Source organism: Canis aureus, unplaced genomic scaffold, assembly GCF_053574225.1.
Source record: "Canis aureus isolate CA01 unplaced genomic scaffold, VMU_Caureus_v.1.0 NW_027326479.1_RagTag, whole genome shotgun sequence".
NCBI lineage: Eukaryota > Metazoa > Chordata > Mammalia > Carnivora > Canidae > Canis > Canis aureus.
The window spans coordinates 5,660-76,409 of NW_027554418.1; the positions used below are offsets into that span (position 1 = coordinate 5,660).

The following is a 70,750-nucleotide window of genomic DNA, read 5'->3' on the forward strand; positions in this document are numbered from 1 at the left end:
AAGCATTCTAGTAAGGTTACCAATCATTCTTATTGCACACAAGTCATTTCAGTTGAAAAATGACTAAAGTAAAATAAGAATCACTAGTGTTATATCCAGAAACTAAAGTTACATGCAGGTTTAGACTGTAAATAGCTGCATTGCAATTTAGTAAAGTGACAGTGCTAGTGTTTGTTTTGGTCATCATTGAGAGATACACACCTGTAAGGGAAGAATATCTTCTCGTGTTTTCTTACCAGACTAATAATTTATATGTGATCAAAGAAACAACATTGCTGCTCATCAGAGACATTGTGTCTTCCACATTACACTCAGTTCCAAAGCATTTGTTATACTAATAGTGGAAACACTATTGTCTTCAGCACTTTCATTTTAAATATAACTTGTTGAAATTCATGTATTTGCCTTATTTGATCCCATTTTCATACATCCTGGTGATATCAGTATATCAACATTTGTAAATATAAAAGTCTATATCTGAAAAAGACTACAGGCATAAAACAAGATTTCTTGATTAAATCATAATATCCAAGGCTATCTACTTAGAGCCCTTTCCTGCTAGAACCCTACTCAGAATCCTTTCCTGTCACTTAGTAAGCTTTTCTTCTTTGGCTGTGATTCTTTTTGAGTCTAATAAACTGAGTTAGATTTTCCTTATAGCCCAAGAAAACGAATGACTTTTGAAGAAGTATTCTTTCCTGAAAGTCAAAACTGAAACCTGTTCCTAAAGAGTGTTACTGTTGGATGACATTTTGCTATAGATGATATTTTTCATAGTTATATAACACAAAGCAATTTTGGTAACTGAGCAGGAGACTAATTTCTGTGTCATCTGAACAAACCAGTAAACTCATTTGGTATTCCTAAAATCTTTCTTCTCCTCATAGTTTGTATCATAGTAAAGCTGTCATCATTTGTTCCTACATTATTACTATAAATATGCAATGTTTACTCTCTACACAATAAGTCTTCAAAAGATTTTGACTGCTATAGTTGTTACTGTTTCTAAGAGGGATGTTTAGTGTGAGATGTACTAAGAAAATAATCTAATAGAATAGTTATGAGTGCAGCCCTACATTTGAACTCTGGCTCCTAAATGAGTTAAATTACTTCTCATAGTCTTAGTTTGTTCATGTGTAACATGAAAAACAATGATAACACCTATCTCATAAAGTGATTATAAAAAGTTAAGGTAAAACAATAAAGTGCTGATTATTATTTGATATGGGAAGGCTTATGAGAATTTGGTACAGTAAATGTGTTCTTTTCTCCAAAAATACTAAAATAACTTGGCTTTAAATTTTTATTTTAAATAATTGGAGAATATTCTTTTAAGAGATCCCATCCATACCTAGACTTCAAATTATCTACCTTTAATGCTTTTTTTTGTAATTTTAGTTTTGATTCTTAAATTTCTATCTTTTGTCCAGATTGACATCTCTAAACATAGCCCAAAATCACCATGTCCAGAACTGCATTCATGATCTTCAAATCCCTACCTTGAAAAATAAAAATAAAAATCTGTTCTTTTGTCTTTCAATCCTTACCTTCTATAAATGACTTCACTATCTAATTGTAGAAACATAACAATCCTTTTTTTACCTCCCTTCCCATGTCCAGTTCATCAAGTTCCATTAATTTTACTTTACAAATATCTTAAATTCAACCACTTCTGTCCATATCCCCTGCTACCATCCCAAGCCAAGTTACTGTCATCTTTTACCTGGTCCACCACAGGAGCCACCTTTTTCCCATATCCACTTTTGCTTCTAACAATCACTTCTCCATATCACAACCAAGGTCATCTTTTTAAAAGACACAGATCTGATTATTCCCTTCTGTTCATGAAACTTTTCAAAGACTTTGCATTTCTCCTAAAATGAAGACTTAACATCACAAACGTGGTATTCCAAGCTGAGCATGATCTGGACTTTGTCTCACTCTCCACCTTTATTATATTACATTCTTCCCTTTACTTCCTATTTCAATCACATACCCATTAAATAGGATCTTTGCCTAAATCTTTCTGTTTAGAATGAGCTTTTTCTCCCATCTCCATTTTCCCTAAGTAACTCCTAATCATTCTTCAGATCCCAGTTTAGCACTGAATTCCTCAAATCTTCCCATACTGTCATTCCTTCCCCACCAAACTGAATTATTTCCCTCTCTTCTAGGCTTTCATAGATCCCTGTGATATTTTTTATACCACTTATATAATTTTTATTATACTTATATTATTATTTGATTAGAGTCTATAAACTATGTGAGTGGAATCTATGTCTAGTTTTGCTCTCAGTTGAGTCACCTGTGCCTACAAAAATGTCTAGAACCTAATAAATATTGTCACATGAGAGAAGGAAAGTAATCACATGATTTAAAAATGGCAATATTCTAAATCTTCAGATATAAAGAAACCTTAGAAAGCATGTAATTATATATTTTTGCTTTATAGATTAGGAAACAACATACTGAGATATACCTTCCTCTAATAGAAATTTTATCTTAGAAAAAGCTTTGACTAGATCATACTGATAGAAATGAAAGGCAGGGCCAGTCTCTTGAGTAAGCAGCCACAACCTATCAACTAAGCAGTTCCGTTTCCATAATTTCTATTTAATGAACCATTAGGAGTTATTGCAATTACTCTATGTCCAAATAGCTTTAGTAGCTAATAACTTATTTATTATGTATTCTTCAATTGCCCTATACCTTTGTGCATTCCAAAATAATTTTACACATACACATAATTTTACATATATATATTTGGATGTGTATATGCATATATGTATGAATATATATTCTTTCCTTCCTTCCCTCAAAGATAATGAGTAAAATGCAGGCTGAAGTTTGAGAGATACTATTTTATACTATAAAACTGTGAAAGAAAAGTCAGAAGACAAAATATTCATAAGGAAAAGGTGTCACAAAGTGCTTAATAACTTAGAGGACAATGCAGGATGTCAAAGAGACATCACCCCATTTTAACAATGAGCAAAAGCCAGATAACCTACAAAATCATATCTTTCTTGAATAATCAGAGAGTTGAATTTGTGAAGCAACCAGGTAAAGTGAATTCCAAAGAATAACAAGCTTATCCAAAGAAATGGGGCACAGTTGTTTCATGTATAGTAAAGAATACATGGCCTCCATTAGAGTATATACAAATAAAACAAATTATGCCAACTTCTTAAAGGCCCAGTGTGGGTAAATATGACATTTTAGAATTCCTGAGAGTTCCAGGGTTTCTGCACTCACTTGCAAGCTCTTTTCCATAGACTTCTACTACATGAAAAAGTTAGAGGGCAGATCAGTAGGTGGGAGAAAGCTTCTTTTGGTTACATTCAGACATGAAATTCTACTTACTTCCTGGACACTTTTTTCATACAAAGCAAAAATCTGAAGCCACTGGGGTAAACAAGAAACTCTTACTTAGCATTCAAACAAAGATTTGCTACTTCTAGAGAAGGGGTAGACATCAAAGCCATCACCCCCCTGTAGATTAAGAACTATCATTATTAAGGAGTTGAGTCAATTTAGTTTGTAGTTTAGGAAAAAATGATAAGGAGACTGATTATATGAGCCTAATTTTGATCAACAAGTGAGAACTTCTCAGAGAGGTATTAAAAAAAAAAAAAAAAAAGAACCGTGGAAGAAAGTAGTCATTTAATCTTAGAGCTTAAAATATCCAGAAATGAGGAATATTGGACATAATCAGATGCCTTACAGCTACCTGTCTAATAAGTTAGACCCTTTAATTAAAATTAAATAAAATTAAATATTTTATTCAGTTTTTCATTTGTACTAGCTAGTGTCTACCCTATTAGACATCACATTTCCATCACTGCAGAAAGTTCTTTTGGACAATGTTATCCTGGACTTCAGAAAGACAGATTTTTAAATATAATATTAAGGGTAAATATAACCTCAGGGACATCATCTCTAAAACGATAACCCAAGAGGGATCCCTGGGTGGCGCAGTGGTTTGGCGCCTGCCTTTGGCCCAGGGCGCGATCCTGGAGACCCAGGATCGAATCCCACATCGGGCTCCCAGTGCATGGAGCCTGCTTCTCCCTCTGCCTGTGTCTCTGCCTCTCTCTCTCTCTCTGTGACTATCATAAATAAAAAACTTAAAAAAAAAAAGACGCCTGAACCTGAGCTCCAGGTCCATTAAAAAAAAAAAAAAAAAAAAAAAGATAACCCAAGAAAAATAGGAGGACCTTCAAAATAACACTAAAATTGCATCTAACACATATCACATTATATTGTAATTGACTTATTGTATATTACATACCAATCTTTAAGGCACAACTGTGTCTTTCTGTTTCACTGAGTTTGAGACATATTAAGTACATTACTGGGAACTTAGTAACTGATAAATAAAATTAAAATCTGGCAGAGAAAGGGCAAGGAGGATAAGGTGAAGAAGAACAATGCAATTTCTAAGGATCTATTTGATCAATTTTAGATATAAATGAATATAGAAGATATAAAGAAGAACATAGAAGAGAGAATTTTTGAGCTGTTTTTAGGGAAAAGTAAAAGATAGACTTGCTGCAGAATTTTGATGTTCTGTTAAGAAATTACTAAAAGAATAGGAGGGACTGAGGGAGAGAAAGAATGAATTATTCTTCTTTTTTTTTTCCTCTATCAATAAGAATGAGCTTCAAATAAAAAAAGACAAGAATAAGATTTGTTGGTAAGGGTTTTTAGCCCAAGATTGGGCAGAGATTAAAAGGAAACAACTAACTGTTGGAATTCAAGTGTCCTATCCCAGATATATTACTTTCAAAGGTACTATGATATTTTGCAGTAAGCTTATGAAACTACGTCTGCAGTTGCCTTGAGGAATCACACGTTTTTTAAGAAAATATACAGATTGGGAGATGTGCCAAAAGCCTGAATAAGAGGAAAAAAGTCATTCCCAATGTTTAAAAGTATTACATTTTAATTGTGAAATCAGGTATGTAAGTTATTTTTTTTGTAAATGCTTAAAAAAGGGACTTTTGATTACTAGGAATGAACACAAGTTCACAAAGAACAAATATCCTCACTTCCTTTTCTGATGGCATTATTTCAAAAGAATTCTATAATCAGAGTATATCTCAAACTTTCAGTTTTCCTTATTTAAGATAAGATGCTAAGAAGTAGATCAGAAAGCTACTGAAAGCTAAATAGAGTTTTCATCATTCTTACAGTGCTAGGAAGACAAAAATTGGAGTTCAAGAGCTGTCAAGGAAATGGGACCTAGGAGATGAGGTGAACCAGATATAATCTGAGCTTTACAAAGACTACAATCGAGCTTTAAATCAACCTATTCACTTAACTAGATTGAGATGATCTCCCCTTGTTCTGCCATTTTCTTCAGAAGAGGATATCATCACCCAGAGCCTGTAAAATTTTCACACACAATATCTGGCATCAATTTAATACTGTCCAGGAATGTATATCAAGAATTAGAACCAAAAGAAGTGGGAGGAAGAAAGCAGACAATAAAAACAGACTCACAGAAAACCAGATATTGGAGTTATCAGAAATAGCTATTTACCTCCATAATGATAACATTTTAGAGAACAAAAGAACTGCAACTCACAAAAAAGAATCAAACATATTCTAGAACTGAAAAAAAACACAGTAACTGAAATTAAGGCACCAATAATTAGATTTAATACCAGATAGGAAACAGATGAAGAGAAGACTGTTGTATGATAGAGCAGTAAAAAAATATTCAAGCCAAAGTGTAAAGAGAGTTTTAAAAATGAAAAATAAACAGTATAAGATACATATGAAAGATACTAAAAAAGTCTAATGTGTAATTGGAATCCTACAAAGAAAAGAGAGATTGTAGTAAAAGCAATGTTTACACCGATAAGAACCAACAATTTCCAGAAGGGAGAAAAGATATCAAGCCACAGGTAGTCCAAGCATGATAAATACAAAGAAAAGCACACCAAGGCACACCAATAAAACTGAAAATAAAAGAAGATAAAGAAAGACATATTATTTTATAGATGCAACAATAAGACTGACGGCTGACTTCTCAACAGAAATGATGGAGACCCAAAACCTATGGAATGACATCTTTTAAATGCTGAAAGATCTGCCAATCTAGAATTCTATATTCAATTAAAATATCCTTCAAAACTGAAGATGAATTAACTTTACAGACAAACAAGAATGGAGAGAACTTATGAGCAGCAGACCTGCTCCCCAAAACCAGAGGGAGTTCTTTAGCTAGAAGAAAAGCAGTCCCAGAAGGGAACATGGACAGGTAGGAATGAACAAAGAACAATGCCCAAGGTATATATGTTGGTAAGTCTAAATGAATTTTGACTACATAATAAAAAAATTAAAATATGTGAGATTTAAAATACATGAGCAATTAAAACACATGTTAACATAAACATAAAAGGTGAAGAGGGTTAAAAAATGAGACTAATGTATTACTAATTATCTAAAAGACAAACGGAATAAGAAAAAAATATTTTATTAATCCAAAGGAACACAAAAGAGGAGTGAAAGAACATGAGTCAGGTGGAACAAACAGGAAACATAATAAGTTGATATGTATATAATTTAAGGTATATCCATAATTACATTAAATATAAGTGGACTCAATTCTGTTAAAAGACAAAATTGTTAGATTGAATAAAAGATAATAGCTTGACACAAAGAGAAGTTGAATCACTATGTTGTACACCTGAAATTAACATTATATGTGAACTAAACTCAAAAAAAAAATTTAAGAGAATGTAAAAAAAAAAAGATAAAATTCAACTAAAAAAATAAAATCCAAAAATTGAAAGTAACAAGATTTTTAAAATCCAGCTATGCCAAAATATAACTAGAGTAACTATATTAACATTAGACAAAGTAGAGTTTAAGGCAGGAGATATTATTAAAGGATCAGTAGACCATTCTTAATTTGTTTGCAAGTTAATAACATAGTCACAAAATATATGCAGCAAAAATTGACAAAACTAAAAAATACATACACAGATTTGCATCTTAGTATAAGACTTTAGCACTTCTTGTGGTAACCAATAAAACAAATACATCAGCAGACAAAAAAATCAGTTAGAATATGGGTGAACTAAAAATTATCCAACATAACTTAGTTATATGTAGAACACTGTATCCAACAATGGCAAGATTCTTTTTTTCAAGTAGATATTTACTAAAATTGACCATAAGACAAGTCTGAAAAGCAAAGATTTAAATCACTCAAAGTAGGCTCTGATGACAGAAATCTGGAAATCAAGAATAAGAAACTGAAAATCAATAATAGTAAGATAACTAAAAATTTTGTGAATGCTCAAAGGTGTGGAACTTAAGCCATACACTTCTGAATAACCTATAGGCCTAAGAGGAAATTATGATGTAAATTGGGAAATATTTTAAACCAAATGATGATGAAAATATGACATATGAAAACCTAGGAATTACATCTCAAGCTATGCATAGAGGGAAAAGTAGAGCCTTTAAACAAATGTTTAAAAAGAAAAATAGGCTGAAAATCAATGATAGGATTACTTTCTCAGGAAATCAGAAATAGAATAGAAAGGAAACCCAAAGAAGGTAGAAGGAAGAAGGTAAGAACAGAAGATACTAGAAATCAACTGTATAATACAGGAAATCAGTAGAATATCTTCTCAAGTACCCATGGAATTTCAAAAAGATAGACCATTTATCAGGCCATAAAAAGTCTTGAGTTGCAGAATACATCCCCTGAATACAGTAGCGTTAAGTTAGAAATCCATAGTAATAAGATGCCTAGAAAATAACCAAATATTTGGAAATAAGCAACATATGTCTAAACATAGGTGTGCAAGATTAGAAATCACAAGAGAAATTGTTTTACATCTCTAATAAACGATAACAAACACACATTCTATGAAAGTATGTGGTTGCAACTAAAGCAATTCTTGGAGACATATAGCTCTACACATCTATATTAGAAAAGTGTAAGATTATCTAAGATTCAACATTGTGAATCTAGAAAAAGAGAAGCAAATTAAACCCAAAATTTAAGAAAGGAAATTATAACATTAAGAGTAAAAATCAAAGAAAAATTAACAGACAGAAGTTGATTCCTTGAAAAGACTAATAAAATTGATTTTTTAAAACTGACCAAAAAAAAAAAAAAAAAAAGGAAAGAAAATAGAAGTCACCAATATCACAAAAAAAAGAGGGACATTACTGAAGTTTTGACAGGAAAGAAGTAGGATAATAACAGGATATTTGAACAACTTTGTTCCAATCAAGGTAACTAAGATGAGATGGAAAAATTCCTTGAAAAACAGGTTGCAAAAAAATTGACACAAGAAACTGAAAATCTGAAGTTCTAGATCACTTTCTTAAAAATCCAATTTATGATTGGAAAATTGCCCACAATTTGTAGGCCCCATAGCTTCACTGGTATATTCTATCCAACATTTAAGGACAAAAAAATAACAATCTTACACAAACTTTTTCAGCATATAGAGAAGGAGGACACTTTCTGACTCATTTCATAAAGTCAGCAAGACCCTGTTAACAATACCAAACAAAGTCATTTTAAGAAAAGAAAATTAGAGACCAATATTTCTCATGGATAATAGGATGGATTCCAAAATCCTTAACAAAAAATATTAACAGGTCAAATATTGCAATCCATTTATACATGATTGATAGATCAGTCAATCATGACCAAGTAGCATTTGTCCCAGGACAGCAAGGTTGGTTTAACATGAAAATCAGTCACTGAATTTCACCATGGCAACAACTTTAAGCTGTCATTTGTTTCAGTAGAGGCAGAAAAGGCATTTGACAAAATTTAACCATTCGTGATTTTTAAAAATTCTTGGCAACTTAGCAACCTCTTCTACTTGATAAAGGTGTTTTTCTTAATGATGAAAGACTGAATTTTTTTCTCCCCTAAGTTCAGAAACAAGGCAATGATGTCCCCTAAGATTGAAAGCAAGGCAAAAATGTTCATTCTCATCACACACCACTTCTATTCAACATGGTACTAGACGTCCTCACCAATAAAATAAGATAATTTAAAGACAAAATTTAATGGACATGATTACTGCAAATGAAGACATTAAGCAGGCTATTCACAGATGAGATTACTGCATTTGTAAAAAATTCTAAATTACCTTTTTTAAAACTACCATTTGTGTACCAAAAAATGGGAGGGAAAATGTATTAATATCATATTAATATTTGTGTATAACATATTATGTCTGGAAGGATAAACAAGAGACCAGCACAGTGATTACCAACTTGGAAGTGAGGTTAAAAACTCATAGCTAGAATGGGGGACTAGAGAGAGACTTTTTGCTTTCTATGTTATTTAAATTATTAATATTTAAAAATAATATTTTACCTATTCAAAAATCTTTTTTTTTAAAAAAGGTTCTGAAAATCGGCATTGACCTGTCAATGTGGTAAATAATGAGCATCTCTGAGTTACCATAGTTGTCTACACCAACCATGATAGAACTCTCTTATCAGTCTGTAGATTTCATGCAGCACGATCATCATTTCAGAATTACACATATATTTTTAAAGGAAACTTTTCAAGGGTCTTTTATGAACTGTATTCATATAAGCTATAGTTTGACTTGATTATTGATCATTCACATTTTATCCAACATGGAAACCTATTTAATGGTTTCTCATTAAACCTTTCCATGCATCACTATTTAGAAAAGATTGAATGTTATTTCCTTCTCCTTATTTTTCTCAAATACTAAGCAACACACTAAAGTAATAATATAGCAACAATAAAATATAATGTTATTTAGTGTTTACATGCAATACTATACTAAATTCTTTGCATGCATTGTTTCAATATTTAACAGCCATAATTCTGTCAACAAAGATGGAAAAGATAAGAGGTTAAAGGTTTGATTCAGATTCAGATTAAATAGCCATTCTCCAATTAATCATTCATTGTACTCTGTAGTTTGGTACACTTTACCGGTTGAGAATCATGTAGCAGTTGAGAATATGTGTGTGTGTGTGTGTGTGTTATAAGGGAAACTCATAAATGGAAATATTGAAGATTAATGGGTGAAGAACAGCAGAATTTAGATTATGCTTACATGCTCATGTATAAATAGAGTCCAGTTCAAGTAGACATTTGTACAAGAACATAGATCAGAGCAAAACTGTCTTTGTCTTAAGGTAATTTAAACAGTATAAAATTGTTTTACCCTGAATTATTAAAATAATTTAAACTATGTCTACCTGACCAAGGAAGTAATGAATTCTCTCTCTCTTTCTTTTTTTTTTTCCGACTGCTGCTTCTTGCTTCAGTTTTCTTTGTTAATCTTTTGAGGCTATTCGTATTATTCCAAATATTTTATCAGTTTTGAATCCAACCAATAGACTCATTCACTACTTATTCATCTCTATTCATCATAAACATGCACTAATCCACACTGGTAATTTCAACATTCCGAAAATGTCAGAAAACCATATAAATGACATTATATATTATACCCTGAGAATGAAGCGGCAATGACATTATCAGGCCTGCGTAAGCACTCAGTTGATTCCATCTGCTCTTTAGCAATGTATACTAGGATAGCACCAAGAATTCCCTCTGTCACGAATACCTGGACCAGGAGCACTCTACTGCATCCCCAAATTAGGAGTAGCTGTGCTTTTGGCTTCCGAGCTGTAGACAGCTTGGTGGGGGACAGGCACCAAGTTGCCGCTGCTTTCCTCAGCCTCAGACCTAGAAGGGCCTGTCTCGGTGCTCATCTTGTAAACCCTGATAGCTCCCTGCAACAGGAGCCCCCATCTGAGACTAATGAAGGAAAGATGGTTTCTGAAAACCTCCTGCACTACAGAACATTATGCTGTGGCTCTGAACATACTCCTCTTCGTGTATTCTCTCTTCTCCTCTCCCTTCCATATCCATGCCCTTGTTTAGTTCCAGTTTCCATTAGAAATGCTATCTGGGCAGCAAATTTCACAGATTGGATCCATCTCGATGCTGCCATGCAAAGAAAACACATCTGTCTGACTCTTCATTTAAAATAAGGAAAAAAATTGAAATAGCAAAATGCTGTAGTCGCTCTGAGCTATTTCCTAATGAACCAGTTTGTTCCATGAGCTGTACTGAGGAGCTTCTTCTCCTCGGTGAGAACTCTTTATGCATATTAATATTATGCATGTTTTCCATGTGACTCCTTCTGACTTGCCCTCACCCCATCCTTTGAATTCATTTAAATAAAAATAATTTATGTGGACATTCCTTCAGTCAGGATTTTCTCTCCTCTTTTCTTAAAGACATTCATAATATTTCGCTGATGCTTTGCATCCAAACCGAGTCATTATGCTTTTGCATATCATTAGGGCTTTATAAAGAACAACAGCGACATCTGCATGTGCCGCAGCGCCAAGGAGATAGGAAAAATACTGAAAACAAACTCCGTATTGGCTTGGAGGCTGTCTGGCTCTCTCTCTCCCCAGCAGCCCCTGCCACCACTATGGATAGGAGTAATTGTACAGTGTAATCACATCATGCCTCATCTGAATATTCATAACAGAGACAAAGCTTTGGAGGATAAGGGAGGAGTGGGGATAATTTAAATATAAAACAGCATCTCATTTCCAAATCAAGTTGTGCCAGTTAGACTCTGCACTAGGATTCAATATTAAACCAACATTGTTTTGCAGTTTGGAAATTGGAAGTGAAGAAGATGGAAAAGAGAAGACACTTGATAAAGAAGAGATGACATTATATTCTCATTCTTGACCAAGGAAAAACAAAACAAGACAACAACAACAGTGACAGAATAAAAATACTTAAAGTGATATTTGAAGAGTCACCAACAGTGGCTAACCAGCTGCTGTTGTACCAGGAATGAAATAGCCTATTGAGGGAGCTTTAAAAGCTCCCAATTAATATGTTGCGCATGTATTACATCTACAAAGAACTCACTGTATTCCTCTCTCCCCACAAATCCCCCCAATACACACATATTCCCTAACCACCACCTTTCTTTCCTGTCGGGTGCAGGAGAAAAAGATCAGAGCTACAAAATAATTGACTAATCGCTCCGAAAGTGACAACATCCCCCTTAAAAGAAAGGACAAAAACAAACATACAAAAAGGTGACTGTTCATTAATGAAGGGATAAATTACCGATGGCTTCTTCATTCTCTTTAGTTCATTACCCCCCAAAAGAAACTATAATCCACGTGTTAATATTTCTTGTCTTCGTTTTCTTTTGTTTTAATATGATGCTCTTTATTTTTTTTTTAACTGTTGGTATTTGTAGAAGCCTCTGCCACTGCATTCCCCAAAGAGCTACTAGTTTCAACCCACTGGAGTTTATATTCCTTTAATTGTCTAGTGCAGGAACATTTCTGCTGTTTTTAAAAATATACCGCTCTGCAGGAATTAGAAGAATCCAAGGTTGTATCCAACTTCAAAGGTTTCCAAGTCATAATGATTTTAGCAAAAGTAGAAGATAGATCATGGAACAAGTCCCTGTTTGAAGAGAAGCATCATAGGGACCTTTTTTCTTCCCTCTCTCCCCAACTTTGTACTTCTCCTGGCTCTGAATGCCCCTCGCTAACACAGTTTAATGATATGCAAATGAAATATGCATAAAACCATTCTACTGTATGATGATTAAACACTGGAGACATTAACAGCGGAGGCTTCACTCTTTGTAATAATCTTTCCCGACCATCCACTTTGATTGCGGAGTTATGGAAACCCATAGCAGTTGGCAGAGAGAGTGAAAGAGCAAGAAGGAAGGAAAGGTGCAGGGACACATCACCCATCTCGATGCTTCTCCCACTCCAGGAGAGGTTCCCCCCCTTTGTACTGCGTTCCTATTGCTGTCTTTTGTAATCCATCCATGCAGTCACACCAGAGCGATTAACGGGGAAAAAAAAAAAAAACTCTTTTCTCTTAATGTTTCAAAGCTCATTAGCCAAACGATTATTCCTCATTAACAGCGAAAGCTCATTCATTAAAAGGAAGAATATGCCCAAAAGATGCCAGCGCGGTTAATCCTGAGTCCCGTACTGGGCTGTAAATCCCATACTACTTGTATATTCCATGCGAAAGGGACACGCTCCAATCCACATTTAAAAAAAAAAAAAAAGAAAGAAAGAAAAAGAAAACAGTTTGTGTGTTTTGTAAAATCCACAAGAGCAGCAATTAATACTCCCATAGAATGACTTTATTATTATTATTATTATTTTTTTGTCTCTCTCTTTTGTTTCCAGCGCCTGCCCCTGGCTCAGTGCCTGGTGCCAACAGAACACCTTTCAGGATCCACAGCAACGCAGACAACGTAAGTACCAGCCGTTTCCTGTAACCCCTTTTCAGATTTTTTTTTTAAACGACCACCTAAAACATAGAGACAAGCCTCTTCCCCCTTCTTTCCCCTTCTTCTCCCCTGCATTATGCCACCAGGGTTTCCTAAGTAGCACCTTCCAAATCCCTCTGCCTTCAAGTTTGTGCATGTCTGTGTGGCATCCCTTCTCCTCCTTCACTCCCATAGTGGATCTTGTAAAAGGGCTTCAGATCGGCCCCATTCATCTCCCTGGTGATAGCAGTGAATGTAGATAAATCTCTGACTGCCTGCTTGCTGCTGGAGTATGATTTTTATTTTGTCTTCTGTGTATACCTGGGTCAAAAAGTGGGATTGTATGCACACACATACATGCACATACACACATTTCCCTCTCTCTCCTTCTCTGTCCTCCTCTCCTTTTCCTCACACATGCATACATCCCACAGTATGTGTATATATGCATAAACATACACACCTGTATACATACCCATACCTATAACACAAAAATATATACATATCTAAATGTTTAATTTGTCTGAAAATAATGTGTATTTATATACACATACAGCCTTACAAGTGTGTCTATATCCAATCGATAGGTGCCTATCTTTCAATTTATACCCATCTATGTCTCCATTTAAATATTCCCTCTCTTCTCCCAGCAGATGCTGTGTGCAATTGCAATCCAGGATTGTATAAGCAGTATTCTTTCCTTATGATTTCTATTTGTAGATCTTTATGCTCCCTTCTCTGCCTTCTTCCGAGCTGTAGAATTGGCATCTTTCCCTGAGGTTTTCCGAATGGCAAGTGGCACCGGCTGTGGCATGTATTCATGCCGCTTCCTATGGCATTTCTCTTCCGATGTCTGCTTTTTCTCTTTGTTTGTTGTTGACTAGGCTGAATGGTGAGTTTTTTTTTTTTAAGTTAATTATAAACGAAGTTGAATAGCAAACAAACCAACAGCTTGCCCAAAAAGAAAAAAAAAAAAAGAAAAGAAAAAGAAATAGCCCCACACAAGCGCCTTCTGCTGCAACAGATGCCCAGATCACCCCTGGCATGGGCAAATGGGCACCCGATTTTGGTGGTTGTTAATTTTTTCTGTTTGTTGCTGTATTTGTTGTTTGTTTTCCTTGTTTCCTTTTGATTTTTCAAGGAGTCCAAGATCCTGGCCTCTGCTTGGAACGGAACAGTGTCATGGCGGAGACGACGGCCTTTGTCTTGCTGGGTGTGAAAGCATCCGCTGTGCTGGCTCCACTGCGGCAGAATCAAGTTTAAAGGAAGAAAGTGATTAAAGTCAGCTTTGTGCCTCTTTGGTGTGGAAGACCCCCAAACCCCAAGTAGCCGAGGCCCTGGGTCCGAGGAAGGGCTCATAGTTGGAGCAGCCTAGGCTGTAATCCTGGCACTTGCGCCTTCGGTTGCTGCTTTCTGTTCGCTCCTGGGGGTCTGGATAATCTCCCTTGGCTTTACCGCACTGCCTGGCCCGCATACAGGGCCCTCGTAACATATACCCGCTGCTGCTATCGCACGAAACTGTGGCGTTGCCCCTGAATGGATGGCACTGTGCCAACTCTTCTGCCATCCGCCCTTGCAGCTTTTTTCTTTCCTCCCTCCCTCCCCTTCTTCTCCTCCTCCTCCCGTCGACTTGACGTTAATGAACACACGGGTTAATTGATTTTAAAAGCCGAAGAATTACAGTTAACTTTTCCCACAGGGTACAGACGCCAGCCGCTTGGCACACTCTGCCTTTCGCACTGGTGCAGGGGGGCAGGGAAAGCCCGCAGCAAAACTGGCAACTGCTGAGGGAACGTTGCCTGCTTATTGGAGTAGAGCCGATAGAAGTCGACATGGTACTGCCTCATCCTTACAGTATATATAGACATTCTATATTTTGTTAAATAATCAAAGCACACCCTGTCTTTCTTCTCCCTCCATCTTTCAAAACAGGAAAACCTTTCAGAAGTTCTTGGGGGGGTGGGGGGAATCCCTCCCCTAGCCCATTTATCTCATCCTTAATATGCTTTTTTTCCAATAAGAAGAAAATCCTTGAAGCCTCTTTTCACTTACAAGGAGGAAGGCTACCCTTTCCCTAAATATCACCCCTAAAGAAAAAAAATTTTTTAAGGAAAAAGTTCCATAAAGTTTCTTACTCTGTATTTAGTGTTTTAATTTGTTCTCATTCCTCTTGACTCAGATGAGTTATTTATGATGGAAGATTTCACCAGGAAAGTAGGTACATTGTAGTTAAGAACAAAATTCATGTGAAAGCTCTTTTTGTTTGTATGTTTGTAGATTTTTGCTTTCTGTCCCCTTCACCCCTTCCCCTGTAGAAAATGAAAGCAGTTGATACTGTAGTTGGGAAGGAGACAGGCGAAGCTGGAAACGATGCTTTCACCTTTTCATGCTTTCATTTTATTTCATTTTGTTTTTTAAAAGCATGCAGCAAGTGAAGCGACAAGAGGAATCCATTATGCAAATCATGTCACTTTGCATAATGTCTCATGACTGGAATATGCAAATGAGCTGTATAATTTATGAGTGCCAGTGTCTGTCTAAAAGTGTTTCACATAATTTACAAAGTGAGTCTGAAAGACATGGGGAAAGCAGCTCTTCCGACCCCACTGCCAAGGAAGTTCTGTATATTTTCCTATAAGTGCTCCCTGGTAATATTGTCAAGTGCTATTTAAAAGAAATTAAGGTTCCAAATATTCATGAAAGACAAAGCTTTTCCTCTCAGTCTCTTCACCCAAATTCTTTGCCTAAAAATTTACAAGAAACTAAAAGACTCTAAAGTATTAATTTTTGTATTCAATTGGAAAAAAAAGTTTGAACCCAACTTGCTATTTGTGTATGGATTTTCCTTTCTAAAGCAAGGTATGTCTTAGAGAAGCAGACACCTTATCTATTTGTCTGGATATTTGAAGACAATAAAATGGGATTTCTCATTTTGGTTGGTTTTGTGTGCCCTGCTATGTGCAACATTTTATACATTATATTTTCTTGGATGTGTAAGATATTTAATATGGAAGTCAGATGCTTTTAAAATTCCTCTGGAGGTATATAATTCTGCTTTCAGAGATGTCTTCAAAAGAGAAATGCCATTTATTAACTAGGTTTAAGTTCACTAAGTCAACTTACTTGGCTGATCCTTGTCTTAATTTGGTAACTTTTTTGAGTCAATGATTTTGAGCCCTTTAAGAAACCTTAACATTTTTGATAATCTGCCCTAAACTGCCCTTATATTTTTCATTTCAATCATAGTAAATTCTGTGAAAGAAACATACAGGGTGCCATGAAAATGTAAACCAGGAGGAACTGATCATGTCAGAAAAGGCTTCCTGAAGAAAGTGACTTCAAGGTGAATGCTGAAAATTGAAGAGAAATTAGACAAAAAGAGGGAGAAAATATTTTCCATGTAGAGAAATATATTCAGTAAACTTTAAGACAACAAGAAATTTGGCTGCTTGGAAGAACTAAAAACCTCTGTGGCCAGAGTATAGACAGTGGGTCATTGAATCATACTAGGAGCAGATTAGAAGGTAAGCATATGGAGAAATAACATTCATTATCTGCATTTATTTGCTGGTACATGGTCTCTTCTGTCATTATTAAGTGTATATACATGTACTTTGTTGTGTTCATATTGAAAAGTACTTACTACCATAACTTTTATAAAATACTTTTTTATTTTTCAGATTCATGTATTGAACCATCAGATTTCTTTTTTTTTTAATATTTTATTTATTCATGAGAGCCACAGAGAGAGAGAGAGAGGCAGAGACATAGGCAGAGAGAGAAGCAGACTCCACACAGGAAGCCCGATGTGGGACTTGATCCCGGGACTCCGGGATCACACCCTAAGCCAAAGGCAAACGCTCAACCACTGAGCCACCTAGGCATCCCAAACCATCAGATTTCTGAATCCAATCTATGTGACCTATTCTTTCTCTTTGTGAAGTTTTATTTTCAAAAAGTTAATGGCCATTCAGGAAAATAAAACTAAGAGGAATGTTCCACCTTCCAAGAGTAAAATACAGATTCTTTTCGAAAATACTTGGAAGATTCACAAAAATAGATTACTTTCTGGCCTTAAAAAAATTAAAGTATTGAGGTAAGACAAAATATATTATCTGACTACAAACTGAACTAAACATCAATAACAAGAATGTGGGAAGTTAAGCAGTCACAGTGAAATTAGAAAATATTTTGAATTAAATGACAATGAAAATGCACTATGTAAGATAAAGCTAAAGAAGTACCTACAGAGAAATCAGATTTAATGCCTTATTTTAGAAACCAAAAGTTTTGAATCAATAATGTCTTAAGAAAACAAAGTCAAAACAGAAGAAAGTAAGAAAATAATAAAGATAAAAGCATAAACCAATGAAACTGAAAACCGTGGGGAAAATCACTATGCCAAAAAGTTGGTTCTTTGCAAAGCATACTAAAATTGATAAACATCTAGGCAGACTGAACAAGAAAAAAAGTGAGAAGACACAAATTATCACAACTAAGAAAGAACAGTACTAAAGATCTGACAGATACTATATGAATAATAAGAGATAAGTAAATAACTTTGTCAATAAAGATGATAACCTAAATGAAATGGAAAAGTTCATTGAACAACTACAAAAATTCAGTGAAGATGAAATAACTGGCATAGTTTTATTTTATTTATTTTTATATTTTTTAAGAGTGTATTTATTTATTCATGAGAGACGCAGAGAGACAAAGACATAGGCAGAGGGAGAAGCAGTCTCCCGGGGAGCCTGATGCAAGACTCAATCCCCAGACTCCAGGATCACGAACTGAGCTAAAGGCAGATGCTCAACCACTGAGCCACCCAGGCACCCCAGCCTGCATGGTTTTATGTCTATTAAAGAAGTTGATGTGTAGTTAAAATACCTTCCTTTTCTTTAAAACACTCAGCACAGATGGCATCACTGGCATGTTCGACCAACATTTAAGGAAGAAATCATGCCAGTCCTAAACAATTTCTTTTAGGAAATAGAAAATGAAGGAATACTTTCCCACACATTTTATGAGGTCAGCATTTTGTTGATACCAAAATCAGTGGCATTGTAAGAGCAGAGAACTACAGACCAGTAACTCTTATAAACACAAAAAAATCCATAATAAAATATTAACAAATTGAGTTGAATAATATGTAAACAGAATGATACATCATGACCAAATCAGGTTTATTCCAAGAATAAAAGGTTGGTTCAACATTCTAAAATCAGTATGATTCACCATATCACTATATTTTTTTAAATCATCAATTCAATGTATTTGATGAGGAGGGAAAGCCACAGTATTAAAACAGTGTGATAGTGATGGTAGGTTAGACTGAAAGATTAATGGAACAAAATAGAAAGCCCAAAAATAGACAAAAATTTTTGACAAAGGGTCAAAGACAATCCAATGGAAAGAGAATACTCTTTTTAATACATAATGCCAGAAACAAGTAAATAAATACCTTTATCTATATTTTACTATATACAAATACTAATTTTAAACTGCTAATAAAATAAAAATCTAACACTCTACAAGTTCTTGAAGAAAATATAAAATCTTTCTGACCTGAGGCTTAGTAAAAGATTTTATATATGAGGGAAAGAAACCTGAACCATAAATGAAAAAGATAAGTTGGACTTCAGGAAAGTTGACAATTTCTGCTATTTGAATAACATTGTTAAACGAGTGAAACAATAAGCTACAGACTTGAACAAAATATTTAGACCCAGAATAAGGAAAAAATGAATCTAAACCAAACCAAAATGATACAGAAGATAGAATTAGTAGATGAAGACAGCTGTCATAAGTGGATTTCATATATTCACAAAGTTAGAAATCAGGAATATATTAAATAGGCACATTAAAGATAAAAAATACTCTACTTGAACCTATAAAACTAAACTACCTAAAACTACCTAAAACAAAAACTAAAAACTCAACTACCTAAAACTACCTAAACCTAAAACTAAAAACCTAAAACTACCATGTCTGGGATGAAGAATATCATGTCAGGAAGTGATTTACAGATTAGATATTTCAGAAGAAAAGATGAGTCAACTTCAAGACTTATAAAAAGAAACTATCCAAAATGACACATGGAAAGAAAAATAACAAAAAAATAATTACCAAAGCTTCTATGAGTTGTGGGGTAACTTTGTGTGGCCTAATTTTTGTGTAATTTTTGGAATCCTGTGAAGGATAAATTCAGGAGTACAAAAAAAAATCCAAGAAATAGTTGAAATTTTTCCAAATTTGGTGAAAATTATAAACCCAACAGGTCCAACTGTCTCAACAAGATCCATGCACAAGAAAGAAAAGAAAAGAAAAGAAAACTACACTAAAGCACATCATACTCAAATTGCTTAAAATCAGTATGAAGTAGAACAATTTAAAAGCATCTAAAGAAAAGAAGACACATTATGTATAGAGAAACAAAGATAAAAATGACAGCAGATTTCTCTTTGGAATCAATGCAAGCCAGAAGACAGTGGAGAAACATCTTTAGAGTATTTTTTTTTTTTTTTTTTTGAGAATCCTCCATTTCACTTTATTTGTTCATTCACATCATATACCATCCCACAAGAACTGGAATGACTTCATATAGTTTATTTTTCCAACTGTCTGTCCATAGAGGGGTGTGATTGTTTTCTGTGTTGTTCTATCTGGGCATCTACTCCCACTTCAGGATCATCCAATTCGTGCCAAGTTCTCCTCCATAGAGATGGGCAGTTCTTTTTGCTTGCACAGTCCTAGGAACTTTCCTGATCAGAGACAACTGAATATATAAAGTCCCCATTTCTATACCACTCCAAGATGAAGCCCAGCTGTTTCCTAGACAATACTAGGTAAGACAGAGGTAAATGACAGCTTCTTGGTGAGGTGTGTGAGTGTGTGTGTGTGTCAATGCACCCATCTGTCATAGGGCAGTGAAATATTTACAGAGCCCTGAACTTAAAATCCAAAGGCTCAATTTCAAGTTCTGACAATGTCACTTAAAAACTGGTTGACTTTGGGCAAGGCTGTTAACTTCTTTTGACACTTCACTTCCTTGGTATTGGTGGTGATCTCTCCTTTCTCATTCATGATTTTATTAATTTGAGTTTTTCTCTCTTCTTTTTATTAAGGATGGCTAATGGTTTATCTAACTTATTAATCTTTCAAAGAACCAACTCCTGGTTTTGTTGATCTGTTCCACAGTTATTCTCGTCTCTATTTCATTGAGTTCTGCTCGAATCTTTATTAACTCTCTTCTTCTACTGGGTGTAGGATCTATTTGTTTTTTTTTCTCCAGTTCCTGCAAGGTTAGCTTTTGTATTTGAGTTCTTTCCAGTTTTTTTTTTTTGGTGTTCAATTTACTAACATACAGAATAACCCCCAGTGCCCGTCACCCATTCACTCCCACCCCCCGCCCTCCTCCTCTTCCAACACCCCTAGTTCGTTTCCCAGAGTTAGCAGTCTTTACGTTCTGTCTCCCTTTCTGATATTTCCCACACATTTCTTCCCCCTTCCCTTATATTCCCTTTCACTATTATTTATATTCCCCAAATGAATGAGAACATATAATGTTTGTCCTTCTCCGACTGGCTTACTTCACTCAGCATGATACCCTCCAGTTCCATCCACGTTGAAGCAAATGGTGGGTATTTGTCATTTCGAATAGCTGAGTAATATTCCATTGTATACATAAACCACAGCTTCTTTATCCATTCATCTTTCGTTGGACACCGAGGCTCCTTCCACAGTTTGGCTATCGTGGCCATTGCTGCTATAAACATCGGGGTGCAGGTGTCCCGGCGTTTCACTGCATCTGTATCTTTGGGGTAAATCCCCAACAGTGCAATTGCTGGGTCGTAGGGCAGGTCTATTTTTAACTCTTTGAGGAACCTCCACACAGTTTTCCAGAGTGGCTGCACCAGTTCACATTCCCACCAACAGTGTATGAGGGTTCCCTTTTCTCCGCATCCTCTCCAACATTTGTTGTTTCCTGCCTTGTTAATTTTCCCCATTCTCACTGGTGTGAGGTGGTATCTCATTGTGGTTTTGATTTGTATTTCCCTGATGGCAAGTGATGCAGAGCATTTTCTCATGTGCATGTTGGCCATGTCTATGTCTTCCTCTGTGAGATTTCTGTTCATGTCTTTTGCCCATTTCATGATTGGATTGTTTGTTTCTTTGGTGTTGAGTTTAATAAGTTCTTTATAGATCTTGGAAACTAGCCCTTTATCTGATATGTCATTTGCAAATATCTTCTCCCATTCTGTAGGTTGTCTTTGAGTTTTGTTGACTGTATCCTTTGCTGTGCAAAAGCTTCTTATCTTGATGAAGTCCCAATAGTTCATTTTTGCTTTTGTTTCTTTTGCCTTCGTGGATGTATCTTGCAAGAAGTTACTATGGCCGAGTTCAAAAAGGGTGTTGCCTGTGTTCTTCTCTTGGATTTTGATGGAATCTTGTCTCACATTTAGATCTTTCATCCATTTTGAGTTTATCTTTGTGTATGGTGAAAGAGAGTGGTCTAGTTTCATTCTTCTGCATGTGGATGTCCAATTTTCCCAGCACCATTTATTGAAGAGACTGTCTTTCTTCCAATGGATAGTCTTTCCTCCTTTATCGAATATTAGTTGCCCATAAAGTTCAGGGTCCACTTCTGGATTCTCTATTCTGTTCCACTGATCTATGTGTCTGTTTTTGTGCCAGTACCACACTGTCTTGATGACCACAGCTTTGTAGTACAACCTGAAATCTGGCATTGTGATGCCCCCAGATATGGTTTTCTTTTTTAAAATTCCCCTGGCTATTCGGGGTCTTTTCTGATTCCACACAAATCTTAAAATAATTTGTTCTAACTCTCTGAAGAAAGTCCATGGTATTTTGATAGGGATTGCATTAAACGTGTATATTGCCCTGGGTAACATTGACATTTTCACAATATTAATTCTGCCAATCCATGAGCATGGAATATTTTTCCATCTCTTTGTGTCTTCCTCAATTTCTTTCAGAAGTGTTCTATAGTTTTGAGGGTATAGATCCTTTACATCTTTGGTTAGGTTTATTCCTAGGTATCTTATGCTTTTGGGTGCAATTGTAAATGGGATTGACTCCTTAATTTCTCTTTCTTCAGTCTCATTGTTAGTGTATAGAAATGCCACCGACTTCTGGGCATTGATTTTGTATCCTGCCACGCTACCGAATTGCTGTATGAGTTCTAGCAACCTTGGGGTGGAGACTTTTGGGTTTTCTATGTAGAGTATCATGTCATCGGCGAAGAGGGAGAGTTTGACTTCTTCTTTGCCAATTTGAATGCCTTTAATGTCTTTTTGTTGTCTGATTGCTGAGGCTAGGACTTCCAGTACTATGTTGAACAGCAGTGGTGAGAGTGGACATCCCTGTCTTGTTCCTGATCTTAGGGGAAAGGCTCCCAGTGCTTCCCCATTGAGAATGATATTTGCTGTGGGCTTTTCATAGATGGCTTTTAAGATGTCGAGGAATGTTCCCTCGATCCCTACACTCTGAAGAGTTTTGATCAGGAATGGATGCTGTATTTTGTCAAATGCTTTCTCTGCATCCAATGAGAGGATCATATGGTTCTTGGTTTTTCTCTTGCTGATATGATGAATCACATTGATTGTTTTACGGGTGTTGAACCAGCCTTGTGTCCCAGGGATAAATCCTACTTGGTCATGGTGAATAATTTTCTTAATGTATTGTTGGATCCTATTGGCCAGTATCTTGTTGAGAATTTTTGCATCCATGTTCATCAGGGATATTGGTCTGTAATTCTCCTTTTTGGTGGGGTCTTTGTCTGGTTTTGGAATTAAGGTGATGCTGGCCTCATAACACGAATTTGGAAGTACTCCATCTCTTTCTATCTTTCCAAACAGCTTTAGGAGAATAGGTATGGTTTCTTCTTTAAACGTTTGATAGAATTCCCCTGGGAAGCCATCTGGCCCTGGACTCTTGTGTCTTGGGAGGTTTTTGATGACTGCTTCAATTTCCTCCCTGGTTATTGGCCTGTTCAGGTTTTCTATTTCTTCCTGTTCCAGTTTTGGTAGTTTGTGGCTTTCCAGGAATGCGTCCATTTCTTCTAGATTGCCTAATTTATTGGCGTATAGCTGTTCATAATATGTTTTTAAAATCGTTTGTATTTCCTTGGTGTTGGTAGTGATCTCTCCTTTCTCATTCATGATTTTATTAATTTGAGTCTTCTCTCTCTTCTTTTTAATAAGGCTGGCTAATGGTTTATCTATCTTGTTAATTCTTTCAAAGAACCAACTCCTGGTTTTGTTGATCTGTTCCACAGTTCTTCTGGTCTCGATTTCATTGAGTTCTGCTCGAATCTTTATTAACTCCCTTCTTCTCTTGGGTGTAGGATCTATTTGCTGTTTTTTCTCTAGCTCCTTTATGTGTAAGGTTAGCTTTTGTATTTGAGTTCTTTCCAGTTTTTGAATGGATGCTTGTATTGCGATGTATTTCCCCCTTAGGACTGCTTTTGCTGCATCCCAAAGATTTTGAACGGTTGTATCTTCATTCTCATTAGTTTCCATGAATCTTTTTAATTCTTCCTTAATTTCCTGGTTGACTCTTTTATCTTTTAGCAGGATGGTCCTTAACCTCCACGTGTTTGAGGTCCTTCCAAACTTCTTGTTGTGATTTAGTTCTAATTTCAAGGCATTATGGTCTGAGAATATGCAGGGGACAATCCCAATCTTTTGGTATCGGTTCAGACCCGATTTGTGACCCAATGTGTGGTCTATTCTGGAGAAAGTTCCATGTGTGCTTGAGAAGAATGTGTATTCAGTTGAGTTTGGATGTAAAGTTCTGTAGATATCTGTGAAATCCATCTGGTCCAGTGTATCATTTAAAGCTCTCGTTTCTTTGGAGATGTTGTGCTTAGAAGACCTATCGAGTATAGAAAGAGCTAGATTGAAGTCACCAAGTATAAGTGTATTATTATCTAAGTATTTCTTCACTTTGGTTAATAATTGATTTATATATTTGGCAGCTCCCACATTCGGGGCATATATATTGAGGATTGTTAAGTCCTCTTGTTGAATAGATCCTTTAAGTATGAGATAGTGTCCCTCTTCATCTCTCACTACAGTCTTTGGGGTAAATTTTAGTTTATCTGATATAAGGATGGCTACCCCTGCTTTCTTTTGAGGACCATTCGAATGGTAAATGGTTCTCCAACCTTTTATTTTCAGGCTGTAGGTGTCCTTCTGTCTAAAATGAGTCCCTTGTAGACAGCAAATAGATGGGTCCTGCTTTTTTATCCAGTCTGAAACCCTGCGCCTTTTGATGGGGTCATTAAGCCCGTTCACATTCAGAGTTACTATTGAGAGATATGAGTTTAGTGTCATCATGATATCTATTCAGTCCTTGTTTTTGTGGACTGTTCCCCTGAACTTCTTCTTAAAGGGGAATTTTAAGAGTCCCCCTTAAAATTTCTTGCAGAGCTGGTTTGGAGGTCACATATTCTTTTAGTTGCTGCCTGTCTTGGAAGCTCTTTATCTCTCCTTCCATTTTGAATGAGAGCCTTGGTGGATAAAGTATTCTTGGTTGCATGTTCTTCTCATTTAGGACCCTGAATATATCCTGCCAGCCCTTTCTGGCCTGCCAGGTCTCTGTGGAGAGGTCTGCTGTTACCCTAATACTCCTCCCCATAAAAGTCAGGGATTTCTTGTCTCTTGCTGCTTTAAGGATCTTCTCTTTATCTTTGGAATTTGCAAGCTTCACTATTAAATGTCGAGGTGTTGAACGGTTTTTATTGATTTTAGGGGGGGATCTCTCTATTTCCTGGATCTGAATGCCTGTTTCCCTTCCCAGATTAGGAAAGTTTTCAGCTAGAATTTGTTCAAATACATATTCTGGCCCTCTGTCCCTTTCGGCGCCCTCGGGAACACCAATTAAACGTAGGTTTTTCTTTCTCAGGCTGTCGTTTATTTCCCTTAATCTATCCTCATGGTCTTTTAATTGTCTGTCTCTTTTTTCCTCAGTTTCCCTCTTTGCTATCAACTTGTCTTCTATGTCACTCACTCGTTCTTCCACCTCGTTAACCCTCGTCGTTAGGACTTCTAGTTTGGATTGCATCTCATTCAATTGATTTTTAATTTCTGCCTGATTAGCTCTAAATTCTGCAGTCATGAAGTCTCTTGAGTCCTTTATACTTTTTTCTAGAGCCACCAGTAGCTGTATAATAGTGCTTCAGAATTGGCTTTCTGACATTGAATTGTAATCCAGATTTTGTAACTCTGTGGGAGAGAGGACTGTTTCTGATTCTTTCTTTTGAGGTGAGGTTTTCCTTCTAGACATTTTGCTCAGTGCAGAGTGGCCAAAAGCAAGTTGTATTGGGAAAAAGAGAAAAAGAGAGGAGAGAAAGAAGGAAAGAAAAGAGAAAGAGAAAAAAAAGGGAAGAAAAAAAACAAAAAAAAAAAAGAAGAAAAAGAGAAAGAAAAAGAAAGGAGAAAAAAAGGGGGTGGAGGAAGGAAACAAATCAAAAAGCAAAACAAAACAAACAAACAAACAAACAAAAAGAACCACGGGGCAGTATCTTCTGATTCTGTGTACTTTTAAGTCCCTTGGCTTCTCCTGGAAGTTGTCCGTCTAGCTGGTGTTCTGGGGGAGGGGCCTGTTGTGCTGGTTTTCAGGTGTTAGCACTTGGGGGAGCTGCTGTGCCCCTGCCTGGTGCAGGGCTCAGTGAGGGTTGTTTACTCCGTGAGGCCGCAGGAGGAATAGCCCCAGTGGCGGGGCAGCTCTGGAAACCTGGATTCAGCTCCGGCAGGAACTCCGTCTGCAGGGCCTGGAGGCTCCGGGCGGGGCCGCTGATCTGCTCAGCTGGGGCAGGAGCTTCCTTGCTGTCCTGGTCCCTCCCAGCCTCTGCCTGTCCCGGGGGAGGCGGGATCCTGGGCTGTGTCCCGGCGCCCTGTGCTCCGGGGCCTGCGCTGGTGGATTCGCGCTCCCGGGCCGCGCAGCCCCCTCCGCGGAGCCGCCGCCCGAGCCCCTCCGAGCTGCTCCTGGAACCGCGCAGCCCCCTCCGCACGGAGCCTCTTCCTCTGCCCGAGCCCCTCCGAGCTGCTCCCGGGGCCGCGCAGCCCCCTCCGCGGAGCCGCCGCCCGAGCCCCTCCAGCTGCTCCGGGTCCCCCGTGCGCGCTGCAGCCCTTAGGGAGCTCGGCGCACTCTCCTGGGGCGCAGTTGCTGTTACTGCCCCAGGGAACCCGAGGGCATCCTCGCCCTCCTGGGTCCTGCTCCACCTCCCCGCGAGCCCCTTTCTGCCCGGGAAGGTCGGTGCAGCTCCTGCTCCTCCGGGACGGGGCTCTCCTGTCCTGGGGACACTCGCCCCGGCCTCAGCCCGGCTCCTCCCGGCCCCTCCCCCTCGGAGGCCTTTGTTTCTTTACTTCTTTTTCCCCGTCTTCCTACCATGATAGAAGCGCGAACTCTTCTCACTGTAGCATTCCAGCTGGTCTCTCTTTAATTCTCAGGCCGAATTCATAGATTTTCAGGATGATTGGAAGGTTTTCTAGGTAATTTGGTGGAGACAGGTGATTTGGAGACCCTACTCTTCCGCCATCTTGCTCCTCCCCTCTTTAGAGTATTGAAAGAAAAAATAAAGTTAAACTGAAATTCTATAAACAGAAAAAGTACATTTCAAAGATGAAATACAGACTTTTTCAGATGTACAAAAACTGAAAGAATTTATCATTAGCAGACCTGCACAACAAAAACTGTTAAAGGAAACTTCAGACAAATGGAAAATTATACCACATAATGAAAAGCCTTGAAAATGGCAATTATATTAAATTTTTAAAAAATTATTAAATATGTTTAAAGGTAATTGATTATTTGAAACAAAAATAATAGCAATGTACTGTTTTTATAACACAAAAAGCGAAATCCATGATAAGAGTAGCACAAAAGCTATTGAATAAAATGGAAAAATGAAAGAATTATTATAAAGTTCTTATACTGTATACAAAGTGGTATAATATCATTCGAAGTTAGACTGATAAAGTTGTATACTATAAACTTTCTTAATTTAAAAATAGCTATAGTTAATAAGCAACAAAAGAGAATGGAGTTCTCAAAAAATGCTCGATTCCAAACATATAGCAAGATAATAGACTTAAATGTCATCTTCAGTAATCACATTAAATGTAAATGGCCTAACTACACTAATTAAAGGACAGAGATTGCTAGATTATGTAGAAAACAGCAAGACCCAAATATATGCTACCTACAATAAAAACGACTTAAATATAAATATTCAAATGGTTTAGAAGTTAAAGGATGGGAATAGATATACCATATTAACACTAATCAAATGAAAGTTGGAATATATATATATTAACATAAGGTAGTATATTTCATTGTTTATAGACCCTAGAAAGATGAAGTCAGCCACTACTGTATTCTTTTGCTTTCTTTAGTGACAATTAGACCTTAGCTTCTCTTTCAATCAATGGATTCTGGATCTGAGAACTGTCTCTGGTCTGGAAATAGCAAGGGATTATGACTTTCCATTGAAGTGGCCAACTTTTATCTCTCTGTTCATTCAATCTTGATCTTTTTTTGAATATGTGTTATGAAATACCTCTAGTGTTTTATCTTGCCTCTAGTAATATGTTCTATGAGATATGTCCATAAACCCCTGTGGATCAGGCACCCTCTGGTTGCTATTTGAAACTTGCTTCCAAATCCTTCCAGGGAACATAGTATAAGCTGTATTTTATGTATAATGTCCACTCCAGCATACCCATTTCTCTGAGGTTTTTACTGCTTTCTGAATAGTTTATTACACCATTTATCAAATCTCTAAAATGGGCCATCATTCTTTCACTTTTCCAAGAACCACCCCATCAGTGTATTAAAAACTGACTCCAAGAATCCTTGTCAGGGCATTAAATCTGAGTCATGGAAAAGATCCCCCATTAAGCAATTTATATTCCAATTCTCTGGTCCAGCACCCTCAAGATTCCAGGCATATTCTGACAGTTCCTACACTGCATATTAGCCAGGTGCATCTACTCTCTTTTGGCAATAAATCTCTCTCCTCCCTCAGCAAGCCCAAGATTTCTCCAGTGGGGCCATTCTGAGATTTGACACTCATTCCTCTGGTGCCCAGGAAGTGAAATGAAGTCAGGTTCTGAAAAATAAAAGCATTATAAAGCACCTGCTTCATTTGAAACCTGTGTGGTCATCAAATAAGATAGAGTCCCTATCCCCTAACAAGTGGAAGTGGTTCTCTTTCTTGGGCCCAAAGGGTTGAAGATAGTCTGAGTGCTCAAAATTCTCAACTGCATCAGTCTTAATATCCCCACATCAGGGCTCAGAGTCCTACCTCTCCAATAGGGCCCTGACATTGGCATAGAAGACTTGACTGGGTGAGAAATCAGCCTTCTCTTTAGCTCTGCAACCCTTATAATTAAGTTGCATTGCTAATCTTAAGTCACGTTTGCCCTTTGATTTGTATTCTTTACTTTAAATTGGTACTTAACTGACCTAAGTCTGTCATTCTTTTTTTTTTTTTTTTTTTTTTTTTTGGTAAATCACTGGTGTTCAGCCATAACCACCCAGTTCCACAGTCCTAGTAATTTCTTCATTGCTCTGAAATGCCAGATAAATTACACAAGCTGGTACACTTCTTTATCACATCTCATTCACCATGGGTAAGAAATCTTAACCTTTGCACTACTACAGCCTGTCAGACTCTATGCTTCTAACTCTCAGTCCTGGTAACAACTATCCTAGATAGAGTTCCCTAAAGGCAGAGCCCTCATGGCATCTGGAATAGCCCAGTAGCCAATAAATATATAAAAGTGTGTTCATTAGTTGTGGAAATCAAACCAATGAGATACCACGTGTGTTTGATAAAAATGTATACTCTGCAGCTGTTAGGTATAGGGGATTTCTGCAGCCATTTACTCTCTATCCCTGAGGATGGAACCCCTCAGATCTCTGCCACTACTGAGGTTGAAAGTAGAGCCACCCTCATCGTGTCTCCCCCATGCCCCACCCCACTGTGAAATGGGATCTGCCTTCCTTAGACCACATCGCCATGACTCTCACATAGCACTGAAACTGGATGCTTGACTGTGTCCCTCCGCTTGCCCAGGGGCTATAGGGGGGCAGAGGCTGCCTCCTATGCATTTCTGTCCCACTGTCCCTAGTATGGAATGGTGGCAGTAATGACAACAGCTAACACCTTCAGGCATTCACTGGGATGGATAAGGGTGCAGGCTCCAGAGGCTGACTTCTGCATTCAGGTCTCCAGCTCTCCTGTCGAGGTGGGGATTATAAGAGTACCAACCTCACAGGACAGTGCAATGAGTTAATGGATATAAACCTCTAAGCCCAGTTCCCAATATAAATGTTGGCTCTGGTCATCCTCCTCCTCATTATAATTTTTTTAAAGACGTTCTATGTTTTATAACCTTTAAATTTTTTTGGAATATTCTTCAGCTCTATTGAGGCATAACTGATAAAATTATAACATGTTGAAAGTGGATATCATGGTAATTTGGTGTATGTATATACATTGTGAGACGGTTCCTCCCATCTGGTTTATTCACACATCCATCACCTCACTACTTAGGTGTAGATTTTTGGTGAGAGCATTTAAGTTCTACTCTCAGCAAATTTCAGTTATACGATACAGTGTTATCAACTCTAGCTGATAATCATTCGTTGTTTACTGTGTGCTGGGCACTATGCCAAATGCTTTAAATAAATTATTTAATCCTCAAAGAGCTCTATTTCTCAGGTGAGGAAGCTTGAGTTGTAGAGATGTTGAGTAATTTGCCCTGGGTCACCTGGAAGACCAGATCCCCAACCCGGGCGCCCGACCGCGCTCTTAGGCACCGCCCTGGCCAGGCGTTCATACCCGGTGAGCAGCTGAAGGAATGAAAACAAACACAGGTTGGCCCGGATCGGGAAACCCTTATAAGGGGCCTCTTCTGTTTTGTTTGAAGGCTCAACCACAGGAATTACCTCTTGGAGTCTCCCCACAAGTACAGTGTTGCCGACCTCCAGCAGGTGAGACTGCCTTTCTCTACCCCCAGAGGGGCCTCATTCCTGGAGACATCAGACGGGAGGGGTGGCTGCAGCTTTTCAGCACCTCAGACTATGTGTCTGGCTGTCCCAGGATTCCTGGGCGGTGACTGAGTGCCAGCCCCCTGCAGTTAGCAGGCAGTCCAGCAAAGCCTGGGGAACAGGAGCGCCTTGGCCCCTTCCCTGCCTCTGGCCTCGTCCCCAGCTAGAGGGCAGCAGGAGGAGAGGCCCCAGGCCTGAAAGTTGAGGACATTCCTTCCTTCAGGGAGGGCACTGTGGATTTGGGTCTCATCCTTAAGCCGGTTACCCCCAGTGACCTCCATGTGGGGGAGCTGTACACCTGCATTGTTCAGCCTGGACCGGGGTGGGGGGGTGGGGGGGGTGGTTCTTGCCCAAGTGGGAAGATACTCTTTGGGAATAGGAGTTCTTGAGGCAAGGTGGAGCCACATTTTATAGATGGCCTCAGCCTCAGCACAGCTACCCGAAAGGCCTGTCGGCCTGCACTTGCCCTCCACAGATCGTGGATGGAGTGTATGAAGGGTTCCTCAACACCCTGATTGGATTTGCCTCCCAGCACGTCTACCACTGTGACCTGTGCACCCAGCGTGGCTTCATCTGCCAGATCTGCCATCACCACGACATCATCTTCCCCTTCGAGTTTGACGCCACAGTCAGGTATGTGGGACACCCAGCCTGCCACCCCACCCCTATCCACAGCTGGCCCCAGCTATCCAGGGAGGCAGGCCCAGTGCCATTGTGCAGAAATACAGAGACACCCTGTCTGTGCCGGTACCGATGCCCTGAGCAGTCACGGAGGCTCCGGTCCAGCTCAGAGAGCCCTCCAAGGCCCCTGCCTAGATCAAGGAAGCTGTCTGTCTCCCTAGAGAGGAGGTGGCTTGCTGCCTCTTTGAGCGGGGGCCTCAGTTTTGTCATCTACAAACAGGGTGAGGAGGGACTGAATGAGTTACTGCCCCAGAGCATTGGCACAGGCCAGGCACAAAGTGGGCACCCTGTGGGTGGTACCTGCCTGCCTCTCTCCTGCAGTAATGATGGATCTTACCCGATTATCACTCATTATCAGAAGCCTCTAAATGGAAAAATTCATCCACCAAACCTCCATTCCAGCCCGTGTGGGAGGGGAAAACTGAGCAGGCGGGAGCATTCATTCATGTTCAGTAGGTGTCTCATGGCCTAGATTCAGCCCCTAGGCTGAGTTTTTTAAACAGCAGAGGGTTTTCAACATAGGCAAGAAGTCATGTCATGAGTCTCAAGCAGCATCTTAAAAAGTGAATTTGAACAGAGAGTGTCAGCAGTGCCTGTGGTGTGAAGGAGGGTAAGCATTGTCGCGAGGTTTTATTTGACCATGCAGGGGCAGCGCACAGGTGCCTTGGGTGGCAGGTGCCGCTCAGCCTCCCCGCGGGTTCTGGTCAGGAAGGCTGGCCAGCCCCCCGGCCCATGGCACAGGCGGTGCTTGCTGCTATCCCCCAGGTGTGGCGAGTGCTAGACCGTCTTCCACCAGAGCTGCCAGGCCGTGGTGAAGAAGGGCTGCCCCCGCTGTGCCCGCCGGCGCAAGTACCAAGAACAGAGCACTCTCACCTAAGTCAGCGAGCTGTCCCCACCAAGGCTGCGGGGTGGCGGCTCGGCTCACCCATCTCAGCTGGGTTTGGCGTCAGTCCGGATCCTCTCAAGGTGTCACAGCTGTCTCCCCTGTCACGAAGACTCCGATGTGACCAGAGCACGAGCCTACCAGAGGAAGCCCTCGATGATGTCACCCAGTCCCTCTACCACCTGTCTGCTCCCGGACATGGGGACATCATCAGATGCCCCCATTCCAGGGGATGCAGGGAGGGGGAACTTTGCACTAATCAGGCCCCAGCTCACCTCACAGACATGGCACATCCATCAGGGCTGTTCAAACACTGTGGAAACAAGACTTGGGCGCATTCTCAATTCCACATTCCTGATTAAAAGGTCTAGTTTTTTAAGGCAGGTTTTTTTTTCCCCTTCATATTTCAACGGAAAATATTTTTTTATTCTTGACCCTACACAAGTCACCCAAGAAATCCAGGCCTTCTCATGCTGAGCAAATGTGTGGGAACACTTGGCCCGCAGGCAGGCGGGTGGCTGGACAGGCAGGCCACTGCTGGGCCAGAGCCTGCCAGCTGGACTGGGTGCCTTTCCTTCTCCTACACCGGGCGCTCACTGCCCACGGCTCAAGTACGACGTGCCAAACTGCCCGGGGGCTGGTGGGATGGGTCTCGATGACCGTCCTCTCCCTCTCCCTCTGTTTGCCCTGCCCTGTCCACCTCACCTGGAAGCCCCATCCCCTTTCTCCATGTCAGAGCCCCCCAGCTCTCGTGCAGCTAGGGATCTTGGTCCCTGAGGGAGAAGGGAGGGACTTGGAACCCGCACTGTCAGCACTTTGAGCCTTTCTTGGCTCAGGGCAGGGTGGTCATCTTGCCTACCCCTCAGCCCCTCGCCGTCCCATCCTACCACAGACCCGCAGCCAGATGGGCCGGGGGCGGCTGCAGACATACTCTCGCCCTGTTCCCCCACCGCATGACTGAGCCCTCTGGGAACAGAGGCAGGCTGGGCCCACAGAGAGGGCAACAAGCCCAGGCCAGCGGCCAGCCTCGGGCATCGGGACTGCCAGGCCCCGCACTGTGGAGTGGTGACCCCATCCTTCCACAAAGAGTGCCGGCCCTGCTGCAGAGACGCACAGGGACACGTGGGAGCAGCCACCTGTTGGAAGGACACTGAGCCTCAGTTTACAAAGCCATGAATTCACAAAGCTTTGCTGGACTGGCCCAGGAGGGGCCCTACCAGAGACCGGAAAACGTCATTGGAGCATGATTGCCTTTTCAAGGGGGTCTTGGGGTAGAGCAGGAGCCTGCCATTGTTTTCAAAGTGACCTTTAGACCCTGGGGTTTGGGGGTTGATTTCTCTGCTGCCTTATCCCATCTTTCCTGGACCCACAGCCCCCACCCCCACCCCGCAGCCCTGGGTCCTCTGGCCATCCTCTCTGCTCTCAGCTTGAATTGGGGGCCTCAGGTGGAGATTGCCTGTCACTGTAAAGAGCTGAATCTACTCCCACCTCTCCCTGGGGGTGATTCGGCTGCTGAGTCACCTGCCCAGCCCTGTGAAGCTGGATAAATTGTGCAATAGAACAGAGGAGGTGGTGGGGGGTGGGGGTGCCTGTAACAGGGGGCTGCCCCACAACTTCTCTGTCCCCGGCACGGAAGATGGTGCACACCTAGGCCCAGCATGCCAAAGCCTCCTAAATGGGAAAGTGGGTCCTTATCCCCATCCTGCACCCCCATAGCCAGCATTAATGCTCCCCCACAGACCCAGCCTAAGCAGAGCTGCAGGTGCCCCAGGTCCCCAAGTGGACAGGGGCTGGCCTGGGGTGGGCAGTGCTGCCCAGGCCCAGCCCTGGCTCCTCAGGCCCGTGAGTATGTTATGTGCACCAGAAGGTGCCCTAGGAGGCAGCAGGAGTGAGGCCCTAGGGAGCTTGCTTAGGTTGGGTATCCACCCCGCCGCCGCCGCCCTCCCAGGGACTAGTAGCATTAGAACTGACCCTCTCCCCAGCACCAGAAAGCTGCTAATCAAATGAGTTGACTTTTACCCTCTCACCTCCAATGGAAAGCTGATGTGAACCTCAGTGGTGCCCACACTATTTTTAAAATGCCATTTTATGCAATAAACTGTTTCTAGCGGGGGGGCGCTGGCCCTGAACAGCGCTTTGCAATGTATGGAAGGAACTGCTACCGTGTGCATTTTGGGTGATTTTGCAGTAAAGACCTGATCTTTTTCACCTGTGATCTTGCTTCTGAATCCTGATGCTGCCACTGGCTGGGGGAGGCCACCAGCCATCCTGTGGTTGGATGCCCCCCCCCCTCATTAGCTGGGGAGGCCTGGAGAGGGAGGGTTGGTAGTAAACATTTGCAAGCAAGGGGCGCGGGCACGCAGGGGAGAAGAGGTGCCACTAGGAGTCCTGGCCAGGGAGCCAGGGGGAGATTTCGGGGCCTTGCTGGAGGTCTCCTCACGTACACTCATGCATAACAGATGAAGCTGCTGCCTGAAATCCCACCAGAGTGGCACCTTCCCTGTGCCTGTCAAAGCACAGAGCCCTGACACTGGAACATGAAGAATGTTGGGACTATTTCCTACTGGGTTTTCCAAGGCAAGAGGGGGGGCTTAGAAAAGGCTGAGCAGCACCAGAATCAGGGATCCCAGTGGCCTAGACTTGGCCACTACCTTCCTCTAAGTGCCAGGAGAAGCCCACCACTGCCCGTGGTGAGGCCAGAAGAAGGAAACAGACTAGTTCCAGGGAAGGCAGATTGTGGAAAAATGTGATTGAAACACTCTGCTCTGTCTGCAGTTCCTTGTCCTTGAAGATGCCTTTTGGCCCTGGGGGAGCACCTTCTGCACATCCCCTGAGCCCCAGCTTCCCTCAGGGGCCTCAAGTCTCTCCAGGTCAGTAGGAAGTGGGCTCTGAGAAGACAAAAGGAACTGGGTTTGAGGCCTAGGGACAGGGAGGCCAGGGCCAGGCGACCTGGGTGCCTCATCCTCAGCAAGGTGCCTCTGAGGACATTCCTTTCTCCCTTCCCCCTCCTGCCTGAAGGAGAATGGGGGGTTGGAGACAACCCAACACCAGAGAAGACAGCTCATCTTCTAATAAAAATAATGTTCATAATAACAAATGTGTGCTCCTATAATAATGTGATACTATACTGTGCTTAGTGCATCTCATTCAATCTCGCCAACTACCCTGGGAGGTAGGTGTCACTGTCCCCAGTTTACAGGAGAGAAAATTTCAAGTGCTAGGAGTCCAGCTCCAGCAGGCTGCTCTGGGCTTACCCTACAGACTGGAGGGTGGCCCTCTTCCAGAGGAGGATCTAGGCAGCAGGGGGACGGAATCAAACAGTGGGAGGGAAATCTGGCCAGAAGTAGTCGAGGAGGCTGCCCCCCCACGCCCCCCCCCCACGCCCCCACCTCACACCACCATCCTCGCCCTCCTGCTTACACCTCCGGGAGACAGCCAGGTGTGGCCCAGGAAGGGCGGGGGGGGGGGGGGGGGAGCGGTGGCGTCTGCGCTCCCTGGGCCCAGAGGGGACAGGAAGCGGGACACCGGGGATTGTCTCTAGCAGCCACAGCCCAGCCTCGGCCCGGGAGGAAGTTCTGCCCGGCGCTCTCCGCTGGTGCCTCCCTCGCTGTATTGTTGAGCAGGAAAGCGGGCTGCGCGGGAGCTGGGCGGTGGAGGAGGGAGCGCGGACGCCGAAACCACGCGCCCTGCGGGGACGAGTGGAGGCGAAGCCAGTGAGCGGACACCCCGAGGGGCCGGGGCCGGGCCGGGCGGGGGGCGCTGAGCCGGGGGCCGGTGGGGGTGCGGTGCTGCAGGTGGCGGGTTCTCTCTCGCCGGCTCCCCTTCCCGGGGCGCTGGGGCCGGAGCTGCGGGACCCGCGAGCAGGGCCGCGCGGCTCGGATCCCCCCGCGAGGAGCGGAGATGAAAAGGGCTGCCCTCCGTCCGGGGACAGGACGGGCCCAGGTGCAGGCCCCCCGCGCCGACCCAGGCGTTGGCGCCGCTGTGACTCTCGTCCCCAGGCCAGTGGACCCAAAGCAGCTCCTGGGGACGGATCAGTCCTGGAGTTTCAGGGAACCTCCGCGCTCCCCCGAGTTGGGGAAGGAGCCGAGTCCGGGTCCCCTCCCCACCCAGCCCGAGACCCCCGCTCTGGTGGGCATCCCTGCCTTGGGACCCCCGCCCTGAGTCTTTCCAGGCCCGGCCAAGCTGTGCGGGGAAAGGGCCTGGGGAGGGCGGAGGTGGGCCCGAAGCGAGTAGTGCCAGCAATCGGGCTGGAGAGGGCTCGCGGTTGGCAGTTGGTGATTCAGGGTGCAAATGGCCTCACCCGTAAGGGGACGCCTGGAGACGACGATCCGGGGTGGAGCAGCCCCGGAGCAGCGCACCCAGGGGACACAGAGGCTGGAGGCCAACAAATCCCGCGGGGGTGGGGGGCGTTGGTGGAGGGCGCAGGGTGGGAGTCTACCCACCTTGGGCTCTGCTTGCCAGCAGGCAGCACACCACACCTTCAGTCGCAGCCCTGCCAGCTGCCGCCCCTCCCTCCTGCCTTCTCTTGCCCTGGGCCCGCTCCCAATGTCTCCACTGGCCCAGACACTCCTTCAGGCTCCTCCTCGCCCCTCCCAGAATTGGGGGCAGCCCTCCGGAGCCTCCCTCTGCCTCTTTGCTCCCCTTGGCAGCTCCTGCTCCCCGAGGTTTCCCGACCCAGCCCTCAGAAGCCCCGCCCAACGAGATGGGGGCCTAACCTGCATCGTTTGCTGGCTGGAAGGTCTATCTAGCCCTTCACCATGGGCCCGCAGAGACCTGCCCTGCCAAGGTGAGCGAGTGCCAGGGGTCCAGGAGAAGGTGACGAGAAGGGGTATCCTCCCAGGGTTTGTTGCCTTTGCTCCAGGCAGCTTACTGACTGCGCCTCCAGGGCCCACTGTGCACCCCTTTCCCCATCGAGGAGAGCTTAAGAAAGTGGGGAAGGGGCACTAGGAGCCCCTACCCGGACCCCTGCCGGCCAGACCCTGTTCCTTGGGTTCCTCAGCCTCAGCAAGCTACAGGGGCTCCTACCTGCTGCCCCCGGGGAGACCCAGTTGGGCAGGAGATGTGGTCAGTGTAAAGATCGGGAGGGAGCAGCCACGCAAGAAGTCACTCATTCATCTTGTTGATGGTGAGACCCGGGCAGCTTTACAGTTAGGCTCTGACCAAGGCTGCCCCACCCAGAGCCAAGCTAAGCTGGCATGCAGAGGGGTGGGTTGGGGCCATCACTCCAGGACAGCTTTGGGGAGGACACCGCCTGGGTAGTGCATTCTCTAGGGGCCGCTCTGCTCTCGTGGGGCAACGTGGAGATCACAGGGCAGGTGGGCAGGCCCTCCAGCCTCTCTCGGGAGGTTGGGAGGTTGGAGGTGGGATCTGCAGTCGGGGGCGGTGCGGGCCGCTCTGGGCGGGCCAGGCTCCGGGTTCACGTTCCCCGCAGAGCCGCTGGGGAAGAAAAGAGAAACCAAGAGAACCGGTTCCCCGGCCTTGGCAGTCCTGGTGCCTCATGCCAAGGCCCTTGGTCTACGCGAAGCGGGGACACTCCCGGGGTAGAGCGGCGCCGGGGCAGCTCCTAGAGCCCCGCGCCTCAACTCTTACCCCGAGGGCCCGGGCCGGGGGCGCAGGATCCTGGAGGGAAGAGGCTCTGTGGACCCGGATTTCCTGAGGGCTGGTGGCGTCGGGGCGGGGGCGGGGGCGGGCGGGCACGGAAGGAATGAGCTCTTTTTCCCACTTCACAGACGGGGAAACTGAGGTTCAGGCAACTTTTTGGCAAGTGTGGTGTCGACTTACCGCCGCCAGTCAACCCCATCTCTCTGAGTCAAGGCTTCCTTGGCTGCAAAGTTGGACCAGTATTACCCACAACCTCCCCACCGGGGGATTGAATGGAGGCTCAAATCTTATCAGCAATGCCACAGAATCAGCGTTGGCATAATTACATCAGCGACTGTGGGCATGGGAACCTTCGAGATTATTTTATCCGAGTGCCCCGTTTTGGAGATACCAAGGCCCTAAGGCACAGGAGGAACGCGGCTTCGGGACTCAACCAAGTCTCTTGTCCCCCTAGCGCGGCGCGCCTCCCGGCTGGGTGGCCCTGACCTCCGCGCCCCTCCTCCTCGTGCCCACAGGGAGACTCCGCGGCCGCGATGGCGATGGCGGCGGACGTCGAGGGGGACGTGTACGTGCTGGTGGAGCATCCCTTCGAGTACCCCGGCAAGGACGGGCGGCGCGTCGCCATCCAGCCCAACGAGCGCTACCGGCTGCTGCGCCGGAGCACGGAGCACTGGGGGCACGTCCGGCGCGAGCCCGGCGGCCGCCCCTTCTACCTGCCGGCGCAGTACGTGCGCGAGCTGCCGGCGCTCGGGGACCCCGCCGCCTCCTCGCCGCCGCCCGCGCTCCGCCCGGGCCCCGCAGCCCCCGAACCGCTCGCCTACGACTACCGCTTCGTGAGCGCGCCGGCGCCCGCGGGCCCCGACGGCACGGCCGCCAAGCCCCGGGGCCGCGTGAGCTCCCTGTGCGGCCCCGCGCGGCGCGGCGCCTCGACCCAGCACGGCAGCCCCGGGCCCGGCCTGCCCACCTGCCTGTACACGCGGCCCGCGGCGCCCGTGCGGCCCGCGCAGTCCCTGGACGACCTGGCGCGCGCCGCCGTCGCGCCCCCTGCCGGCCTCCTGGGACGCGCCGGCAGCTTCAAGGCCTGCAGCGTGGCGGGCTCCTGGGTGTGCCCGCGCCCCCTGGCGCGCAGCGACTCGGGAACGTCTACGAGGCCATCCTGGACGAGCGCGGCCCGGCGCGGGACGAGCGCCCGCAGCAGGTATGGGGCGCCCGGGAGCGAGGAGGCGGGCGGGGGGCTGCGCCCGCGCTCCAGGAGCCCCGCTCCGCTTAGCGTCCGCCGGCTCTGCACGGGCTGCCTCACGCGGAGCCCCACGTTCCTCAACCACGAAACGAGAGGGGTGCAGGCTCCCAGTCACATCTGCAATTCCGAAATGCCAAAGCTCCCCGAAGCGCGAGTGTTTTCCGTAACTCAGTTGGTGGCAAAGTTGGACTTGAGCCCGGGTGAAGCCGTTGGTGGTCTTTATTTATTTATTACACTTCGTTTTCCTGCAGAAATGCAGATGACCTGGAGTACGGTGTGCCGCCCACCCCGTGCTGGCAGGTGCGCGCCACCTCACCTGCCTGACAGCCGCACCATTCCGAGAGGCGTCGGGATCCTGGGCCTGCAGGATCTCTCCGCCTCCCCTGTCTCATAGACGCTTGGGGATCAGATGAGATAATGGATGTGAAAGTCAGGGATCTGCTTCCCGTTTTGGCTTCTTCCAACATTTCAGTCATTTCAGTTCCCCTCTAAACACACACACGCACGCACGCACACGCACGCACACCAATTTTTTGTTTCAGGAAGAGGTCTGGTTACAGCGAGGGTTTTTTGTTGTTGTTGTTGTTTGTTTTGTTTTGTTTTCTTTCGTTTCGTTTCGAATCCGGTTGTGTTGATTTGGGCAACCGAAAATAGAGCACGGTTTTAAAACGCTCTTACATCCCCAGAATCCTTTCCATGGCCCTGACATCTTGAGCTTTAGGAACTTGCGGCAGGGGAAGGGGGGTGTGGAGACGTGGAGGGAGGATGCACAAACATCTTTTTGACATCTGCCACCAGCTGGGTAATTATGGGAGATTCACTTCCTCTCTCAGGGTCTCAGTTTGTCCCTTGGCCCAAAGACGGGTGGAAAGGGTGAATGGATGACCCCCCAACCTTGTGTCTCTGGTTTCTTTCTTTGTCCTTGATGTACTTGATGTCAGCGTGGTTGCCTGGCACATGCCAGGACTGAGTGTGGGATGCCCCGCGGAAGGAGGCACCGTCCCGCTCGGGGACTTCCTGGGTCTTCCCACCACCAGGTCTGGTTACAGTGCAAAGAGCTCAGGATTTGAAGCTAGAGAGACTCGAATTTGACCCTGCTGGGTGACCTGCCAGCTGCTGAGGAATCCCTTATTTGCCCCAGCCCCAGTGTCCTCCTGTGTAAAGGATTAGCGTTGTGAGCCTTCGACGAGGTGAGGCGTGGAAGCGCTTGGCACGTAGCAGGCGCCGCACGGAGGCAGACCCGGGTCGCATTTAGCATCCCCTTCGGCGCCGCCTTCGCTTTGATTTCTGCAAGGAGCAGCCCGCCCCCCTGTGGCCATGGCGGGGAACAGCATTCTGCGGGTGAGGACGCGGACCCAGATTCCGCCCGGAAGGAACGGGGGCGGGGGCCAGGGGGATCTTGCGCCCGGCGGCCCTGGGGGCCAGGTGGCCAGCTTCTCCGGGGCAGATGGCTGGATGCCAGCGCTCCTTACCCCGGCGCCCCTCCGTTCCCAGGCAGGCCGTCGGAGGCGCATTCCGGGGCCTTTCCATATTCTCTTTCTCCTTCTTCAGCAGCAGTTACCGGGGAGTGAGGGGGTGGGGACACACGTGATGGCGGGGTGGTGCTCGCGCCGGGAGGAACCGGGCGTCCGCGGAGAGACCTGGGTATTGGTCGAGACGCTCAGCCTGCTCCCCCTTCTGGCCCTAATTCCCCGTGCGATCTCAACAAGAGGCTTGGTATCTCTGTTCCTGTTTCCCCTGTGACCCTGCTTTATTCCAGTGTCACGTGTGGGTCTCCCTGACCCCCTGTCCCCTACAAACTCCAGGGGTGGGGAGTTGGTTCTCTCCTGGGAAGGATCCCCAGTCTGCTCTTAGTTATTGAAGGCAGCCTTCTTTTTTTTTTAAGATTGATTATTTATTTATTTATTTATTTATTTATTTATTTATTTATTTATTTATTCATGAGAGACAGAGAGAGAGGCAGAGACCCAGGCAGAGGGAGAAGCAGGCTCCAGGCAGGGAGCCCGATGCAGGACTGGATCCAGGAACTCCAGGATCATGACCTGGGCAGAAGGCAGGTGCTCAACCGCTGAGCCACCCAGGGGACCCGAAGGCAGAATTTAGAGAAGGGAATTTCCTGAAAGGTGAGCCTCCCTGTTTCCTTCTTAGAGGAGGCAGGAGAGGCAGCACCTACCCTTCCCCTTCATTCACTCCTTGACTAAGCATGAACTGGCCTCCCACCTGCCTGCCAAGCATCTGATGAGGCACAGCGCCAGCCCTGGAGAGCTACCATCTGAGTCAGGAGCCTGGCAAGAGGGCAGATGCCTCAGACCAGCGTGGCACAGGCCATCTGGGATAGAAGGACACCCAGCGTGCCGTGGTGCCGAGGCATGGGTGCAGGTGTGAGATGTGGCACCCTTGAGGCCTTGCAGCTCCACTCCCATCCTGTACTGCTGGGGCTCTTGTGGGGAATGGGCAGTGCCTGGCCAGGCAGGACCTCGTGGACTCTCACCAGCAATGTGGACTTAATCCTGCAGCTGCTGGAAGATTCTCAGCAGAGAAGAGAGGGGGTTCAGAAAAGACCCCCGTGGCTGGGACTTTGAGAATAGCAGAGGACAGACCTCCATGGTCTCCCAGGCACACAGTGATGACAGGAGATTTGGGAAGTCGATTCCCTGGAATCTAGTGGCCGACGGGCTGAGGAAGGTGGGAGAGAAGTCGGAATGAGTCGCAGTCTCCCAGTCGCACACCCCGCAGACAGTGGTCTGTTTATTCGGTGGCGCCAGGTCCAGACAGCAGCTGGAGAGGGGGCCTGCTGCCCAGCAGAAGGCCTGCAGCGTGTGGCCTGCAGCATGTGGACCGGGGGCGGGCAGAGTGCGTGGACGTGGGGCCGGGAACACCTGAGACAGTCAGGCCCCACCACATTCGGGTAACAGACAAAGGGAGGGAAGAGAAGCCCCAGAGGAAGGAATAGGCAACAAGGAGGAAGAACAGGAGAGTGCCTGTCCAGACACCGAGAAACGTCCAGAAGAAAGGAGAAGTGAGATAAAGGCCATTAAACATGTATCAGAAACGGTGACTGCGAGGTCAGCAGCCACCTTATCAGGAGCTGGTCAAGGGGTTACTGAGGGCTCAAGGCAGGGGCCAGAGGGATGAGGTAAGGACACCGGCTGAGCGTAGACAACTCAGGAGCTTGGCAGGGAAGGGAGAGATGCTTTGTGGCCAGAGGCAGGTGGAGGTCAAGGGGGGAGGCTCCCCAAATCTAAGCGAACGGTCAGGAGCCAGAAGAGTGGGAGGCTGAGGATGGTGAAGAGGTGGTTGGGGAGACGACGGGACGCAGGGAGAGAGGCCAACAGGGTGGGGGTGGGGTGCCCCGGGCAGAGAGGGAGGGACCCATTTCCTCTGAGGCGAGGGGCAATGATCTGAGGGTGGAGGAGACATAGGATCAGGGTTGGGTCATTGGGGATAGTCGACCAGTGGACAAGGGGAGAGGGTGGCATGGGGAGAGGAATCAGCAGAGGCAGGGACCCACCCCAGAGGAGAGAAGCCTCTGCACTGTGTGGCATTTTATAGCCTCGTCATTCACCTTCCACTCAACTGACATGTAATGAGCACCTGCTGTGTGCTGGTCAAAGTGCTGGACCCTGGGGACGCAAAGCATGTTACACCTGACACGATCCTGTCCCAAAGGGGCTCGTGGTCCCATGGGCTTTCACTCAAAGGTTCATCCCCGCAGCAGCTCGGAAGGCAGTCTCAGCTGGGTGGCCACAGCCTTGGCCAGCCTGTTCCCCTCAGCAGGGACAGGACAATCGGAAGGCAAACAAGTATTCACTTTCCAAGCACCCTGCGTGTCCCCAGCGGTGGGCACCGGCCACAGGGAAGGAGGCAGGAATTCCCAGCCCTCGTCCACCAGCCAGCACCCAGCTACCCAGGGCGCAGTGGGAGAAGCTGTCCCAGGAGAGGGCAGAGGCACACCTTCTGGAGCACTCTGCCCCCACCCCCTCTAAGGGAGGAGGAGGGGCCTCTGAGACTCCTCCCCCGTGGTTGCGGTGGAGTGGGGGAGGGGGACCTGCTGACTTGGGGATCTCAGGGTGTGGTCACCATCCCCACCCCAGGGCCTCTGAGGTGGAAAGGCCCAGGCCGGCCCTCTGGACGGGAGCCCGCCCCTGCTGCCCAGACATTGGCCACAGGGAGGAAAGAGGTGCAGCCAGAGGCCTCGGCAGCTTCCTATGCAGCCAGCCCAGCCCTACTCACCTGAGTAGGCAGCCGGACTAGAAGGAGCCTCCGGGGCCCTGGTTCCCTGTCCTGTGCTGAGAACTGTGAGTGACCCCTCAACTCCCAATGGGGCCCGGGGAAGGCGGGGTCGTGCCCTGGCAGCTCTCCCACCCTCTCTCCTCCTTCCCTGACCTCCACCTGGTCTTTTCCTGCACTCATGCTGAAACTCCCCTGCCAGGTGCCTGGCGGGCAGGCACCTCACCCTCCTCTCTGGATCCCAGGCCTGGCACCCACCCCTTGGGACAGACTCCAAGAGCCGCCCCAGGCAGCGGTGATTAAGGCAAAGGAACTGGCCTTAGGGATCCCTCCACCTGGATCCCCCTTTGGGACCAGCCAGGGGGCCCTCTAGGAGGAGCAGGGGAGCTGAGGCCAAGGAGGGGGGGCAGTGAGCGCCCTTGTCTGTATGCCCTCCTCCCAGCAACTGTCTTACCTCCCCCCGACCCACCCTTGGAGAACAGCAGCCCTGGGCTGGCCCGGCTGGTTTCTTCACACCTGGCTTGACCTTTCCCTCCCCATGACTCACCTGCAGCCCCAGGCTGACCCTAGAGCCCCACTGCCCAGCCTAAGGCCTGACCCATGAAAGAGCAGCTTCTTGGGTAGCCCCCTCCCAACCCAGCCCACATTCCTGGCCACCAGTTGTCCTCCCCACCCACAGCTCCCAGGGCAGAAAGGAGCAACCTCCCAGGCCCCTGGCAGCCCCCATGGCTCTGTGGAGTCCCCTGGGTGATCTCCCCTGAACCTGAGCCTTATGATTCACCTCTCAGTCCCCAGCCCCCCTGAGACGGGTCCACCTGCCTCCCCACTTCCTTCCTGAGCGCCAGGGGCCGGCTTCTCACTCAATCTGTTGTCTCTGCCTTTCCTGGAGCTGTCTGTGTCCAGTAGTGGGGAGGGCCAGGCCCAGCTGATGCAAACATGGTCAGGGTTCCAGACTAGAAGGTCAGGGGACAGTTGAGGTTGATTGGCGTTGAGGGAAATGGTGCTGCCAGGGACTGGGTCTGAGGGACATAGGGGTCCTTGCTCAAGTGCAGGAGGCTCTCTTGCCAAATTGAGGAAGGATTGTGGTGTTGAGGGGACTTCCAGAGCAGCTGCTTAGGCACAGCAGAGCCTGCAGGACCCTTCTGCCTAGCCCAGGCTCTGGGCTCCTATGGGTCCTCCGAGTGGAGGTCCACCGTGAGGCATTGGGTGAGCAGGGCAGGGGGCCCTCTCAGGGCTTCCATGTCTGTCCTGGGGGCTGAGCCAACTTGGCCTAGGAGAGGAAGCCAGAGGAACCAAGAAAGGTGCCAGAGGGGGGCCTTCCTGCCTCTGCTGCACGCAACTGGAGTGCTCCTGGAATCTTCTCAACTTGTAAATTACTATCCCCCCCCCCCCATAAAAATAGCTTAAGGAGGGGCTCTGGGGAGGCTCCCTAGGTTAAGCATCTGCCTTTGGCTCAGATCAGGATCCTAGTGTCCTGGGATCAAGCCCCGCATAGAGAACTCTACCTCTGCCCCTATCCCCACTCGTGCTCTATCTCTCTGTCTCAAATAAATAAATAAAATCTTTTTTTTTTTTTTTAAATAGCTTAACGCCATTGCAAATATTTGGCGAATATGGGCAATCTCACTCTAATGACTATTAGAGGGAATCCCTGGGTGGCTCAGCACTTTAGCGCCTGCCTTCCGCCTAGGGCGTGATCCTGGAGTCCTGGGATCAAGTCCCAGGTCAGGCTCCCTGCATGGAGCCTGCTTCTCCCTCTGCCTGTGTCTCTGCCTCTCTCTCTCTCTCTCTCTCTTGGTCTATCATGAATAAATAAATAAAATCTTTTTTAAAATAATAATGACTATTAGCATTTTGGCTTCTTTTCATCCATTCTGCTTTACTCTGTGTGGGAGAGTTTTTACAGACCCCGGGGCATCCCGGTACACTGACAATGGCACTGCGATTTTTCACCTACTGTGTCATGGATTCAGTACATGGCAGGTGCCACTGAGAAACAAGGCATGGTCCCTGCCATCAGGTAGTTTTCTGTCCCAGAAGAGAGATGGGCTAGCAGACCCACAGGTAGGATCTGGTGTGGCAGGGGTGCCTGCAGGATGCCGTGGGAGTGCGCTGGAGGAGCTGTCCCCGGAGTCCCCAGAACCCCGCCAGTCGCTAGAGAGAAACTTAGGATTGCCTCCTGGCCAAGGAAGGGGGACAGCGGCTGAATCCGAGAGGTTCCTACCATTCAGCCTCCTCCCTGAAACCCTCTGGACCTACCTGGTGCTTTGTTAGGGGCAGACTTTTTTTCTCATCAACGGTAGTTTGGTCTTTTCACGTTTTCCACTCCTTCTTGTTCACTTTGGCCATTTTGCCTTTTTCCTAGGAAAGTATTCATTTTTCCTAGATTTGCAAAATCTCCATTTTTAAATTTCTCTATGGATTCCTTCGTGACCGAAGAAATAAATGGTTTTTCTAAGTTTTTCATAGTGGAAAAATCGTATATTTTCCATCTAAGGGACATAAGGTCTGGTATATATCAAGCCAAGCTGATCGATTACGTTATTGAAACCTGTGTTTCCTTTGTAGACTTCCTTTTGTTTTTGTCTTTTACTCCAGTTCCAATAGAGGTTTATTACATCTCTCGCTCAGATTTTCTTTGTAAAGATCTTGTACTTTTAGCAGGTTTTGCTTTTTTTTTTTTTAAGGTTTTATTTTTTGTTCATGAGAGACTCAGAGAGAGGCAGAGACACAGGCAGAGGGAGAAGCAGGCTCCCTGCGGGGAGGACTCAATCCCTCAATCCCAGGACCCCGGGATCACATCACGGGATCACACCCTGAGCCAAGGCAGATGCTCAACCACTGAGCCACCCAGGCATCTCAGGTTTTGCTTTTTATATTTAACTACAAGTTTGTTGGCAGTGCACACAGATTTTGACTGTCCTGGCATCACAGAGTGTGCCTTTGTATCATCCCCTGGTGTCCCTCTTTACCCGGTGGGTGGTTTCAACCTGAATCACCATCTTGCTGTTACAAGCAGGGCCACTCTTTCTATTTTATTGGGTTTTATTTTTTGCACTTGCTGGTATCTCTCAGTATCCTTCTATATTCAACATTATCATGTTTTTACGTCTATTTCATATATATATCTCCTACCACTGAATTTGGAAACCCAAACTGACTGTCTTTTTGTTGGGATAATGCACTCTTTTCAGAATCTTTAACGGGTTTCCTTTTCCCCCTTCTATCAGGTTGCTCCTGATTGTCCTGTTCCTCTGCTGTCCTGCTACCCCTTGCATTTCATTCGTGGCTTCTGCTTTTCCCTGCGGCTCCTGATCAAACATCCCCTCTAGGATGTGCAGAAGGGAGGGATGCTTTTTCTCAACACTCCTCCTCCTGGAACTCATAAAACCCCGTCAGTCTCTGGATAGCCGTGGGTCTTTTTTCAGCTTAGAGAAATCTCTTTGTTGCATGAGTATTGGGGTCTTTGCCTTTTTCTTTCATTTGCATGTTAGCTCTCTTGACTGGCGTCTCCAGCTTTGTAGCTTTGCCCCCTCTATGTCTTGCCTCTGCGTACATCAGTTCTGAGATATTTCTCCTGCTTTCTCTTCCAGGCCACAAATTTGAGTCTGGAAAGGGACTGTCCTCACCTTCAATGAGTAGTACATGATATATTTTAAATTCTAAAGTAGTAGTCTTTTTTTTTTTTCTTTAGTGTCTTACTTGAATCTCCTGAAGATTTCCCTTTTGTTGTTGTTCCAGTAGTCACTGTGTTTTCCAGCCCTTCTATCTTGCTAATAGCAAGATTTTTTTAAAAATTAGATAATGTACTTTCACGGTTTTTAAAAATCAAAGCAATAGGATGCCTGGGTGGCTCAGTGGTTGAGCGCCTGCCTTTGGCTCAGGTAGTGATCCTGGGATCCTGGGATACAGTCCCACATCAGGCTCCTCGAAGGAAGCCTGCTTCTCCCTCTGCCTGTGTCTCTTCCTCTCTGTGTGTGTCTCTCATGAATACATAAATGACATCTTTTTTTAAGATTTTATTTATGTATTCATGAGAGACACACAGAAAGAGAGGCAGAGACACAGGCAGAGGGAGAAGCAGACTCCATGCAGGGAGCTCGAAGTGAGACTCGATCTTGGGTCTCCAGGATCACACCCTGGGCTGAAGGCGGCGCTAAATCGCTGAGCCACCCGGGCTGCCCTGAAATCTTTAAAACATAAAATAAAAATAAAAGCAATATTAAAAAGTATATAGTAAAAATTCCCCCCCACACACCTGCTTCTGTGCCCTGTTCTCTCCATCAACTCATAAGTCACCACTTTCATTAATTCTTTCTCGATTCTGCCAGAGTTTCTTTATGCAAACACAAACCTGTATGAAAACACATTTGATTACTTGCTTTTCTGTCTCTCTTCCGTAAAGGTGACATGCAGTACACACAACACCGCATCTTGCTTCTTCTTTGCCTTTTTGATTTAACAATATATCTTGGAGTCTGTGCAGAGAGAGTATCAGTCTCCTTCCTTAGAGCTACATGGTTTTCACTGTACGGATGTATCAGAAATTCTTCAACCGGTCCGCTGGTGATGGGCCCTTGAATCGTTTCCCATCTCTTGCTATTATGCACAGTCCTGTAATAGATAATCTTTCACCCCACGTGCAGATAAATCAAGGATAAATCCCAGAAGTAGGATTGCTGGGTGGAAGGATAAATGATGGATATTTGTTAATTTTTGCCAAATTGCTGTCCCTTTCCTGGGGGCTTATACCAATTTACATTCCCACCAACACAAATGTGAGTGTCTGATCCCCCACAGCCTTGCCAACCAGGTGTCAACAAGATGTCGTTTCCTGCTGATCCAATAGTAAAATATATGATCTTAGGATAGCTTGAATTTGCATTTCTCTTTTCAGTGAGAGTGAGCATCTTCTCATAGATTTAAGGACTGTTTGTTTTCCTTTTTCTGTTAACAACCTGTTCAGAGCCAGTGCTCATTTTTCCATTGACTTATTGGTCTTTTACTTATTGGTTATTAGGAGGTTTTGCCATACGAAGGAAAACAGCCCTCTATCTCTTACAGGAGTTGTCATGTAAGTTTCTCTTCTGACTTTGCTAATGTTATTTTCTGGCCACGCAAATGACTTAAGATGCACTTACGTGGTCAAATGTATGGCTTTTAGAGTTTGAGTCTCTGCTTTTTTGTTTGTTTGGTTTGGTTTGAAGATTTTATTTATTTATTCATGAGAAACACACAGAGAGAGCCAAAGACAGGCAGAGGGAGAAGCAGGCTCCCTGCAGGGAGAGCCCAATACAGGACTCAGTCCCAGGACCCCGGGATCACTGCCTGAGCCAAAGGCAGATGCGCAACCACTGAGCCACCCAGGTGCCCTTCTGCCTTTTTTATTTTTAATATACAATTTTGCTTATGTTTTTCTCTTTAAGTATTTTTATGGTTTCGCTTTTTATGTCTGAATCTTTGATCTATTTGGGGGTATATCCGAGTGGACAGAGTAGGATGTCAACCCACCTTTAATTATTTTTCTGGATGGCCATCCACCTATCCTGCCACCTTTTACTGACAAACTCCTCTTCCTACCCGGATTGGTGATTGGTCTTTAGCACGTCCTGACCCTGCTGTATTAGGGTCTTGCAGCCCGGGTAGATTTGGTTGTTCTCTTTGCTCCACCTCTCTCCAGCCACTGTCCTGTCAGAGGAGTGGGGTTTATGTGTCTTTTCTCACTGGGGCTGGGATGAGCTGTTGAAGTGTCCCCACTAGGCGCGGCCCTAGAGCAGAGGAATGGTGGTCTCTGCCAGCGGGCCAGCCGGGCTGGGCAGCCTCTTCTAAGACAGCATCAAGAATTCTCCCTGCCTGCTGCCTCCTCGGCATCCCCAGCCTGTTGGGCAGAGAGTGCTGAGCCCACCTGTTTGACTCCCTGTCAGCTCCTCGGGGTCACCCTGCTTTCCCCCTAGGGTCCTATGGTGGCCTGGTCTGCCCCGGGGTCTCCTGGGTTCCAGCTTCTATCTCAGGCCCTCTACTCCTGCCAGCCAGCCCTGCCCAGGAGCTGGCACAGCCCCTTCCTTGAGGGTAGCGTCCAGGAGAAGAGAAGAAGCAGGACATGTTTAAGCTGCCATGTTTCCAGAATTCCTAGAGCCAGAGCTGCGTCATAAAGGAGAGAAATTACTACCAGGGGTAGGGGAGAGCTGGAAGGGCCTGTCTTTCTGGATAAGAAACAGTGAACACCTTGGAGTAGTAACACTGAGAATCCAGAAGAGTAAACAAGTTTAAGGGAGGTTTTCTCCCCTTTTTATTATGAAAAATTTTTTAAAGATTTTATAATTTATTCATGAGAGACACACAGAGAGAGGCAGAGGGAGAAGCAAGCTCCCTATAGGGAGCCTGATGCGGGACTCGATCCCAGGACCCCAGGATCATGACCTGAGCCAAAGGCAGGTACTCAACCACTGAACCACCCAGGTGTCCCTATTATGAAGATTTTCAAACATGCAAAGAAGTGAAAAGAATATTATAATTAATATAATTATACCTATTACTTAGATTTAACAATTCTTGTCAAGTTAGTTCTCTCTCTTTTTTCTTTTTGCTGAGAAATAATAAATTCCAGAATTTATCCTATCTCATCCCTTAAAAACTCAGCCTGTATGTCTTTTTTTAACAAGATTTTATTTATTTATTTATTTATTTATTTATTTATTTATTTGAGAGATGTTGAGTGAGTGAGAGAGAGAACATGAGCAAGGGGAAAGAGACAGAAGGAGAAGTAGGCTCCCTGCTGAGCAGGGAGCCCTATGCGCCCCGGGGATTCCAGGATCATGACCTGGGCCAAAGGCAGACGCTTAACCAACTGAGCTTCTGAGGTGCCCCAGCCTGTTATGTCTTAAAAATGTTTTTTTCCATAACCTCAATACTATACCCATTATTATATTTAACAAAATTAATATTAGTTCCTTCATATCAGCTAAGATCCAGGCCATAGTCAAATGTCCCTCATTGTCCTAAAACAAATCTCTCACAGTCAGTTTGTTTGAACCAGAATCAGCTCAAGGATCATGCATCTCATTTGTCTCTTAAATCTCTCTTGCTGTTTCCCTCCCTCTTCTCCTGCCTGGACAGGGACCAGAGTGGTTGCCCCATAGGACATCTATTCTAGATTTGAATTTCTGCTTCCTTGTGGTGGGGTTCCCATGTTCCCCTAGCCCCTGTGTTACCTGGAGACTGATATGTCCGAAAGGCTTAGGCTGGTCTCCAGCCTCGGGGACTCTAGATCTCTGCTTGAACAACCAAGATGGGGCACCTGGGTGGTTCAGTGGTTGAGCGGCTGCCTTTTGCTTGGGTCATGATCCCAGGGTCCTGGGATCAAGTCCCACATTGGGCTCCCTGCAGGGAGCCTGCTTCTCCCTCTGTCTGTGTCTCTGCCTCTCTCTCTGTCTCTCGTGAATAAATAAAATCTTAAAAAAAAAAAGAAGAAAACAAAAACAAGATGATGCCAAGATGGGAAGGAGGAGGGGAGGAAGGTGAACTTGGTTTCTGGGATATGCAGCTTGTAGGGTGTACCAAGGACCCCCAGGACTCCACTCAGGTTTTTGCTCCTGGAGATGGTCTTGCAGGTAGTTAAGCTAACAGATCCGGCTGGGCTTCCCCGGGACAGGAGAGTGAGAAGCAAATGGGAGACCCAGTATCAAGGAGTTAAGTGGAGGAAGAGGAGCATGGCTCACAGCCCGGGAGGCACCAGAGGGTGAGGAGGGAGAGGCCTGTAAGGACTAAGTCCTGAGGAGAGTCAGACCCTCCAAGGACCGCTGCTGTCATCAAAGGAGTTGTAGGACCCCCGGGCAGTGGGCTGGACGTCAGAAGCAGGACGGCAGACACACACACACACACACCTTCAACAGGTGGGCTCCGGAAAGGAGGCAGGATGAGCTGGGTCCAGGAGCACACATTTTCTTTTTAAGATGGAGAGACCTGGAATTTGTTGCCATGCCAAAGGGCCTGCAGCCATCAAGTGGGAGGGTTAGTGAGAGGTTTGTGGAGAGGCAGCTTCTGAGCAAGAGGCAGTGGGATCCTCAGGGGCCCATATTCAGGAGGCCCTCTTGGACGGGGGAACCTGGTCCCTCCAGTGGGGAAGTGAGGAGGTGCGGTGGGTACAGGTGCAGACACATTTGGAGGGACAGGCCCCTGTCACATCTCTCTCCCTCGGTTGGCTCACGATGACAGCCTTTGCCAGCCAGCAGTTTCCTTGACAGACGGTTTCTGATTCCTCCTGGGCGTCAGCCAGCCTTGTCCAGAGCACAGAGCATGTGAGTGGCAAAGGGGCTCCCCCCCCACCCCACCTACCCTGAGGAGCAGGCCGAGCACACAGTCCCATGAGGTCACCAAGAGGCTGAGGGCAGAGTCCAGAGCCGAGGGCACTCAATCGAAACCCAGAACCAAAAAAACGGAAGTGTCACCCCGCTTTCTTTCCCACGTCCCTGAGTGTAGAGTGTAGGGTGTAGGATCCCGGGGGCGGCTTGACGCCTCCACAGAGGCCAGCCCTGGGAGCGGGGAGAGCATGACAGCACCATTCTATGCATAAAGAAACAGAGGCGCAGAGATTCAAGGGGCTGCCCGGGGAGAAGCTAGGGCACCAGCGACACAAGAAGCCATTTCTCTGAATCCTGCGTCATTCTCCCCGCCCCCCTTTAATCAAATGATGATGCCTCTGCTCTAAGCCCCACAGAGGAACCTGACCTCGGGCTACTGTGTTCGTCTTCGCAGGCTACAGGCCGAGCAGTAAGGTTACACTGAGCCTCACCTGGGCTTTAGTACAAACCTGTTACACCAGACTCTGGGGACAGCTCCAGGCGTGGTTCCCTCCGTTCTGAGGGGACCCCCAGTTCCCCCACTGCACATCAGTGGACTTGTGGCTCAGGGCTGGGGGTGGGTACAGTGAGGCCCGGACTCCGTCCTGGAGATGGCGTGCTCAGGGAAGGGAAGGACGCCAGCTCTGGGCACCCTGCAAGGCTCCCTGAGGCAAAGATCACAACCCACCCTCCACTCTCCCTCCGCTCAGCTCTGGAGGCACTGAAGTCAGCAAAGGAGGTCCCGACCCCGCGGCAGCCCCCCTGAGCCAGTGTCTGGGCTCCAGTCACTGGTTTGCAGGCATTTCTTTTGCCTCTGGCTTCAGAGAGCTGATAGGATTTTTCTGGTTGCCACAAGCCTCCTGTGAGGGTTTTGGGGAGAAGGGGTGAGGACAGAGCAGCCGGCTTGTTCTGTCCCCTCCTCCACCGTGTGCCTCTAGAGGGCCAGGCCAGGCGTGAAGATGCGGTTGAGGGAGGAGGACACCACTGGGGAGCTGCTGTGGTCACGCCTCCTCTTGCTGAGGGGAAGCCTAGACTGGAAGCCTGAGGAACCAAGCTCCTTGACCAAGAAGAGCAGGCCAGAGCTGTGTGGGTTTGGCTCAGTCCCTGTGGTGGGGGGCCAGAGCCCCCTGGGAAGACCCCAGGCCTGGGGGGCCCAGCTTCTTACAGAGGAGGAACAGCACGTGGGCTGCCTTTTCGGTGGTCCCAGTCTCCTGTCCTGTCACTCTTGGTTCCTGCCACAGGAAGACCCTGCTCCCTAGTTCTCCAGCGGGGCAGTGCTGAGGGCTCAGGTCCCCACACCCATGTCCTCTCTCTCCTTCCCCAGCTCCTGCCTGCTGCCAGCTCAGAGTTTCCGGCCTTTCCCATCTTCTGGGCCTGGCTCCATCTCTCCTGGTGACCTATTTTGCGTGTGGCCCATGTCCCCCAGGGCGGGGGCAGTGGGATGTGTCATGTGTGTGACAAGTGGGAGGACCCCAGGCCTCTCTGCCCTCAGTGTTCCAGGCTTCTGAGTCCCACCTGGGATGGGAGGGGAGCAATACAGGAGCTTGGAGGGCAGAGTAGGGCATGAATCCCTGGCTTGTTCTGGATGCGGTCTGCCCAAAGGGCCCACACTCCAAATCTACACCACGCCTGGCTCTCCTTGGGTGTCCCTGTCCTGGGCCCACAGTGGGTGCAGGGAAGGAGTGGTCTGGGGGGGCATGGGCAGGGGAGGAAGTAAGACCAGGGCTGGGGACAGGAGGGTTACTGGAATGGAAGAGCAGGAGACAATGGGTCTGGGATCCCGGTGGAAGGTGGGGTCAGAGCCTGAAACAGGAGAGAGACCAGGCCCAGGGGAAGCTCTTGGTTGTGGGGTTGTGGAGAGGCTAGTCCCTGTCCCCTTCTCCGGGTCCTTAGAGAGTGGGGACGCAGGCATACTTGTGCACGTATTAGACACCCAGGCGAGGGTGCATGCGTGCATCTTGGAGAGCGAACCGGGAGGGGACAGGCTCAGGCAGTCAGGCGAGTGGACTGTGGTGTGGTCAGAATCCCTCCTGTCCTCTGTGAGGCTGCAGAACTCCAGACACTGACTCCGTCTGATGCCAAGCTGCCCAGACCCCTTCCTCTTTGACACGTTGCCCCCCCGCCCCGGCACCCCACACACTAGCTTCCTCTTCCCCATCGCCCTGGGCACTGGGGGAGTTGAGGGCCACTCCGTGTCCTGTCTACGCCAGCCTGGGGCCCCAGCACCCAACTGCCCCCTCTGCCCTCTCCCAGCTGTCTGGCCTCCCCTCCCCCAACCTCGGTTTGGCACCATCCTGCTCCCTGGCTGTATCTGCCCTGGGATTCAGACCTTGCCGGTGACCAGAGTATGGAGTAGGAAGGCCGGCGCTTCCCTGGACACATAGAAACACCCCCGACCTAAGACCCCCCCCACTTCACCCCCCCCACCCCCCCCCACAGCAGGCAGCCTCTGTCTCAGGCAGCACTTCCACAGCCCTGACAGGAAATGGGCTGGAGGCTCAGCCTCCCGCCACCTCAAAGCCACTTCTTGTTTCCTTGTTGCCTTGTGCCAGCCCTGGGGTTGTGCCCCTTGGCTCCACCCCTAAAGCCTGCCCAGGGCTTCGTCCCAGCAGCTCTGAGGGGACAGGATGGTGGACATGATTGCCAGGCTGACCAGGAGGCGGAGTCAGGCCCTGCGGGGACAGGTAGGGGGCCGTGGCATTTGGGGGCAAGCTCAGCCTCTGGTGGGGACGGCCGAGGGCCTCGGGATCAAGGTGCCACTAGTGGGCCTCTGTTCTCTGGCCCTCTCAGGAGTGGCTGAGCGGAGCTTCGGAGCAGGACATCTCTCAGACTTCGGGGACTCCTCCCTGCTTTCCTCTTCCCTTTGCCAAGGCCTTCGCCTGCCTGGGAGGGGCTGCAGGGGGACCCTGAGAGATGGTGATCAGCGCAGGGGCAGAGGCAGGCCTGCCACCTGCTTGTGGGCAAGGGGAGGGCTGCGGGGCTGGGCAGCTGGGCGTGGTGAGAGCCAGAGCCCCTCTTGCCGCTGAGGTAGGAGACCACTTCCCCTTTCCTACTGTTGTCCCCCGTGTCTCTGTTGTGATTGGGATCTGGGCCCCGAGAGCTGTTGGTGCCTAGTCAGGGCCCCACTGATGGGCTGTCACTGGGTGTTGCCTGGACCTCCAGGAGTCGTGGGCAGGGTGGCAGACCCTGCTCTAACCTGCACGAGCTTCCCCTTGAAGGCCAGAGGGCACAGGGGGACTGGCCCTGCCTGGCTTCCAGTCTGATCCTGGCTTTATCCTAGCACTGGAGGGGCTCTACAGGGAGAAAGTTCTAGAGTTTGAAGGGGCCTCAGGGCCGCTGCGTGTGGTCCAGCTCCCACCACAGGGCTGTAGCATCACTGACAGGGGGTTGGACTTTGCCTGCTCCCGTCCAGTGAAAGCCCCTTCCTACCTCCTGAAGCAGCCTGTGTCTCTGGGGCAGCCCCTCCCAGGGGCCCTGCCCTGCCCCCATTTGGCCTCTGGTCTGCAGCCTGGAGCCCCACAGTGCGATTCTGCATCTTCTCTTCCTCTGACAGCCCCCTCATGCTGAGAGCCTAAACATCCAGCTCCTAGGTCTCACCTCTGTACCCACTAGGGCTACTTCGTGTGAGATCCCCATCACCCTGGCCAGCCTGGGACTCCCCATGGACTCACAGCCAAGACTAGCAGCCTGCAGGTGGAAATCCCCGCTCCATAGAGCCTGGCTCCTTCCTCAGCTCATCTATGCCCCACATGACCTCCCAGCCCCTGTCCCAAGGAGGGGAAGGCGCCTGCCTCAGCAGGTCCAGCTGGGGCAGGTGGGAGATGTGTCTGGTCACCCACCTTCCTCTGTCCACTGCCTCCATCCTGGTCTCCCAAAGAGACTCCTGTGCTGAACCCCCACTCCCAGGAAGTCCTTGTCCAAAGCTAACTTGAGTCTCCTGTGGTGTCAGGTGTGTTTGTTTGTTGTTTGCTGCTGAAATGTGGCTTGGAATTGGCTTTTGTACTCAAGCAATAAGTACTTTTGGTGGATTGGATGTGTGCTTCAGGGCATTGGGCCAGCAGCTAGAGGGCAACTGGGGTCAAGTACATCATCCTGGGTCCCCTGCTCAAAAACAAAACCCCGCCTTTGGGGTCAGAGGAGGTAGGCAGATGAGTGGACAACCCAAGGCGGAATGCTGCCGGCCCGAACAGAGGGATGAACAGCATGTCCGTGCGCCAGACGTCTCTCCTGAGGGAGAAGGCCTCTCCCGGAGGCTTGGAGCAGAGCACCAGCAGAGGAGCAGGATCTGGGTAGGCAGGTATGAGAGCAGAGAGTTCCAGGCTGAAGGACCCACTGGAGCAAAGGTGCAGAGATAGGAGGTGGCTTTGTGTTTGCGGGAGGGTCCATGGGCCGGTGTGGCTGGAATATGGGATGGCTGCGGTGGACAGAGAGAAAGGAGAAGTGGGGTGGGGGGTTCTGTCTCAGCCACACAAGCGCTTGCAGGGTGAGGGAGAGGAGTGAGGATCTGGTGTATCCAGCTCCTCCTGTTCCCTCCATGCCTGGGACCTGCCCCTGATGATCTAAAACTCTACCACTGCTTTTCTGACACTTTGTCTCCTGCTAGCAGTAACTACCACGGACAACGTGCTGTGCTGTGCATTTCACTTCTCACCCTGCTCATCTCCCTCCCTGCTCCCTGACCATTTACACAGGCTGCCCAGTAGGGATGTGGGTCCCTTTGTTCACTGCTGCGTTCCCCAGTGCCTAGAACAGTGCGTGCACCGGACAGGTGAATCTTTGTGGGACAAACGAGTGTGTTTTTAGGCGCCTTCCTAAGGCCCAGGGAGATGCCACCTTGACATGACCGGCTTCCCCTCTTGGGAAGTTTACAGCTTAGTGAAGGCATCACAGGCAGTTCTGTGATTAAAAAAGGCGGGGCGGGGGGGAGGGTGATTGTACAAAATTTTGAGAAAAGTTTAAAGAATAAATAAATAAATAAATACCCCATCCCTATAACTATACTGCCCAGAGGAGATAACTATCTCTGTTAGCATTTTGGAGGGTTTCTAAAAACACAGATTTGAAACTATATACTTGCTCCCCATGTCGAAGTCTGCATTTCCCCCGTAGCATTAGATCGTCCTAGAAACAGTCTTAATCTTCTGGTGCTCTTCTGCTGCCTGGGGTTTAAGAGTGTCCTTATCTATCCCTCTGGCCAGCTGAGGGTGCTAGGCGATGGTGGGCACACCAGAGGAATCTCAAGAAAGGTCTTGAACCTGACACCTGAGCTGAGTCCTGAAGAAGGAATTGGAGTGGGCCAGGTGAAAAAAAGGGTGGGGATGGGCCTAGGCACTCTGAAGGATCCAGGCCCATAAAAGATATACAGCAGGGAGGGTGGAGCCTCCAGCAGCCCCAGGCTACTAGAGCATAAAGTTCAAGGCAGGGGGCCAGGAATGGCAGGAAATAAAGTAGACAGAGAGGCGACAGGCCCCTCCGGTGCCCTGTTAAAGGCGTAGACTTTGCCCCGCAGGCCGCAAGGAGCAGTGGGGTGTTGAGCATGACCAGAGGTATGTTGTGTGTGGCCGGACCCTCCAGCCCACCTCGCTTTCCTTTGGAGGGCACGAGGGGCTCCTCTTTCCTAGCTCCTCCTTCCTTCCTCCCATCTGGCTTGCCTCTCTCCCTTCTCTGCAGTTGATCCTGAGGTCTGCAAAAACCACATTCAGGAAGTTTCAGTCCCAGATCAGAGGTGGTACGGATTCCAGTCCCAGAGATTTCAGGGACAGGAAGGAAGGAGGGGTGGGGGCTGTAGAGTGCAGCAGGGCCCTGCCCCTCTGTGACCTGAATGGGGAGGAAAAGGAATGGGGCCCAGGCCATTTCTCTATTCCTGCCCAACCTCTGATTGGCCCCCTGGAGTGCACAGTGAGTGCGCAGCTGGGAGAACTCAAGATATCGATATTTTATTATTGTTAATAAATAATGTAAGTGCCCTACGCATCTGGGACATTTCATATTTGACAATGCCCCTTCACGAATATTTCCTCATTCTCTCTTCACTACAATTTCCGGAGCGGGCAGGGCAGACATTGTGCAGCGGCGGGACTGAAGCAGGGGGTACTCCAACTTGCCCAAGGTCGCCCAGGTGGGAAGTGGCTGGGTCGGGACTGGGTGACCCCGGAGCTGCCCTGACGGTCACGCCTCCTTCCTGCTCCCACAGGTGGACGACCCCCCGGAGCCCGTGTACGAGAACGTCGAGAGGCAGCCCCTGCCCACGTCACCCGGCACCGCCTCGGTCCCCCGCCCCCCCGCATGGGAGACGCACAGGGACGCGGGCAGCGGGCGCCGCTACTACTACAACCCAGACACGGGCGTGACCACCTGGGAGTCGCCCTTCGAGGCCTCTGAGGGCGCCGCCAGCCCAGCCACCTCTCCGGCCTCGGTGGGCAGCCGCGAGAGCCTCGAGACAGACTGGGGCCAGTATTGGGATGAGGAGAGCCGCAGGGTGTTCTTCTACAACCCGCTGACGGGCGAGGCCGTCTGGGAGGACGAGCCGGAGGACGAGCCCGAGGACGAGCCCGAGGACGAGCCCGAGGACGAGCCCGAGGACGCGCTGGAGGACATGCAGCCAGGCCTGAGCCCACTGGACCCCGGGGAGCGCAGGGTGAGGGGGCGGGGCCTGGCCCGGGTGGGCGGAGTGACTGAGGCTTCAGGCCCCGCCTCCTGCCCCGCCCCGGGAATGAGGGTGAGGGGCGGGGCCTGGCCGGGGGGGGCGGGGTGACTGAGGCCTCGGACCCCGCCTCCTGCCCCCGCCCCCCGGGAATGAGGTTCAGGCGCGGGGCGGGGGGAGGGGGGGAAGGGGTGCGGGGGGGTGCGGGGTGACTCAGGCCTCAGGCCCCGCCTCCTGCACCCCGCAGTCCCCTGGACTGCTATAGAGGGGCGTGGCCTGGTATGAAAGGGCGGGGCCCAGGGTCCCTACTGGCTCGGAGAGCGTCTGACTCTGTCTCCTGCTCCTTGCAGCCCCCTACCCCTGAAACGGACTACCCCGAGTCGCTGACCAGTTACCCCGAGGAGGACTACTCCCCCGTGGGCTCTTTGAGTGAGCCTCTGCCCTCCCTGACCCACTTGTGTTCTGTGCACCGGCTGTTCATATTAACTGTGTCCCTCACACTGGCTACGAGACATGCACCATTTCCACACGCAGTCACATTTGACAAGTGAAGAGGGTGTGGCAGCGGCAAAGTGACTTGTTCGGGGTCCTGTGGGCCACCTGACTGCCTCACAGGCTCCTCTCACAGCACAGCACAGCCTCGGGAGGGCCACCTCAGCTCTTTCAGCTACCCCCGCCCCGCACCCCTCCACACCCCATCATGTGCTCACAGGCAGAGCAAAAGAAACTAAGGCAAATGGGTTCTGTCGGGGCCTGGGGAGATGCTGGAGGCAGACAGGAAACCTGCCCAGCTCTTCTGCTCTGCCGGGTGGGCAAGTAGCAGGAGCCCCCAGCTCTCAGCATCTCTGCTGTCAGGCTACCTGCCCGGTGCCCACCTTACCCTCGGGAGCTGGGAGAGGCCTACAGGGCTGGAAGAAGGAAGGAGCAGCTATGCCTTTTCTCTCCTCAGGCACAAACCCCTTCAGTTTCTGGGTTTTGGCCCACCTGCCCCACAAACTGTTGGTCTGTTCAACAAACAATAATAGCTAATATTTATTGACATTTGCACCCTGCCAAGCATTTCACTTGGATCATCTCATTTGTTTCTCACAGCCAATATTTATTATCTGCTCTTCTGTGCCAGGCTCAGTGCTCTGGGGTAGGGGTACTGCGAGTGCAGCCTCACTGGTAGAGCCTGCGGTTGGTGGTAGGCCCAAGCCCACCGCAAATGCCAGCAGGGCCGGGACAAGAGTACAAATGGAAGCCTCACACCATGCATTGCAATACTGTAAAGTTACAAATCAAGTTATAACTGTTAAATAAAATATGTTCTATTCTCCTACTCTGACAAATATACTTTCATAATGACCTAGAAGACTAAACTTCTTTGATTCTTCTGAATCCTATATGTGGGTAGGTTGGCATAAGATCTGGCTCTGCTGTCAGCCTGCCCCCTGTGGCTGGCCACCCTCAGAGCTATCCTGGCCCAAGGGAGGTCCACATGCACATATGTGGACAGTCCCGTCCACTAGCACAAACTGCCACACCCCCTGCCACTTGCTGCCCCGTGGCCACCCCACATGATCCATCCTTAAGGGAAGGGGCCTGGGGCCATTGGAGCAGGGAATTCTGGGGTCTTGCATGTTACGGGTATGGTCCAAAGGGAAGGGCCCAGGCTCCAAGGAGCCTGTGGGGAGAGGCAGACAGAGAAGGTCAAGAGTAGAGCCTTCTAAAGCGGGGACTCACAGCAGGGCAAGGAGCCCTCACACCCTCCAAACGCTACGAAAAAGCACAGGGTGCTCTGAAGGTATGCCACTCGGAGGTCACTGTTCCTCAGGAACCTGAGATGCTTCTGCGGAAGCCCCATTTGAGCCCAGCACTAAAGAATGAAGAGGAGTCCTCAAGGTGAGGAACTAAGAGAAGGGTATCTAGTCAGAGGGAACAGCATGTTCAAAGGCTCTGCGGCAGGAAGGCTCGAGGAGAGAACAAAATCTGAAAAGAACCCACACAAGCAGTGAGCGTGGGTGTGAGGTGAGGCCAGAGAGGCTGGCAGGGGACAGGGTGTGCGGGGCCTTGTGGGCCACGGTGAATGGGGACCTGTGGCAGGACAGCTGGCAGGAGGACCCTTGGGAAGGGAGGTCTTGGGAAGTGTCAGCTCCCCCGTCTGATCCTCGCCCCACCCCAGGCTTCTGACCCTGCCAACGCCTCGGTCAGCAAACAATGCAGCAGCAGCCAAAGAAGTCCCAGAATCATCATGATTTGTCACCAGTTTCAGAAATCAGCCACTGCCAATGAGGAAACACTGCAAGAGATGATGTCATAACTCACCGGAAGTCACAGGGCAGATGGGTGGCAGAGCATGCCCAGAGCTTCATTTGCAGTCAGGGCCACCGGAAGTGTGGGCTCAGCCATAGATCAAGACCGAGCGCAGTGCTCAAGGAGCGCCGTTGGTGCTCACTGACTATGTTCGGAACAAATTGGCTTTTGTGTGGAAACACAAAGATGTAAAAATAGCATCTGCCCTCGTGAAGCACCAGCTGGTTGGGGAATAGACCTAAAAATAAATGCCGCAGCTGATAAGGGCTGTCGCAGAGGGCCCTGTCCCCAAGCCTGCCCCCTCTCAGCAGATGCTCCAGACCCTCCTGCAGCCTGGCATCTGCCCCTAAAGCCACCGTAGCAAAGGTCACCAGTGCCCGCCTGGTCGTGAAGTCTGGCGGACATTCCCAAACCTCACGCAAGTGGACACGTGACTCTTGTCCTGCCGTGACACGCTCTTCCTTTGCCTGTAGCATCATGGGTCTTCGCCCACCCTGTAAATGGTGATGCCCTCTGGGTGGCGGCCTCAGCCTGTTGCCCTTTCCCCTCCACCCTCCCTAAGGGCCCTCACCCATTCCATCCTGGGGACCCAGGCATCAGGACTACGCATGGGTCACCTAAATCTCTTACCAGCCAGGACCACTCTCCTGAGTTCCAGGTGCAAGTGGCCTCCAGCTTACAGGACATCTCTGCCTGGATGGCTGCCAGACACCCTGAGTGCAACCTGCCCACAATACCCTGAAACCAGCCTATCTCCCTGTTCCCAGGCACAGAGGTTTACCAGAGTCTCCTTCCCCCTCCCCCATAGCCAGGCAGCCACCATCCTTTCCTAACTATTCCCTGATCTGCCTCCCATCCCCCTCAGTCTCTCACCTGGGTGACACGGTGGCCTCTGAATGGGCTCCTCTCTTTCCCTTTTCATCCTCCACCCAGCAGCCATCTGACTGTAGCTTCCAAGGCCATTCCAGCCCGTCTCCCACCTCTCTGCACACCAGCTGTGCCCCTGCCTATAGCTCCCAGCCACGCTGTCCCCGCCTCAATGCCCAGGGCTGCCATTCACCCTGCCTTCCTCCCTTTCACCTGCTGACTTCTCCTCCCCCTCTTCCCCCACCCTCCTGCTCCCCCTCTTCCTCCTCCTCCCCCCACTCCTCCTCCTCCTCCTCCTCCTCCTCCTCCTCCTCCTCCTCCTCCTCGCTGCTCTCAGCTCACCACCACCCCCCCAGCTCTCAGCACACTGGCCTCCCCGCACTATAAGTGTGCTTCTACCTCCAGCTCTTCCTCACAAGGCTGTAGGCCAGCACATCTTCACCGTTCTCTTTACAGCCAAGTAAACCCCATCGTATGGAGACACACATTTCTCTCTTCATTCATTCATTGATGAACATTTGGCTTATTCCTATTTTTTTACTATTATGCATAATGTTGCTGTGACTATTTATGTACGAGGTTTTATGTGGACACACTGTCCCAGCTTCCAACACAAAATGCCATAGACTGGGCACCCTAAACAACAGAAGTCATTTCTCACAGTCCTGGGGCTGGAAGTCCCAGATCAGGCCACCAGCGTGGTGGGGCTCTGGTGCAGGCTGTCTTCCTGGCCTGCAGACAGGCTGCCTTCTGGCTGAAAGAGAGAGCTCATCTCTTCCTCTTCTTTTTTTTTTTTTTTTTTTAAGACTTATTTATTTTAGAAAGAGCGTGCATTGAGCGAGGGGGGAGGAGCAGAGGGAGACTCTCCAGCAGACTCCCCGCTGAGCAGGGAGCCCATCTCAGACCACCATCCCAGGACCCTGAGCCGAAACCAAGACTCTGACGCCTGACTGTCTCTTCTATAAGGACAGGAATCCCATCCTTGTGGGCCCTACCTCCCAGGGTCACCACATTGGAGTTAGGGCTTCAACATATGAATCTGGGAGACCACAAACATTCAGCCCATCCACATATGTTTTAATCCCCTGGGGTACATTCCTGCTAGTGGAATTGCTGGGTCAGACGGTCACTCTGTGCTTAAATTCGTGATGAACTGCCGAACTAGAGTCTTCTATGGTGGCCACACCATTTTACATTCTCATCAGCCACGCGTGTTTCTGTTCTCTCCCGTTTTCCGCAACCACTGTTTCAGGGATTCATTCTCCTCAAACCTCCGGCCCTGCCTGCCTCTCCCTCTCCCTCTCCCACTCCCTCTTATCCTCCTGATGACCTCACCTCTACCTCACAGAAATAATGGAAACCCTCAGCATCCCACCAGCCAAGATCGCAGCTCCCCCACCACATCCTCCCTTGCTTCCCTGCCCCTGGTACCTCAGAGCAGACATCTCTGCTAATCTTTTCCCATTTCTGGAAAGTATCTGCCACCATGGCCACCTTTCTCTCCTCCTCACTGAACTGCTGTCTCAGGCAGAACTCCCCAGGAAGTAGAGAGAAGCATGTGGGAAGTTCATGGAGGGAGTGCTCTCAGGACCACACCTGGTGTGGCAGTGGGGGGGTGGGGGGCGCAGGATCCAGCTGAGGGGAACTGACCCAAATGCAGGCCCATCTCAGGCCTCTACTGAGCCCACGGGTAGCTCTAGAGCTGGGCTAGCCTCAGCGTTGTCCCACACTGTGGCTAGGGGGGCAGACCTTTAAACTGCCTTTATCATCCAGAGACCTCCTTGGAGGGCTAGGGGAGAGCCCTTGAATTTGGGCAAAAAGACTCTCTTCAGCCCGAGGCATGTCCTAGAGAGCCCCTCAGATGGGACCTGTTAGGGAAAATAAGTGCCCAGGGCACCCACTACAGCATCCAGCGAGCTCTGTCCTGGGATTGAGCTCCACACCCAGCTTTGTGCTGAGTGCAGAGTCTGAGATTCTTTCTTTCCCTCTCCCTCTGTCCCTCTCCGTAGCTTGTGTGCATGGTCTGTCTGTCTCTAAAGAAATAAATACACGAAATCTTAAAAAAAAAAAAAAAAAGAAGAAGATTGGAATTCTATTTTTGCCCATAGTAATAGACCTGCTCAGTTTTAAAGGCTCCCTTGCAGCTAGGGTGACCATGTGACACAATTCTGGCCAGTAAGATGTGCACACAAGTCTCTGGGTAGGGCTTCTGGGAAAACTTGCTAACAAGGGCCAATCCAGCTGGCACATGCCCTTTTGTCTTTCGGCTCATTATACTTCTTCTGTTTGGAATGTGGACCCACTATCAGTAGATCTAGCAGCCGGTGCTTGACCATAAAAATGAAAACTTCATTCTTGGTTGGCAGAGTGGAAAGGGAGATGGGCTGAGTCCCTGATGGCCTCATGGAACCATGGTACAACCAGGGACTGCCCACCTCCTAGGACTGCTGTCCTCCGGCTGCCTGTTACCTGGTGAAGCCACTGCAATTGAGTTTCTATTACATGCAATACTGACTTGTATGCTGAGATTTGTAAAATGTCACCATCTTGAGAGTTTCCAATCATGAAAAATGGCCCGAGAATGAAATCACAGTGTCATAAACCTTCATATGTAATCAGCTTGTGCTTATGAGGGATTGTGTAACACATGGAAATGGTACAGAAGATGGGTCTGTAATCCAGGTTAGTCGAGAGTGCCACTCCTATTTTCTGAGAAAGGGAACCTCTCCTGGTAAAAGCTATGGGAGGAGATAAGTAATTTAATGGGCTAGAGACAGAGAGAATGCCAGAAATCTCAGTCAAGGACTATGTGATTCTGCTGCTAATGGGCCAATCATATTTTACTCCATTAAGATAAAAGATGCTCAGATGAGGTGGAGGGAAAGCCCAGAGTTAAGATTCAGAGATTAGAGCAGATGTCAGCTGTGGAGATGAGAGCGCTTTCACAAATCTGTGCCATCCTAATGGAGCTGTCCTATAATCCATGGCTTCCCCAAGTGAGGCACTCCGTCTGCCAGTGGTGCACTGGACCCTGCGTGGTGGGCCAGAGCCCTAAGTAACACTGATGTCATGCTGAGAAAGTTGTTTTCTTTCCAATTCTTCTTTTTTTTTCCTTTTTTTTTTTTTTAGTCTATTCCTTGAATAGTTGATGTGGATGTGTGCGCTTTGTCCCAATTTCAGAAGAGTATGCTTCTCTCATCTCTGGCTACAAGTCTTCCTTTTTTGAAACAACCAGTTTCTTGTGCATTTTCCCAGACATGTTTTGTGCATCTACAAACACATAGATTCATATAGCCTTTTTTATTTTATTTTTTAACAGATTTCATTTATTTGAAAGAGAGAGCAACCAGGGGGAGGAGTAGAGGGAGAGGGAGAAGCAGACACTGCCCTGAGCTGGGAGCCCGATGTGGGGCTCAATCCCACGACCCTGAGGTCATGATCCGAGCCAAAATCAAGAGTTGGATGTTCAACTGGACTGAGCCACCTGGGTGCCCCCATGTAGCCTCTTTAAAAAAAATTTTTTTTAAATAGGTTAAGTAACTTTTTTTTTTTAAGATTTTATGTATTTATTCATGAGAGACACAGAGAGAGAGAGAGAGGCAGAGACACAAGGAGAGGGAGAAACAGGCTCCATACAGGGAGCCTGACGTGGGACTCGATCCTGGGTCTCCAGGATCACACCCTGGGCTGAAGGCAGCGCCAAACCGCTGAGCCACCCAGGCTGCCCTCTTTTAAATAAATTAATGGAAGCATGCTATACATGACTGCTCTGTTCCTTGCTTATTTCACTTTACATTTCAGGGAGTTCCACGTAAGACATAAAGAGCTGCCTAGTTCTTTTTAAAGACCGCATCCTATACCATTGTGTAGTATGGCTACACATACAATTGGCTAGTATGTAATTTACTTGGTCCCCTGTTGATGGACTTACCTGTTTCCAACCATTCCATGTGACAAGAATTGTTGCCTTGTACCTATGTCATTTTGTGTATTAATTAATCCATGCGTTGAACGAATATTTACTAACCACACACTCTATACCAGGCCAGCTCTAGGCACCAGGCAGGGTAGATCAGTGAACACAAAGACCCCAGTCCTTGCATCATGGAGCTGCCATCCTATAGTGGAGAATAGACAGAGGATTAAGTCTGAAGTAGTGCGTCATACTTTCTGTCAATCCTTCTAATTAAGTCAAGAAGAAAGTCTCCTTTGGTGCCAATGTGTCTTTAACACCTTTTTCTAACACTGGCTCATCTTTTCGAGACAGAGTATTGGTCTAAGGATTAGAGTTTTTGGCAGGCCACAGACCTAGGTAGAGCTTATTAACAGTATTTTTTGTTTGTTGTTTGTTTGTTTAAAGATTTTATTTATTTATGAGAGATACAGAGAGAGGTAGAGACAGGCAGAGGGAGACGCAGGCTCCCTGCACAGAGCATGATGTGGGACTTGATCCCAGCCACCCAGGCATTTCAAGTATTTGGTTTTTATTGGATTTATTTTACATAGCAAATGATACTGATTTTTCATCTACAGTCAAAGATGAAGGTTCCTTTCAAAGTATCAAGGATAATCATGCTACTTTCAAAATAATCTAAGCTTAAAAAGGAAAATGAGTCAGTTTAGAGAAGAATGTTAAATGAATAATAACAGAGGTGGAATTCGGAGGTGGGAAAAAGAAAGCCCATGAAGGTGATATTCAAATGACCCATGTGAATAAATCACTAATGTAAACAAAACACAGAGAGCTGAGGCTCTTTTTTTTTTTTTTAAGATTTATTTATTTATTCATGAGAGATACAGAGAGAGAGGCAAGACATAGGCAGAGGGAAAAGCAGGCTCCCTGCTGGGAGCCCAAGGTGGGGGGTGGGACTCCATCCCAGGATTCCAGGATCATAACTTGAGTCAAAGGCAGATGCTCAACCATTGAGCCACCTAGGTGCTCCAAGATGAGGCTCTTTATACTGTAGTTGATGTTTATTTTTGTATCCTCATCATCTTTGGTATCAAAATGGTCTTGCTTCCATATTTCTTCCTAGGCACTTTATTTATCATTTATTATTTGCTTTGATTTCACTGAATTCCTGGGCACAAAGGTTTGCCTATGGTTGTCCGTGTGTGCATGTTTGTGCGTGCGCATGCACGTGTTTTAATGAACTGTTAGGAATTTGCATTCCCTCAGAAAATCTCTTTCATTTGAATTCCCCAGATGCCCAAGGCTTCTTTGTCATTGCTGGCTCCGGAGGTATTTGGAGACGACTCTGCCAGGGGTGCTCATGCCCTACACTTAGATATTCATAATCTGGTTAAGACTTGCTCAATAAATCTCTTAAAATATACTATGATGAAGTAACCAAACCCAAGGAAGCTTTTTTCCCCCCAGGTCGGCCTTTGAAGAGCTTTCAAAGCCAGAACCTTCTGAACAATTCCACAACCACTAGTGGGTCTGCAATCACCCACAAGCTTGTTAGCTCAAGATGCAATTAGTTCATTAGCTCCGTGGTTGCAAATGTAAACAATGGCGCATTTCACAAATGTGCCCTTGATGCCAAGTAGGTGGTAGTAACTCTCTACCAGTGGTTGTCAGCTGTGGTCTGAGGGTGGGCTGTACCTCAAGGCCCTGTGGCAGGGAACCTCTGTGGGGGAAATAAGAAAGGACAGGGTTAATGAAGAGAGGTGTGGGGGGAAGCAGAACTAGAGGCAATGAAAATGCATCTGGGAACTTGGAAAATGAGAAACAACAACATGCCTGGAGTCACTTCTTACTCAATCTTCCCATCACTTGGCACTCATAGACACTCAGTTGAGCAGTCCCTCCAGGTGGTCTTCATCCTTCTAGAAAATTCAGCATCTCTCCCCCTCCCACTGTGACGCTGGGGGTGAGTTGGAAGAGCTCTCTACCTTTTCTGATCATAGCCTGGGTTTTGTATGTTGTCAGCACCCCAGCACACACACATACCCTTTTCTAGAACAGTTAAACCTTTTTATTTCATCACCTCTGAGAAGGGTCAGTCACCCAAGAGTGAGATTGTCTGGTTCCCATGCCCCGCACCACTGGCGCCTGGTTAATGGCTGCACTTCCGGAGGCTGGGGACCCTGAGGAGATGCAGTCTGGCAGGTGGGACAGTTAGATGGAGGCCATCTCTCTGGGCTGGAGCCATTCAGCTTCCTCTTTCACTATCTATAACGGTCCTTTCCAGCAGTGACCTTCTAGGATTCTCAGAAGCCGCTGAGAAGTGTAATTGTGGGGGGAGGGGGACGCAGCGCAGAGGCAATCAACCAGGATTCTGCCTGGAAGGTCATGCGGCCGAGCTCCCACAGGGGAGACCTTTAAGAAGCAAAAAGGAACTGAGAAAACAGCCAGGAGTCTGCCTAGCCTGGTGTTCCTGGAATTCTGCTTTGTGTGTGAGCTTCCCGCGGCCCCTCTGACTAACAGGAGATGGGAATGGGAAGCTAGAGGGTGGGTGGGGAGGTAGCGTGGCCTGACAGCTCTCCTGGGCACTGCCAACTCCGCAGACTGGCTCCAGGTTTCCTCCAGAGGCCCACCTGGGGCTCCTGAGAACTTCACCCATGAAGGTGGGTGGCTTCCTGTCTGCTGTGCAAGACGCCAAGCAAGTCTACAGCTTGGGTTCCCTTTCCACCCAGGACAAGCTCTCTGCCCACCTGGTCTGGAGCAGGCAACCAACAGGCTGTTATCTCTAGAAGGCTTGCTTTAAAACCGACCCTTATCCAGGAAGGAATAGCTGACTCCACCGCCACGTTTATGATTCAGTACTTGTCATCTTGAAAGGCACTGTGAGCCTGGCCTGAGCCACAGGACAGATGGATTTTGGTTGGAGAGGGAGGAGGAGGGAGTGGGAGCAGCAGTGAGGTTGGAGTGTGGGTGTGGGTTCTTAGGAAAAGGTACAATTGGGATCAGAGCCACCTCTGAGGGTGCAGACAAACCCAAGGATCCATTTCCTCCCTCCACCCAACATTAGTGCAAGTGAAGTCTCGCTAAAATAAAAATTGAGGGTAGCCTTGGTGTGCAATGCATCCTCACACTACATCACGGTTGTTTACATAACTGTTCCTCGCTCTAACTTGTGAGCTTCCAGAGGACGGAGGGTGGGGTTATACTCACCTCTGTATTCCAGTGCTCTGAACTGGGCCTGACACACAGGGATTGCTCAGTAGGTACTTAGGTATTAAACGAATGAATGAAGGAGGGAGTGAAGGGATGAGTGAAACCACAAACACAAAAATCCTGAAAACCATAGTCAGGATGAAATGTCATTGGGAGGAGCTAAATGCAAAAGCAGTTGGTTGGGATGGGTGAGGGTGGGAGGGGTACACATGTCTTGCTGCTACTTTTCCTTCAAAGATTTAGAGAACCCTCCCCTCCCATGACCCCACTGGCTGCATTGCTCTCTAAATGCTCATATAGTGTGGTCCATTCATCCATTCATCAAATATCTACTGAACACCTGCCATGACAAGCCCTGAGCTGCATGACTGGGAATGAATAAGACCCACACATGACCCATCTCAGGAAGACTGCCCAGTGTCACTAAATAAATATTGACAATGAGCTGTGACAAGTGCTGGGACCTGATAGGTCTCACAGAGCTAGAGTGATTGTATAATTTAGTATCCCAACTGGAACACCGTTGAGAGTAAAGATGATTGTTACAGGTTGAATTCTTTGGGAGACAGATTCTGAGATACAGATTCAAGTGCAGAAAGTTTATTAGAGGTGCTTTGGGGTCAACACCTATGGAAAGGAAGGTACCCAAGTCAGACTAGGCAGAGGGAGAAGTACCATATTATCAGTGAAGACTTTGGCCAACTCCACAGGGGGTTCAGACCTCAGATGGCCCCTTCAGCATCAGCTCCAGTTAGGGTATGTGGTCTGGCTTTTATACCTCCTGCCTCTGGAAGGAGGTGTGGCCTTGGGCAAGGCGGTCCCTAAAGAGGGCTGACAGCTGAAGGCATCATCTGGCAGCTTTCCCAACAACTTGGGATTTGGATGGTGCCTCACAGCACCTGCCACAGGGGCACTGATGACAAACATGTCCAGGCAATAGGCTGTCTGGGGTGCCCATGGTGGGAGCATCTACTGGGGCCTTCAGCTGGAACCCTGTATCAGTGCAGGGTGGCATGAAGCTGAGGGCTTGTTCAGTCTGCAACCTCTTTATCATCAGCTCTCTTCCCTTCCCTCACCCGTTTCCTCTGCTTTAGAGGACAGTTGGTGCCTTTGGTGTGCATTATATCATTTCACGTGCATTATGTCACTCCCTGCAGGATCATCATATCATTTAATTTGCGATGAGGTGAGTATAATTATTGTTCTCACTCCCACATCCAAACTATTGGAAGTTGTCTCCCAAACAGAGCCAACTGTTCACTTTCTCCATCTTCACCACCTCCACCCTAGTGCAAACCACCACATCCTCTCTCCTAATTGCTGATGTTGTTTTGATTTTGAACCAAGATGTCCAACAGCATGGAGCTGCTGGAGAAACAGGTGGCAATGCGAAGAAAATGAGTCAGAAGACCACTGAGGGAGCCTCAACAGAGCACATGAACTCAAAAAAACCTTAGAGAAGCCCAAAACATGACATTTGATTTGAAGAATCAACATATGACCTGAAAGTTGAGGATATTCCTCTTAAGAATAAACTGAGAGGCAGGAGAGGCCTGCCTGAGGAGGCCTCCCTGAGGCCGGAGTGTCTGGGTTTATAAACCTCAGGCCAGTGTCTTGATTTCTCTATGTTTCAGTTTCCTTGTCTGTAAAACAATGGTAATGACAACGGAACTGTTGGGGCACACATGAAGTGCTCCTCTGGGGTAGCTGTTGGTGTTACCTGTGAGCTGCCATCTTGGTCTGCATTCAGCATGGTGGATGTGGCCTTTGGTGCCGTTTCCGGGCTCCACCTCCCTTTGACTCCTTTCTCCAACACACCTTGCCTCCACTCCCACATGGAGTCATTTATCCGTTTGGCAAATATTTCATAAGTTGCTACCCATGCATCAGGCACTAACCTCTTATTTTATTCTTCTGCATCCCACAAGTATTTGAGCTAATGGGCAGGCTGCCCTGGGCTTGCTTTTGCCTAGATGAGACTCCCTGTCCCCTGCCATTTCTTATTCATGCTCAAAGTCACGCAAATGAAAAGCCAGCTTCTGTTGCGACTCAGCTGCCTCTTGTCCTCTGTTTTGGACTTCTGGACCTTTAGGTGCTGGCGGAGAGTGTGCATCATGAATGCCCCCTTGGCTGACCCCATGAATGGCCCTTCCTCCTGGACCCAAGAAGCCTTGGTGGGAGAGGAGGCCCTTGGCAGCTTAGAACCCTGCTCTCTCACGTGGCTGGATTCTCCACTTAGATCCTACCTTGGCCGTAGTTTTGTGGACTCCTCCTGGCAGTGTCTCCTTTTCCTGGATGCCTTTCCCAAAGTCAGGAAAGGGCCTGGTAAGGATGAGGGAGGGATGAAGCCAAGAGGGTAGTGGGCAGGGCAAGTGGAAGAGAGAAGTGAGGTCTGGGAAGCAAGAGGGGTTGAAAAGAAAGAAGTGTGAGAGGGTGCTGAT

At 47.4% G+C, this 70,750-nt stretch overlaps 2 protein-coding genes and 1 long non-coding RNA gene across 11 annotated transcripts; 2 read left to right on the forward strand and 1 right to left on the reverse strand.

Moving 5' to 3' along the window:
- Positions 1-12,717: 12,717 nt before the first annotated feature.
- On the forward strand, positions 12,718-34,179 carry LOC144309545 (putative pleckstrin homology domain-containing family M member 1P). Of its 9 annotated transcripts, none has more exons than XR_013375506.1 (9): positions 12,718-13,307; positions 14,043-14,214; positions 14,464-15,157; positions 16,569-16,846; positions 17,003-20,170; positions 30,079-30,201; positions 30,287-30,350; positions 30,883-31,040; positions 31,854-34,179. XR_013375506.1 is itself a non-coding variant. In XM_077890635.1 (8 exons), exons 5-8 carry the CDS (start codon positions 20,139-20,141, stop codon positions 31,867-31,869), a joined length of 270 nt encoding a protein of 89 aa, XP_077746761.1. In that variant the 5' UTR covers positions 12,848-13,307; positions 14,043-14,214; positions 14,464-15,886; positions 16,569-16,846; positions 17,003-20,138; the 3' UTR covers positions 31,870-34,179. The 9 variants fall into 9 exon arrangements, 1 of the variants encoding a protein (XP_077746761.1); XR_013375507.1 differs by having other exon boundaries at positions 12,843-13,307; positions 14,464-15,886; positions 30,940-31,040; XR_013375502.1 differs by having other exon boundaries at positions 12,844-13,307; positions 14,464-15,886.
- On the reverse strand, positions 26,210-36,965 carry LOC144309546 (uncharacterized). The gene is made up of 3 exons (XR_013375510.1): positions 36,414-36,965; positions 31,962-32,108; positions 26,210-26,903 (listed from the first exon to the last, which is right to left on the reverse strand). It is a non-coding gene; the product is annotated as an uncharacterized LOC144309546 (long non-coding RNA).
- LOC144309544 (rho GTPase-activating protein 27-like) lies at positions 35,490-59,345 on the forward strand. The gene is given in 5 exon segments (XM_077890634.1): positions 35,490-35,684; positions 38,088-38,706; positions 38,709-38,770; positions 57,575-58,018; positions 58,375-59,345. Coding segments are annotated over 4 exon segments (1,308 nt in total). The 5' UTR covers positions 35,490-35,684; positions 38,088-38,105; the 3' UTR covers positions 58,576-59,345.
- The last annotated feature ends 11,405 nt before the right edge of the window (positions 59,346-70,750 follow it).

Coding starts and splice junctions, on each gene's coding strand:
- LOC144309545 (XM_077890635.1), top strand. CDS start 20,139: ATGAAGCCCAGCTGTTTCCTAGACAATACTAG. Junction 20,171..30,286: donor TGTTTCCTAGACAATACTAG/GTAAGACAGAGG, acceptor TTTTGTTTGAAG/GCTCAACCACAGGAATTACC. Junction 30,351..30,882: donor GTGTTGCCGACCTCCAGCAG/GTGAGACTGCCT, acceptor TGCCCTCCACAG/ATCGTGGATGGAGTGTATGA.